Raw genomic sequence first — 71,490 nt, 5'->3', positions numbered from 1 at the left:
CAATTAGACGGTCCCTCCTTTAAGAACTTCCGGTAATCTGAGGGGGCAGAGGAAGGCCACTGCGACTGGAGAATGGACAGGAAGAGTAGAGGCCCTGGCAGTCCCTGGGGAGTGCCACCTTGGACGGCCAGCAGGAGGCAGCTGGGCCTGAGCCAGGAGGACCAGAGCTGTTGGCTGCGGGTCCCCAGCAGCTGGGGGCAGGAAGGGTGTGTACTGTGCACTGCACAGCCCATAGATCCCATCAGCTCTAATTTTGCTCTTCTCTTTTTTCTTTTTCTTTTTCATTTTTTTTTTTTTTTTTTTTTTGAGACGGAGTCTTGCTCTGTTGCTCAGGCTGGAGGGTAGTGGTGCAATCTCAGCACACTGCAACCTCCACCTCCCAGGTTCAAGCAATTCTCCTGCCTCAGCCTCCGGAGTAGCTGAGATTTACAGGTCCACCACCACACCTGGCTAATTTTTTTTTTTTTTTTTTTTTTTTTTTTTGCATTTTTAGTAGAGACAAGGTTTCACCATGTTGGTCAGGCTGGTCTCAAACTCCTGACCTCAAATGATCTTCCCGCCTCAGCCTCCCAAAGTTCGGGAATTACAGGTGTGAGCCACTACACCCGGCCACTTTTCTCTTTTTAAAAGAAAAGAAATGAGAGTGAATGGCAGAGCTGTACCTGAGCAGAGCCCCGCACTGTCTGTCCAGGGGCAGATGTTGGTTTGGATGTCGGGGTGGCTGTGGGTGCAGCACCCACACTGGGCCTGTTCCTGGTCGAGTGCAGGAGGGTGAGAGCTGGGCCACACGCGCTGGAGAAGCTGGGAGGCAGCTCGGGTTCCAGGGAAGGGGCACCAGCTCTCACAGCACCTCCAGGCCTCCACAGTGACCTCTGGCCGCTGAGCACAGGGAGGTGCCAGCCAAGGGTCTGATCCTGTACTTGGGGGTCCTGCAGGAGGGAGAATTAGATAAGACCCACTTAGAGAGGAACAGTCACTGATCCTAATATTGATAATAACAACAGCACCTATGTAGCATTTACTATATATCAGGCACTGCTCTAAGGACCTTACATATATTAACTCATTTAATCCTCACACTCTCCGTGAGGTGGACACTATTATATCCTCATCGTACAGAGGAGGAAACTGAGGCCTCCATTTGCACTATTTATTCATAGTGTATCCTGGGGTCACATGGCTGGAATGAAAACCAGGTGAATTTTTTGCCCAAGATCACACATCTAATAAATGTCACAGCTCGGATTCAAACTCACATCTGGCCTATAAAGCCCCCACACCCCGTTGGCCCAGGCAGCAGACTACAAGGGAAAGACGACTGTAGCCTGAAATTGAGCATTTGCTGGGCCCGGGGCAAGAGTGAATGCAGGCCCAGGTCCCGGCCACCTTCGTAAAAGTTACGCCCAACAGTCACCCACCAAGCTCGCAACCTGGGGAGTAAAATGCGCTCCGTCTCCTTCCCTGACAGACAGCTTCATGGCAGCCTGGACCGCCAGGTTCACATTTGGAATTCTGAGACTCCTCAGAGGCCCACCAGGACACAATGCGGGGAGAGCGGCCGTCCCGGGCTCCACCCTTTCTCCTCCCTCAGCCGCGGCTCCACCCAGCACCTCAAGGCTGCGCTGGTTTTGCTGTTGTTGCTGTTTTTGTTGTTGTTTTAGTCTCTGCCTTCATTGATTCTTTTTTTTTCTCTTTCAAATATTTTTTATTGAAATAACAATAAAATAAAAAAAAAACAGTGATCACTTTAACCAAACTTTTACTTTACAAATATAAAAAATAACCAAAACTTGTTTCTTTTATACATTTTCCATAAACGTAATACCAGAAAAGTTCTCAAAGCCAAACTATAAATGATGCTTGTATACTATGATGTGAACACAATAACCAAAAGTTTAAATTTCTAAATACATGACCTTTCTTTCCCTCAACAGAACAGCATAATCGATATATCTTCCCAACTTATCTCTATTTTTACGATATGATCTTTTTCATTCTTTCATTTGGACAACAAACACTTATTAAGGATCTATAGGCATCAGGCTCTGTGGTAAATCCCAGAGAATCAAAGATACACCAGATAGAGTCCTTGCCCTCCACAGGACCAACTCTAAGACGAGAGAAGATACCAGAGAAAAAAAAAAAGAAAAAGAAAACAGAAAAAAACTATAGTAGAGTAGAAAGTCATGAGAATTTTAGGGGAGGGTTGGATAAAGGGACAAGAGAGCAGAGAAGAAAGAGAAATTGCTTCTCCCTTCCTTCCTTCTGTCATTCCTTCCTTTCCTTGCCCTCCCTCCCTCCCTCTTTCTTTCTTTTCTTTCTTCTGTTTTCTTGTTTCCTTCCTTCCTTCCCCCACTCTCTCTCTCTCTGTGGCTTTCTTTTCTTTTCTTTCTTTCTTCCTTCCTTCCTTTCTTTCTTTCTTCTTTCTCCTTCCTTCATTCCTTCCTCTCTTTCTCTTTCTCTCTCTCTCTTTTCTTTCTCCTTCCTTTCTTCCTTCCTTCCCTCCTTCCCTCCCTTCCTTCCTCCCTTCCTCCCTTCCGTCCTTTCTTCCTTTCTTTCTCTTTCTTTCTTTCTTCCTTTCTTTTTCTTTCTTTCTTTCTTCTTTCTCCTTCCTTCCTTTCTTCCCTCCTTCCCTCCTTCCCTCCCTTCCTTCCGTCCTCCCTTCCTCCCTTCCCTCCTTTCTTCTTTTCTTTCTTTCTTTTTTTTTTTCTCACTCTGTTGTGCAGGCTGGAGTGCAGTGGTGTGATCACACCTCATGGAAGCCTCCAGTTCCTGGCCTCAAGCGATCCTTCCGCTTTGGCCTTCCAAAGCACTAGGATTACAGACACGAGCCATTGCACCCAGCCCAATCTGGTCCTTAAATGTCAAGCTCTAAACCTACAGGACCTGAACAAATGCAGGTAAGAAGCCCTTTTAGAAGGGAAAAATGGGCCATTGGGGTGGCTCACACCTGCAATCCCAGCACTTTGGGAGGCCGAAGTGGGTGGATCACCTGAGGTTAGGAGTTCAAGACCAGCCTGGCCAACATGGTGAAACCTCATCTTTACAAAAAATACAAAAATCAGCCAGCCTTGGTGGCAGGCACCTGTAATCCCAGCTACTCGGGAGGCTGAGGCAGGAGAATCGCTTGAACCTGGGAGGCGGAGGTTACAATGAACCGAAATCGTGCCACTGCATTCCAGTCTGGGCCACAAGAGCAAGAATCTGTCTCAAAAAAAAAAAAAAAAAAAAAGGAAGAAGGGAAAAGCGCTAATCTGCTTCAGCCTCCCTAGCCTAGAGGAACACTGTGTGTTTTCAGGGTGGTGTTGCTTTTTCACAATCTCTCAAACAGCATTATAAATATAAATGGCAGAATTGCACGGTGAATCAGAAATAACAATGATTATAGTAACAAGCGTGTGGACAACCCAGCCTGCAGTCCAAATTCCCCTGCACCCCACTGGCTGCCCCTGGCCCTCCTCAGGCCCAGAGGCATGAACACGTGCAGGGCTAGCCACTGGAGAGGATGGACCCAGGGCAAAGGCCAAGCCTCAGGAGTCTCGGGGCTGACTGAGTAGGAAATGACAGGCCCTGGCCTTGTGGATAATTCACCTCAGGGTGAGGCAGCTGTAGGGGTAGGCACTCTGCAGCGAGGGCTGGGCTGGGCCCCTTGCCTGGGGCCTGGCGCGGTGGGTGTCCCATTCCAAAGCCTAGGCTTGCCACACGCAGGAGGGCTGGACCCTCTCCATCACCTGACTCAAAGGCCCTTATAGGGGTCACCCAATGAACACAGTACTGGAGACCCGCTGATACCCCTTGGAGACTAATACACGGGTTATGATTTTCTTTTCTTTATTCAGATACTGAAGTGCCTGCCAGCCTCCACATTTCCGTCTTTGCTTTGGCCATCAGAAAGCTTGGAACTAAATTTAATCTCGCGTCATAATAATCTTACCACCTTTTTGACTCCCTCCTTCTTCGGCATGAGTTTTCAATTTTCTGTTCCCATTTTAGCAATCTTATTGTGCGTGTATCTTTTATTGGAAGCTGCCTCCAATCCTTTTTAGAAGCTGACAGGGTATAAATTGTAAATAAAAATAAATACTGCTGAAATCTTCCCATGGTAGCTTTCTTATTTCTGGAGGTATCTGAAATCCTGACTTGGCTTTTGTGAAAAATTCAACACAAAACATCCCGCGCACCAACTCAGTTTTAAGTTTCTGCTTCTGTAAAAGATCCTGGGTTGCTATAACCCTGAGCTCTGAAATGAAAACTTTTCAATGGCAAATGGTAAATGTTTCGTTTCTAAAGTGTAGTTTGTAAAATGTTTACCTCAAGTGACACCCCACTTTCATCTTAAGCATTGTTTAAAATTTGGGCATTATGCTTAGCTAGCTGGGACTAGCTTGACTGGGAGGCTGGGAAATGTGGAGTCACTTCTGGCTGGAGGAAAACAGTTGGAGTATTTATGCGCTCGAATGGAGATTCCATGTCATTCCTTATTGTCTGCCATGAGTGGGACCAGAGGAGAGAAGGGCTTCCCTGCTGGTTGAAGTGCAGGAGAGGGAAATGGAGGCTCTTCTGTTGTGGGTTTAACTCTAAAGAGAGTTCCGGTTCCGGCTGAACGGAGATCCCTGAGCTTCCCAGGTTAGAACAAAGGAAGTTTCTTATCTCAGGAGGGGGAAAAGACACCATGAGAGAGAGCCCAGTGCATGCCTTTATTTCAGTCCTTTATTTTTTGAGATCTTACTCTGTGAGATTAGTTTGTCATTTAAGGCTATTGGTATGTAGCAATTGTAATAGAGAACTCTACATTGTTCAAAAGAAGCAGTACACACACACACACACACACACACACACACTCCCCTCTCCGTGCAGCCCCTGCACCCCCTCTTTCTCAACTCTCCCACAGCCAGCCTGGCCCTGCTCCTGGCCTGCGAGACCCCTGGGTCTCTTCCCCAACCCCATCCTTTCTGGACACTTTCGGCCTTATTCTTCCGGCAGCGATCTTGCTTATTTACCAGGGTCGTGTCTCCTTAGAAGGTCACATCCCCTGGTCCTGCCAGAGCGTGGCGCCTGTGGCCAAGGGGCACCCTCCCCAAGCTCACCTCCTCAAGACAGGCCCAGACTCTCCATATCTTCTGAGCCACATGAGCAAAGCACCTGCCACTTATAGAGGCACCGAGTCCTAACTGCAGGTCATATTTTCAGAGAACAGCCCTATTGATGAATCTAGGAAACTAAACTTAAAAAGTGACGGCAAAAGTCATAGTTCCAGAAAGGTTGGCATGTGGCATTATTCCACTGCAGACAGTGACATCCAACCCACTTAGGTAGACAGATGCACCTTTTCGTGTGCAGCCATCATGGGGCACTGGGATTTTAAACCTTTATAATCTACTTTCCCCATTTTCCCTCAGTGAACATGGCTCGCTCTTCTAACTAAAGAAAGTGAAGGAGGGATATTTGTGGCATGGTTGTTTTTTGAGAATAAAATAATCGTTGCCTACAATACATGGGTTGATCTAAAACCCCAAGCAGTCCCCAGTCCCCCCCCCCCGCCCCTCCCTGGGGAGTGTAAGTGCTTGGAATCCTCCTTGCTGGGACTCCGGGCTGGGCTTTTGCCTTCTAGGGCCACTCGGGTGAGGTGAGATCATGACAACTTTCAAGGTTCTCTCTGCCTTGGGAGTGAAGCCCTGTGGACTTTGCACGCCCACCTGGAACAGGCCTGCTGTATGTGGAACTGTGTCCCCACAAAAGGTATGTTAAAGTCCAAACCCCTGGTGTTGAAGATTTCAGTGTTGAAGCCTTCTTTGAAAATCAGGCCTTTCCATTTTCATCAAGTTAAAATGAAGCTATGTATATATACACACACACTTTATTTATTTTATTTTTATTTATTTTGAGAGGGGGACGCCGTCTCACTCTATCACCCAGGCTGGAGTACAGTGGCGCAATCTCAGCTCACTGCAATCTCCGCCTCCTAGGTTCAAGCAATTCTCCTGTCTCAGCCTCCTGAGTAGCTGGGATTACAGGCACCCGCCACCAGCCTAATTTTTCGTATTTTTAGTAGAGACGGGGTTTCATCATGTTGGCCAGGCTAGTCACAAACCCCTGACCTCAGGTGATCCGCCTGCCTTGGACTCCCAAAGTGCCGGGATTACAGGAGTTTTTTTTTTTTTTTTTTTTAAACGGAGTCTCACTTGGTCGCTCAGGCCGGAGTGCAGTGGCGCCATCTCGGCTCACTGCAACCTCCGCCTCCCAGGTTCAAGCGATTCTCCTGTCTCAGCCTCCTGAGTAGCTGGGATTACAAGCGCCCGCCACCACTCCTGGCTAATTTTTGCATTTTGGGTAGAGATGGGGTTTCACCATGTTGGCCAGGCTGGTCTCGAACTCCTGACCTCAGGTGATTCGCCCTCCTTGGCCTCCCAAAGCGTTGGGATTGCAGGCGTGAGCCACAGCGCCCGTCCAAAATGAAGCTATGTTTGATGAGAGTGGGCTCTACTCCAAGACCACTGTTGTCCTTGTAAAAGGAGAAAAGACAGACACAGGGACACAGGGCCATGTGGCCACAGAGGCAGAGACTGGAGTGACGGGAGACAAGCCCCGAACACTGAGGACCCTGCAGCCCCAGAGGCCAAGAGAAAGGCATGGAACAGATTCTCTCCCCCAGCCTTCGGGGACCTTGACTCTGGACTTCCCGCCTCCAGAACCGCGTCTGTTGCTTGAAGCTTCCGGGTCTTCGCGGTGCAGAGAAGCGCCAGGCCTCCAGAGCCTCGCCTCCCGCCGCCCGCGCCCGGCCCCGGGTCCTCCCTCGGAAGCCGCCTGTCTGTCTGCCGCCGAGTCCCACCGGGCTTCGGCCGGCACTGCCCGTTTACCCTCTGTCCCTCCCATCCCTCCCGGCTCCTGGAGGAGCTGGGTCCGCGTCTAGCTCCTCGGCCCTCCCCGCGCGCTCGGCACCGCGCACGGCCCACGCTGGACAGATGTCCCCCGCCCTCTCCCCGGACGCCCCCAAGGCCCCTGCCTTCCAGGCCGAGCCTCCGCTGCCGCCGCTTCCCCGCGCTCTGCAGTCCCCGCGGCGCTCCCGGGGCCGCCGCTCGGCCGTGGTGCTCGCTTCGTCCAGCAGAGGGCGGCCGAGGCGCGGGCCTAGGCGGGGCTGTCGCCGCCTGTGCGGGGCGGGCGGAGCGGGGCGCGGGCGACCTGACAGCGAGGCCCGGCGGCGCGTCCCCACAGCGGCCTTCCGCCCCGTCCGGGACCAGGGCTGCGGGGATGACCCCTAGCTGGAGGCCTTGGCTGCCTTTTGCTCTTTTGTTTTCTGTCTGGTCCCCTGGAACCGGGGCCACTGGAGGCTCCCGGAAACGCGCAGGCGACATCTCCCCGACCGTCCTCATCAGAAGCCCACGGAGCCCGTCCCGCCCACGCGTCCTGAAGGCGTGGCTGCGGATCCCGTGGTCCCCAGGTCCCGCGTCTGGCCGCGCCCACCTGGCATCTCCCTGGACGCCCCCAGGCGCAGAGACTGAGCCTCCTCCTGGCTGCAGCGTCGGTCCCTGGGCGTGGCCGCCGTTCCCCTCCTGGGGTCGCCCCTGTCCCCCGCGCGTGCTCCCAGGAGAGTTCAGTCCTCAGCGCCCGCAGCTGCACCCTCTCGGAGCCCCTCATTTACCCACCTGTATCCCGCTCCCGACCCCGGAACTCTCAGCACCCAGGGGCCGCCCTCTGCATGGTGGGTGCCAAAACCCAAAAACCAGAAGTCGGCTTTTCCTAGTGCCTTTTTGAGATCTAAGTGGTGTTTCCGGCGGTTTGGGTTTTAAGGTGCCATTTTCTGTCTACTTTCTTTACTTTCTCGAATGACTTTTTCTTGTTATAAGTAACTACATGTTCAAGGTCAAAAAATGAGAAAACATAAGATAAGCAAAAAAGGCACCTGAAATCCCAGCTTCCATCAATAACTATAGGAATATTTTGGTGTCTGCTGCCACATTTTCCCCTCTGCGTGTGGGTGTGTGTACGGTGATATGTTATTTTTCCAAAATAGGGATCCCTCCCATCCACCTCTGCAATCTGCTTTTCCACAGAGCAAGGCAGTGAGAATGTCTCTCTGTGAACCACAGTGAAGACGCACCCAGCAGGGTATAGGAGCTGGGCCCGCTGGGAGGGCGAGTGTGGGCGGGGCATAGCCGGCAAACCCAGCCCACCCGAGGCCTGGCCAGGGGAGGGCCCTCCCTGTGAGCCTCCTGGGGGCCCATGGGCCCTGTTACCTACGTCGCCTTGGTTGGTGAGGTCTCATCCCTGGCTGCAGCTACCGGGCTTTAGGGTGTCCTTTTAAAGAGCACCTCGAAGAAGAAAATCCCATCCTTTCCTCTAGTCCCCGCAGAGTCCATCTGCAGTGGAAACAACTCTGCCCTTTGTAGAGTGGCTCTTTCTTGTGCGGATTTAAATACAAGGAATACAAAACAAATTAATATTGACCCCAAGGAGCCCCATTCCTCCCTCCGCCTCCGGACAACTAGGGTGCCTCCAGATCAGCAGTTCTCAACAAGAGGCTGGGGGCAGGGGGTTGGTGGGTGGAGTTTTGCCTCTCTTCCCCCAGGGGACGTCTCTGGTATTGCCTAGAGACGTTTCCCCACTAAGAGGGTGCTACTGGCACCTCGTGGGTAGAGGCCAGGATGCTGCTAAGCATTCTGCAATGCACAACACAGGTCCCCACGAAAAAAGAATTCACTGCTAAAAATGTCGGTAGTGCCCCGATTGAGAAATCCTGTCCAGATGTTTCTCGACACTCTTCCAGGGCTCCAGGAGCCCAGGAGCCCCGAAGCCTAGGTCTGACTACAGCACCGTCCAAGGGGTAATGGCCCTGGCTGATCACTCCCAGGCCACGTCCATTAGCCCAGGACCTGAAACGACTGGCGACCAAGAAGGGCAAGAGGTTGCAACTGCAGTCTGTGGAAATGAGAGGCCCTGGGCAACGGGGCGTCAGGGGAGGAGATGAATTCAGTAGCTGAGGCTCTGTTTCATTTTGTTTCACTGTGCATGGATTCAGGCTGTTTCCTAAGGCTCTGGGGGAGAGATGTGCCTCGTTTATGAGTCTTTTCTTTCAAAACAATTCAAGATGTCCCAGCATTTCAACCCTCTGACTGCAGAACTCCACGTTGCTAGAGCTCAAAGGAACCTTTGACATTTTCCACTCCAACTGTCTCGTTTTCCAGATGGGAGCCAGACCAAGGTTTATGCACAGCTTCAGTGCCTCAGTTTCTTCCTCAGTAAAATCACAAATAATGACATCTCTCTTTGGCCAGCGGCCCCCCCCCCCCATGCCTCGGGCACTCTCACACACATTATCTCTGATACATCTACCCTGGGAAGGAAGTTGCCCCTCCCATTTCCCAGATGACAGCGCTGGGCACTCAGACTACAGGGAACTGACCTATGACCACACAGCGAGCAGGTGGAGGAGGGGAATGCTAGCCCTGGGTTTCTCTCGCCCTAACAGCGGACCAGGCCACGGGTTCTCAAGCTTGGCTGCCCGTCGGAGTCATCTGGGGAGTTTTAAAAATCCTGATGCCCGTCACACCCCCTATCACTGTCATGGATATGTGATGGAGGCCAGGGAAGACTCAGCTTCAAGAAATGGTGAGATCTTTGAATATCTTCTTGGTACCAGCCCATATTTTTTGAATTGAGAACCATTAGGATTAGCTCCAAATGAATTTTCTTTCCATCTGAATATTGAGACCTGTGTTTTCTGGCTGCTCTTTCCTCCCCAGATGTTTGCAAAGTTGAAAAATCAGCTAAAAATATACGCAGGGGCCACACAAGGCAGGAAGAGTGAGCCCAAACATCCCGGCTCTGTGCGGGTGGCCAGGGCCAGCTGCTTCCCCAGGCTAGAGGGCGTAAGGCACCACATCTCCCAGGGATATTTGCATTTTCAGCAGAAACTCTGGAACATGGAAAGGTCTTCAGATGAACAGCATATCAGAAGGCAGCATTTCAGGCACCAAGAGGCCAAGGGAGGTGACTGAGTCTGCGGGGGGCTGCTACCTCACCTGCCTACCCTTGTGCAGTCTCTCCACAGCCTCTCTGCAAGTCTATCTGCTCATCTGTCTCTAAACTGCCTCAAACCTGAGACAAAGCATACAGAACCCTCTAAGCAGGGTAGCTTCTCTTGAGTTGGATGTACCGTCTGCATTTTAGTCTCACTTTTGGTAATAAGAGCGCTTTGAGCCTTGCAGAGCAATTGGGCAGCTGGCAAGCTCTGACTGTTGTTGGCATTTTGTGTCATCGTGGAGAGGCTAAGTGAGTGCTAGTGGGTGACAAGGGCTAGGCTTCTGACTCAGGGTCCCCACTTCCCACCGCTCCGCTGACCCCCTTAGCTGCTGGCCTCTTTCTTGGGGCCTTGGTCATGTCTGAAAACAGGTGCCGGCTGCACCAACATTTTGCAATGCTGCTGACCGGGTCACCAGGGACACTGTGTTCACGCCCCTCATGGCACCTCCTGCCTTCAGCAGGGATCCTCCCCACCCACCGCTGGGCCTTGACATCACTGCTTGCTGCTTCTCAGCTCATCCATGGCTCCACCTCCACATTACAGCTGCTTCTGAATGGTTCCATCTCTGTCCTAGCATCGGGAAGGTTTCTTTGACCTTAAAACTTCTATTTTCTATATGTCTCCAAAATTTACATCTCCGGGCCAATCATATTATAACATTACTTTTCTCAGCTGGTTAAATGGTTTTAACATGTCTTTAGCTCTCATTTTATTTAATTTTTATTTCTCCACATTCTCCAAGCTCTACTCTGACAGAAACTTTTACATAAAAAAGGTTTGATCCATTCTACAAGTGTTTCTGTGTGGGTGTGCGAATGTGAGTATGTGCCTCACCTACTGTAATGATTCTCAAGTGTGGCCCCAGAGCCATCACCTGGAAACCTATTAGAAACACAAATGAGTAAGCCCAAAGCCAGACCTGCTGAATCAGAAACTCTAGGTGGAGTCCTGGGATCTGTGTTTTAACAAGCCCTCTGCGTGGTTCTCTTGCATGATGAAGTTTGAGACCCACTTATCTACTGTTGTTTTATAGGATCTACTCCTCACCAAGGATAGACGGAAGTTGTGCCTCTGTTAAGATAGAAACATGTAAATAATAGCATTCTCGACACCACTGCAGGAGGTCAGCAAACTTTTTTTCCTGCAAATTTCTTCATTCACTATTTAACTTACAAAATGTGTATGTGTGTGTGTGTGTGTGTGTGTGTACACATGATGATGGCTAGCGATGGAGGTGGAAGTGGTGGTGTTAGTGTTGTTGGTAGTAGGAGTAATAATATTATTGGTGATGGCGGTGGTAGTAATGGTGTTGTTGATGGTGATGATGGTAGTGGTGGTGATGGTGTTTGTGGTGGTAATAGTGTTGGTGTTGTGGTGATGGTGGTAGTGATAGTGGTGATGGTGGTGGTGACAGTGATAGTACTAGTGTTGGTGGTAGTGGTGGTGGTTGTGCTGGCAATGGTGGTGGTAGCAATGGTGCTGGTGCTGGTGGTGGTGGTGATGATGTTGCTGGTGATGGCGATTATGGTAGTGATGGCTTGGGCAGTGATGGTGATCGTGGTCATGATGGTGGTGGTGATGGTGGTAGTAGGAATGGTGGTGGTGGTAATGGTGTTGGTGATGGTATTGCGGTGGTGGTGTTGGTATTGGTGGTGATGGTTTAGCATTGGTGTTGGTGAGGGTGGTGGTGGTGGTAATGGTGTTGGTGTCATTGGTGGTGGTAATGGTGTTGGTGTTGTTGGTGGTGGTGATGCTGTTGGTGGTATTGGTGGTGTTGGTGTTGGTAGTATTGATATTGATGGTGTTGGTGGTGGTGATGCTGTTGGTGATATTGGTGGTGTTGGTGTTGGTAGTATTGATATTGATGGTGTTGGTGGTGGTGATGCTGGTGGTATTGGTGGTGTTGCTGTTGGTAGTATTGATATTGATGGTGTTGGTGGTGGTGATGCTGTTGGTGATATTGGTGGTGTTGCTGTTGGTAGTATTGATATTGATGGTGGTGGTGGTGGTGATGCTGGTGGTATTGGTGGTGTTGGTGTTGGTAGTATTGATATTGATGGTGTTGGTGGTGGTGATGCTGGTGGTATTGGTGGTGTTGCTGTTGGTAGTATTGATATTGATGGTGTTGGTGGTGGTGATGCTGTTGGTGGTATTGGTGGTGTTGCTGTTGGTAGTATTGATATTGATGGTGGTGGTGGTGGTGATGCTGTTGGTATTGGTGGTGTTGGTGTTGGTAGTATTGATATTGATGGTGTTGGTGGTGGTGATGCTGGTGGTATTGGTGGTGTTGGTGTTGGTAGTATTGATATTGATGGTGTTGGTGGTGGTGATGCTGGTGGTATTGGTGGTGTTGGTGTTGGTAGTATTGATATTGATGGTGTTGGTGGTGGTGATGCTGTTGGTGATATTGGTGGTGTTGGTGTTGGTAGTATTGATATTGATGGTGGTGGTGGTGGTGATGCTGGTGGTATTGGTGGTGTTGGTGTTGGTAGTATTGATATTGATGGTGTTGGTGGTGGTGATGCTGGTGGTATTGGTGGTGTTGGTGTTGGTAGTATTGATATTGATGGTGTTGGTGGTGGTGATGCTGGTGGTATTGGTGGTGTTGGTGTTGGTAGTATTGATATTGATGGTGTTGGTGGTGGTGATGCTGTTGGTGATATTGGTGGTGTTGGTGTTGGTAGTATTGATATTGATGGTGGTGGTGGTGGTGATGCTGGTGGTATTGGTGGTGTTGGTGTTGGTAGTATTGATATTGATGGTGTTGGTGGTGGTGATGCTGGTGGTATTGGTGGTGTTGGTGTTGGTAGTATTGATATTGATGGTGTTGGTGGTGGTGATGCTGGTGGTATTGGTGGTGTTGGTGTTGGTAGTATTGATATTGATGGTGTTGGTGGTGGTGATGCTGTTGGTGATATTGGTGGTGTTGGTGTTGGTAGTATTGATATTGATGGTGGTGGTGGTGGTGATGCTGGTGGTATTGGTGGTGTTGGTGTTGGTAGTATTGATATTGATGGTGTTGGTGGTGGTGATGCTGGTGGTATTGGTGGTGTTGGTGTTGGTAGTATTGATATTGATGGTGTTGGTGGTGGTGATGCTGGTGGTATTGGTGGTGTTGCTGTTGGTAGTATTGATATTGATGGTGTTGGTGGTGGTGATGCTGTTGGTGGTATTGGTGGTGTTGGTGTTGGTAGTATTGATATTGATGGTGTTGGTGGTGGTGATGCTGGTGGTATTGGTGGTGTTGGTGTTGGTAGTATTGATATTGATGGTGTTGGTGGTGGTGATGCTGGTGGTATTGGTGGTGTTGGTGTTGGTAGTATTGATATTGATGGTGTTGGTGGTGGTGATGCTGGTGGTATTGGTGGTGTTGCTGTTGGTAGTATTGATATTGATGGTGTTGGTGGTGGTGATGCTGTTGGTGGTATTGGTGGTGTTGCTGTTGGTAGTATTGATATTGATGGTGTTGGTGGTGGTGATGCTGGTGGTATTGGTGGTGTTGCTGTTGGTAGTATTGATATTGATGGTGTTGGTGGTGGTGATGCTGGTGGTATTGGTGGTGTTGCTGTTGGTAGTATTGATATTGATGGTGTTGGTGGTGGTGATGCTGTTGGTGGTATTGGTGGTGTTGCTGTTGGTAGTATTGATATTGATGGTGGTGGTGGTGGTGATGCTGTTGGTATTGGTGGTGTTGGTGTTGGTAGTATTGATATTGATGGTGTTGGTGGTGGTGATGCTGGTGGTATTGGTGGTGTTGGTGTTGGTAGTATTGATATTGATGGTGTTGGTGGTGGTGATGCTGGTGGTATTGGTGGTGTTGGTGTTGGTAGTATTGATATTGATGGTGTTGGTGGTGGTGATGCTGTTGGTGATATTGGTGGTGTTGGTGTTGGTAGTATTGATATTGATGGTGGTGGTGGTGGTGATGCTGGTGGTATTGGTGGTGTTGGTGTTGGTAGTATTGATATTGATGGTGTTGGTGGTGGTGATGCTGGTGGTATTGGTGGTGTTGGTGTTGGTAGTATTGATATTGATGGTGTTGGTGGTGGTGATGCTGGTGGTATTGGTGGTGTTGGTGTTGGTAGTATTGATATTGATGGTGTTGGTGGTGGTGATGCTGTTGGTGATATTGGTGGTGTTGGTGTTGGTAGTATTGATATTGATGGTGGTGGTGGTGGTGATGCTGGTGGTATTGGTGGTGTTGGTGTTGGTAGTATTGATATTGATGGTGTTGGTGGTGGTGATGCTGGTGGTATTGGTGGTGTTGGTGTTGGTAGTATTGATATTGATGGTGTTGGTGGTGGTGATGCTGGTGGTATTGGTGGTGTTGCTGTTGGTAGTATTGATATTGATGGTGTTGGTGGTGGTGATGCTGTTGGTGGTATTGGTGGTGTTGGTGTTGGTAGTATTGATATTGATGGTGTTGGTGGTGGTGATGCTGGTGGTATTGGTGGTGTTGGTGTTGGTAGTATTGATATTGATGGTGTTGGTGGTGGTGATGCTGGTGGTATTGGTGGTGTTGGTGTTGGTAGTATTGATATTGATGGTGTTGGTGGTGGTGATGCTGGTGGTATTGGTGGTGTTGCTGTTGGTAGTATTGATATTGATGGTGTTGGTGGTGGTGATGCTGTTGGTGGTATTGGTGGTGTTGCTGTTGGTAGTATTGATATTGATGGTGTTGGTGGTGGTGATGCTGGTGGTATTGGTGGTGTTGCTGTTGGTAGTATTGATATTGATGGTGTTGGTGGTGGTGATGCTGGTGGTATTGGTGGTGTTGCTGTTGGTAGTATTGATATTGATGGTGTTGGTGGTGGTGATGCTGGTGGTATTGGTGGTGTTGCTGTTGGTAGTATTGATATTGATGGTGTTGGTGGTGGTGATGCTGTTGGTGGTATTGGTGGTGTTGCTGTTGGTAGTATTGATATTGATGGTGGTGGTGGTGGTGATGCTGTTGGTGGTATTGGTGGTGTTGGTGTTGGTAGTATTGATATTGATGGTGTTGGTGGTGGTGATGCTGGTGGTATTGGTGGTGTTGGTAGTATTGATATTGATGGTGTTGGTGGTAGTGGTAGTGATGCTGTTGGTGGTATTGATGGTGTTGGTGTTGGTAGTATTGATATTGATGGTGTTGGTGGGAGTATAGGTGGTGATGCTGTTGGTGATATTGGTGGTGTTGGTAGTATTGATATTGATGGTGGTGGTGGTGGTGATGCTGTTGGTATTGGTGGTGTTGGTGTTGGTAGTATTGATATTGATGGTGTTGGTGGGAGTATAGGTGGTGATGGTGTTGGTGGTAGTGATGGTGTTGGTATTGATGGTAGTAGTTATGGGTGTTGGTGGTGGTGGTGGTGGTAATGGTGCAGAGATGGTGTTGGTGGTAGTAATGGTGTTAGTGTTGGTAGTAGTGTTGGTTGTGGTGGTGATGGTGTTTTAGTGCTAGTGTTGATAGCAGTGATAGCAGTGGTGGGGATGGTGGTGAGGGATGGTGTTGGTGTTATTGGTGGTGATGGTGATTATGATGGCAATGGTGGGGATAGTGGTGATAGTGTTGTTGTTGTTGGTGGTGGTGATGGTGTTGGTATTGGTGGTGGTGGTGAGAATGGTGTGGTGATGGTTTTGGTTGGTGGTAGTGGTAGTGTTGGTATTGATGTTGGTAGAGATGGTGGTGGTAGTGGTGATGGTGGTGATGGTGATAGTGTTGGCAGTTTTGGTGTTAGTGATGATGGTGATGGTGGGGATGGTGGTGGTGGGGATGGTGGTGATAGTGGTGATGTTGGTGTTGGTGATGGTGTTGGTATTGGTGGTGGTGGTCATGGTGTTGTGATGGTTTGGTGGTGGTGACAGTGATGGTGATGGCGGCAGTGGTGGTGGTGGTGGTAGTGTCGGTATTGATGTTGGCAGTGATGGCATTGTTGGTGATGGTGATGATAGTGATGGTGGGGATGGTTGTAGTGGGGATGGTGGTGATAGTGGTGGTGTTGGTGTTGGTGATGATGTTGGTATTGATGGTGGTGGTGGCCATGGTGTTGTGGTGGTTTGGTGATGGTGGTGGTGGTGGTGGTAGTGTTGGTATTGATGTTGACAATAGTGGTATTGTTGCTGATGATGGTGAGGATGGTGATGGTGGTGGTGGTGGTGGGGACGGTGGCGATAGTGGCGGTGTTGGTGTTGGTATTGGTGGTGCTGGTGGCTATGGTGTTGTGGTGGTTTGGGTGGGGGTGGAAGTGTTGGTGCTGATGTTGGCAGTGGTGGTGTTGTTGGTGATGGTGGGAGTGCTGGTTACATATCAGCCACTCAGATCATATTGCCTGACTCCCCCGTGTCTCACCCAAAAGGCCTGCCTGGCTTGTGCCATGGTGCGTGTGATAGTGTGTGTGCACATGGATGTGTGTGAGTCTGTGTCTGGCCACTTCAGCCTTAGTGCCTCTGAAGTTTACAAACCCCCAAAGTTTTAAAATAAAATTGGGGTTAAACCATTTGGATCCCATAAATTAGAAAAAATAAATGAACCACCCAGCTGCAGTTACAGGCAATTAATGTGATTCTGGGAGGGCTTCACTGCAAGATAATGGGAAAGCTGATTATAAATGAGCCAAGAGTAATGAGGGAGGTCATGAATCCCTTAACTCTGAAGGAGAAGCCAGGGCTCCACTCCGGCTGATGCTGGCTGCTTCGAGGTGCACACAGATCTCTTTCCACATGGGCTTCCCATCCTGGCCGCTGGTCCACACCCAGCCGGGAAGGCAGGCCAGGCCAGTGGGGAAGGGCCGAGCTCAGCCTGGTTTACCACGGCAGGGAGGGGCCTGGGAACGCTGGAACCTGGACTCTTCTGCGCTGTCCCTGCAGCTTCAGAAGAAAAGGCTTCTGAAAATAAACCCAGAGAAGGGCCAGAAAAATGAGGACAGGAAGGGAGTGCGTGGGAGGGGAGGTTCCTGTGAGAACAGACGGAAAGCAGGACTTCTGACCTGGAAAGGCCCTTGCAGAGACAGACTCGGGAGCCAGGAACCAGGCAGACTGGAAAGCACAGGCGTCTGGATCCTGACCGGATTTCTCTTTTCACTCCTGCAATGAGGAATCTCAAAACCAAACGTGCGGGCTGGCCAGGGACCTCAGGCGGCTTCCTACAGCTTGCCTATTTGCATTCTCGTTTTATCCTTCTCTTGATTTTGTTTCTAACCACTCTCCTGGGTCTTGTAAATGTATTTCACATCTTTTGTGTTTTGCTTGCACATATCCTATTGCAAATTCTTTTCTAATAACAATAGCCTGTGAGTGAATAGATGGCCGTGCAAGCCACGGCCCCTCACACTCTGAGTGTCTGCTGCCAGCTGACCAAGTCCACTAGGCAAGTCGGGGTTCGGGTTGAGCGAGAGCAATCTTCAAGCACAGCCTCATTTTCTTCAGGACCTGCAGGGTTGGCTGTGTTCTCTCTGGAGACCTGGCCCGTGGTCAAGGGGTCTTGGCCCTGACTCGTCATGACCTTGGCCCAGGCCTTCTTTTGTGGAGTAGATGGAAAGTCCCTCTTTCTCGTCCTATTCTGGTCTCAGAGGAGTTCTCTGTCCTCAACTCTCTGTAGTTTTGAGACAGGAGGAGCTTCATCCTCTTCCTCACACACTTGGGATGCAAGGGGCATCCCCACTCTGCACCTCACCCCTCAGGGCACAGAAATGGCTCCTTGGGGGAGGAACTCAGGTGGGATTCTTATGGGATGTCATTGTCCTCTGGAGAATGAATCCATCACTCCCAACCTAGGCTTGTCATGCTGCAACTTGTGAGTGATGTGTGGGGCCCACGGGGCCCATTGGTTTGTAGTGTGCATGGGAGTGAAGTGGCAGTTCATGTCCACACCTCGCGAAGCAACAGCCTGACCGAGTGGCTCAGAGCACAGTCCCAGGCCAGGCTGCCACTGCCTCCTCGTGCCAGCCTCTCTGTGCACCACTGTCCTCCCTGTCAAGTAGGGATACACCTACCTCACTGGGCTACTTGGAGTATTTACAGATAAGAGACTTAACATGCAGTTCAGGCTGGGCACGGTGGCTCACACCTGTAATCCCAGCACTTTGGGAGGCCAAGGCGGGCAGATCACCTGAGGTCAGGAGTTTGAGACCAGCCTGGCCAACATGGTAAAACCCCATCTCTACTAAAAATGCAAAAATTAGATGGGCTAGGTGGTTCACGCCTACAATCCCAGCTACTTGGGAGGCTGAGGCAGGAGAATCGCTCGAACCCAGGAGGTGGAGGTTGCAGTGAGCTGAGATTGTGCCACTGCACTCCAGCCTGGGCAACAGAGCAAGGCTCCGTCTCAAAAAAAAAAAAAAAATGCTCGGTTCAGCACCGGGCGGATGCAAATTATGACAATGATCATGTTTATGGTGATGATTTCCCCTGGGCAACAGTCAGACACCAGCCTAATGGCCTGTTGGAGAAATTGCACCATTAGTAGCTCTGTCGGGTTCAAAGCAGGAGCCGTCAGGAGCCACAGGGCCTGGTACCAGTACCCGCACCCAGAACTCCCCAGCCGGCAGAGGCTGCCCAGCTCCACGGTGCTGGCTTTGAACATCCAGGGCTCTGTTGCCCAGGCCTGCTGCCCCCTTCCCCACAGGTACCAGGCGAGGCACCCACAGAAACCTATGCCCAGGGGGCCTCGGATGCAGAAGCCAAGCCCTCGGCCTGGGTGAAGGACACTTTCTGAAGCTTCATGTTATTTGTTGCTCGTGCTCCCTGCAGCTCACAGCACTGGGGCTGCTCCTGAAGGTGCAGAGCTCCCCATTGACCACAACTTAGGAGAGGCCAGCTCATCCTGGGTGTCACGCCCCTCTTCTTCCAAGTAACCTTCCTCTGTTGGAGGAAATCCCCTGTTACGAGCCTTGACTTCTCGACATGGAAGCCAGGATTCAAAGCTCAGCTCCCCCTGCAGTGAGGACGCAGGCTCTACCGCCAGATGCGGCCCAAGGAGGTGTCAGCTGCCAGGGAGTGATGTGCGGGAACAGGTTCTGTGGGTTCCTTTTCACCGGCGCAGGTGGAAGCAAGTGCCCCTAGTTCTCAGTTGGGGCTGCAGTGGCCCAAGCTGCCGCTCCCAGCTCCATGCAGAAGCCGCATGGGTGTGGGTGGCAGTGCAGTGGCTGGGGAGCTGATTTTCAGCACTGATCCTGGAAGCTCGGCCTTGACCTGTCTCTGCAGCCCTCACAGTGGTCCCACGGACCGTTGCATACACTGTAATAACTCCCCTTCTACACAAACTGGTCAGGGTGTGTTCTGTTGTTCAGAACCGAGACAGCTGGCAGAGAAGCCACGGCTGCGTGCAGAGCCTCCCACGTGCTCACCAGCCTTTTCCTACCTCATCCCGTGCAGTGCTCACGGCAGCTTAGTGCAAATGGCCAGCTTGAGAGATTGAAGCCGCCTCGGGGCACTTACTGGGGCCCAGTGTTAGGCCTCTTGGAGGGAGACTAATTTTTTGTCCTCAAACCTAAAATCAACTCCTGGCCTTCTCTAGAGGAGACCAGAGCACAGGCATGGGCGATGGGGATCACCCCGGATCTCAAAGGTGCTGCACGGAGCTGGGTCTGAGGGCAGAGGCGGCAGGACCTCAGCATCCTGGAATTGGGGAGTGCGAACCTCACTCAGGCCGACCCATCTATGCCCTTGGATCCCCTGCCAGACACAGGTCAGGGCTGTGTGCGGTCTCTCTGCAAAGCACCTGCGGCCACTCAGAAGGGATACTGCTGCCCTAAACTCGTGTGTGCGCATGTATATGTGTATGTGTATGTGTGTATGTGTACGTGTGTATGTGTGCGTATGTGTGTGTGCGTGCATGTGCATGTGTGTATGTGTGTGTGCATGTGTGTATGAATGTGTGTATGTGTAACATTGTGTGTATGTGTTTTTGTGTGTGCATGTATGTGTGTGCATGTGTGTGTGTGTTTGTGTATGTGTGAGTATGTGTGCATGGGTGTGTGCATTTGTGCGTGCATGTGTATGTGCATGTGTGTGCGTGTGTGTATGTGCATGTGTGCATGTGTACGTTTGTGTATGTGTGTGTTTGTGTGTATGTGTATGTGTGTGCATGTGTGTATGCATGTATGTGTATGTGTGTGTTTGTGTATGTGTTTGTATGTGTGTGTGTGTGTGTGTGTGTGGTGGCAGCTCTTCTGGGCATTGTCCTTTACCTCAGTCCTAATTTTATTAAAGCATTAGAGCCTCTCACTGAATATTCCGAATACCCAATTAACCACATCTTTTGAGAGGCCAGCGCCAGTACAGCAAAGGGATGGCCGTACTCATTTTCCTTTCCTTCAGTGACCCCTGTCCCAAATCAAAACCACGGAATATTAACTCTTCCTTTGAACAACACTTTTTGTGCCTTTAAATTACTTCCTCTAAGCCTAAAACAGAATCTAAATTCTGGAATCAGATGGTTGCTTTATGCTCTTCATTCATTCATTCATTCAACAGTTCTCCTGAGTGCATGCTCTGTTTGTGTGTGCCAGGTACTGTCTTAAGCACAGGGATTCTGGTGTACACACACAGGTGGCACGGCTCACTTGGAGCTTGGCGTGTAGGGGAAACCAGACACCACAAATACAGAAGATAGCTTACAGGGAGGGCAAGGGCTGTGAGGAGCTGGGCCATGCAGCGTGATGGCAGAGCCTGCTGGGTTTCGGGGCAGTGCCAGGCAGGGGAGTCCTCGCTGGGAAGGCAGGTCCACTTCAAGGGCTGGGGAACAGTCCTGAGCCCCAAGAAGAAAGGGGGAGCTTTGGGTGTTCAGAGACTGACAGAAAGAGTGTGGGGACAGGACAGAGTCTGTGGGATCAACTGCAGAAGGAAATGCGGCCTCCTGTTCAACAGCGGGTCAGAATTTCAAAAGGGAAGCAGAGCGATGCCCTGGTCGGGGTCCCCAGGTCACAGCCCCTGCAGATGCCGAGTGCCCCTGAGGCTGGCCCTGTGTGAGAAGAGGGACCTGAGGGGTAGCTGGGACCAGATCACAAGGCCTGGGGCCCAGGGAAAGATCTGGACTGGGTTCCTCTCGCAGTGGAAAGCCTCAGAAGGGTCTAAGCAGCAGCGAGCTCTGGCACGGCCTCTCTCTCTGCGCAGTCACCGGGAGGCCATTCTGGGCTGGGGAACAGACAGGGCCTATTGCAGGAGAGTGAGCGGGATAAAGAAGAGGAGAAGAGAACAAGGTCGGGTTGGGCTCTGTTTAGAGAGGGGGCGGGCAGATTGGCTGTGAGGGGAGAGAACAGGAAACCCCCAAGTTCAACTTGAGCTTGCAAGTTTAAGATGCCCATTAGATCCCAATAGGGCATGAAATGGGCCACCTTGTCCTACGGAATCAGCGCCTTGTCTAAGCAATGCTTTTTTCCTCTCCTCACAGAAGGCCGATTCCAGGACACGGCCGACCACAGTGCTTGTTAGGAGACTCCTCGCAGTTGGGGGCCGTGTTGCCAGATGCTAAATCTCCCCCATAAGAAATCTGAAGACAAAATCGCCGCAGCCACTGTCCAAAACCAATATGTACAGAACAGCCCAGAGCCCCGTTAGAGCAGCAGGTGCCGCAGCCGTAAACACGCGAGCCGAGCATGTTGACTTTGGCAACACTCATGCGTGTCTTGCTGTGGAAATGGAGTTTATTGAAACTGAAACCTGGGAATAGACAGCTCGGCACAGCCCATGCCCCCCTACCGTCATCCATAGTAACATCAGGAAGAACAAGGGGACATGTGTGGTCTGGTCAAATCTCCTGGACACTGTCCACATATTCTCTGACTTAGTCCTCCCAACGGCACTGTGAAGTGAGAATGATTATCCTATTTTTCAGATGCTGGAAATTTTTCAGATGCTGGAAATGGGGCTCATGAATGCTGAGTGATTTGTGCAGACAATTAAATGGAGCCCAAATTAAAAACCAGTGTGGCAGATCCTGTTAGCTGCCTACTAACTTGCAGCTCCGCCCCCCCTTTTTTGAGACAGTGTCTCACTCTGTCACCCAGGGTGGAGGGCAGTGCAACAATCACGGCTTACTGCAGCCTCACACTTCCAGACTCAAGCAATCCTCCCACCTCAACCTCCCGAGTAGCTGGGACTACTGGTGCATGCCACCACATCCAGCTAATTCTTTTAATTTTTTTGTACAGACAGGGTCTCACTATGTAGCCCAAGCTGGTCTTGAACTCCTGGACTCAAGTGATCCTCCTGCCTCAGCCTCCGGAAGTGCTGAGATTACAGGCATGAATCACAGCACTGGCTGCACCTCGTTTTTTATGGCAATCTGGCTGGCCCCAGGAGATAAATTGTGATTGGTCTTAGCTGGTCACAAGAATCCTGTTCCCCTTTGGCAGGGGCTGGTATGGGATGAGCATGTAACCCATTCTGGCCAATGGGATAGAAGAGAAAGCTTTGGGAGGAGGGGCTTCTTGAAAGATTTTCTCCCTGGTAAAAAGTGGGGAACAGTTCAAGGACCAATGCCTCTTGATCCATGTCTCCTTCCTGTCTGTGGACATGTTATGGAAGTCAGGTGTGTGGCCTGTGGCAGCCTTCCGAGACCCATGAGGTGACATGGAGAAAGCCAACAAGCTGAAGATGCAAAATGGAAGCTTGGACTATGCCCAGGTCCAGAATGGCATCATGGAGTTGTCAAACCAATCTGAGGGTCACCTGCCTCCAGACTTCTTGGTGAGAAAGTGACAAATGTCCTTATGGTTGAAGCCACTGTTAGGTATTTGTAAGTTATTTTCAGCTGAACACCTCCTAACGTAAAGCCTGGGTTGGTCTCACTTCAAAGCCCATGATCTTTGTCCTGTTTCACTCTGATGTTTGCATGGGGGTCCAGCTGTCATCCCACGTCCATTGTCAATGCCCAACAATTATAGCAACGATCAGATTTAGAAACTGAAAGGAAAACTGTCAGTTGAAAGAAGGAGAGGTGGTCAATTCAGCAAGATCAGAAATCTGGCTCTGGCCTTAATTGTTCTTGGCATGAATCCTGGGTCACAGAACTTCAAAGCTGGAATGGACCAAAAATATCTTCTGATCCAACCCCCTGTTTTGTAGAGGAGGAAATTGAGGCTTTAAGAGGCTAAGTGATTTGCCCAGCGGCCCACCGATGGCATCAGCCTTGACAGTGGAACGCAGCTCTCCCGGACAGCTCTCTGCCAAGCCTGCGCTTTCTTGCTCAGCACTCAAACTCACTCAACTTTGTTCCACACTCTGACTGGCCAATTGCCTCAAATCAAAAGGAGGTTCTCAATTTAATCATACTCTTGTGATAGGATAAACTTTGGGGGCATTAACTGAGGTTTCTTTCACATATATTTTCTTATTGTATCAAGTTACCACCCTCTTCCAATTATTTTTTATTTTTTAAGATAGGGTCTTGGCCGGGCACGGTGGCTCACGCCTGTAATCCCAGCACTTTGGGATGCTGAGATGGGTGGATCACTTGAGGTCAGGAGTTCAAGACCAGCCTGACCAACATGGTGAAACCCTGTCTCTACTAAAAATGCAAAAATTAGCTGGGCGTGGTGACCGGTGCCTGTAATCCCAGCTACTCGGGAGGCTGAGGCAGGAGAATCACTTGAACCCAGGAGGTGGAGGTTGCAGTGAGCCAAAATCATGCCATTGCACTCCAGCCTGGGACACAAGAGCAAGACTGTCTTAAAAAAAAAAAAGACAAGGTCTTGCTGTGTCACCCGGACTGGAGTGCAGTGACACGATCATGGCTCACTGCAGCCTTGACGTCCTAGGCTGAAGCAATCCTCCCACCTCAGCCTCGCTGGGACCACAGGTGTGCACCACCACACCCGGCTAATTTTTAAAAAATAATTTTTGTAGAGATGGGGTCTCCCTATGTTGCCCAGGCTGGTCGTGAACTCCTGGGCTCAAGCCATCTTCCCACCTCAGCCTCCCATAGCGCTGGGATTATGGCATGAGGCACTGCGCCAGGACTCCAGTGTTAATCTGGAAATACAACCAGAAAATATAAAGAACCCAGACGTATAGGGGAGTGGGGGTCAAGTTCTTGGCTTTTCAGATTAAAATCAATTCTTGAATCTCATCACAGAGAACGGTCTTGAAAGCAAGCGCTGGGCGTTTAGAAGTTGAGTGGCTAAGCCCTGAAGGGACCCAGTCGGAAATGTGTGCCAGCAACTTGCATACATGAAGTGGGAAGAGAAGAGATGAAAAGTCAGATGACCCCACTTAAAGGCTTCATGAAGACTATCAGACTGGAGGGAGAGGAAGCTTCACTGCTGGAGAATCCTGTAGAAGGGGATTGATGTCCAGGGAGGAGGGGAGGCAGGACAATAAGGATAGCAGACAGGCATGAGGGGGTTCCCGACTATTCCTGGGGGCAGCCAGGAACAGTTCGGAACTGCTAGGGGAGTTGGGGGAGGTGGGGGCGGGCAACGACAGATCGGTAAGACAGGTTTTGGATGTGAGCACAGAGGGCTTGGCTTAGCTCCTGTCTGGAGGTCTGGGAGGCTGTGCAGACAAATCCATTCCATGGGGACTAGGGGATGGAGTCAAGATGTTTTCCTGGGGACCAGGGTAATGATGAGATGTTATCAAGGGAACCGAACATTCTCCAGTGTCTCGCAGTCAGAGGGCAGCCAGCACTCCTGGTGCCCTGCGAAGGCATGGCCATCCACTGAGGATGAAGCGAGCGGCGCAGAGGATACCACAATGCAGGCAGAGCCACGGGCATCACAGTGACTGTGCAGGCCTGAGGCCCATGGAGCCCTGGCCACCCCGGACAACGTCAGTGAGGGGCAGTTCCTTTTCTTTTTCTTTCTTTCTTTTCTTTTTTCTTTCTTTCTTTTTTCTTTCTTTCTTTTTTTTTTTTTTTTTTTTTTTGGAGACACAGTCTCATTCTATCCCCCAGGCTGGAGTGCAGTGGTACAATCTTGGCTCACTGCAACATCTGCCTGCAGGGCTCAAGTGATTCTCCTGCCTCAGCCTCTCAAGTAGCTGGGATTACAGGCGCCCGCCAACATGCCCAGCTAATTTTTGTATTTTTGGTAGAGATGGGTTTTCACCATGTTGGCCAGGCTGGTCTCGAACTCCTGACCTCAGGGGATCCGCCCGCCTCGGCCTCCCAAAGTGCTAGGATTTCAGGCGTGAGCCACCGTGCCCAGTCTGTGAGGGGCAGTTCTGACCAGTGGATCTCACAGGGAATAGATATCAGTAATGAACTATAAAAGGAAGACCTCCTATCTCTGCAAATGCAAGTGCAAGAAGGGCAGATACTTCCCCTAGATAGCACAACCTCGTGTGCATGGTCTCTTCACTGTGATGCTGCCTAACCACAGGGAACACGTATTCAGCTCCGAGCCTGCCGGGCTCAGTGCCCCTAATGCAGGGTTCGCCATGAGCCTGCAGTAGCTGTGAGCTGCTTTCTCATACGCTGGCTACAGTGGCCTCCAACCCATCCAGGTGAGCCAGCTGTGCTCACCTGCCTCTCGTTCTTCTCCTGGGATCCAAAGGCTGGCATGGGCATGTCCTTCTCCTGGCAAGGGCAGAGGGGAAGATCAAGCAAGTCTAATCATGCAAGTGCTTTGCAAGCCTCTAATTGCTTTACATTTGCTGGTATCCCATTGGCCAAAACAGGTCCCGCGACGGAGGCTGGCATCACCGTAGGTGGACACACGAGAATTATGTGGCAAACGGCAGAATGGAGGGAGAGGTGAAGTCAGGCCATGCTTGCAACCTACCACACCAGGTAAGCTACCACCCATCCAACCTCCCCATGATGAGAAGCTAGCAAAAAACCTGGCAGAAAATCCTGATCTTAACTGATCTTAAGCACGAAAGGGCTGCTGGATCATAAAATTGAGTTTACCTGCAATTGACTAGTTTAGGTTTCCTAACCGTTAGACAGAAAAGAAGTTCAGGATAAAAATGTAGCTTAATTGTAGAAAAAAAATTACAATTTTTGCTTATGTGATTTTGTGACTGCAATTTGTATGCACTACATTCTTGAAGCCAAAGGTTCAAAATCACCAGATAGATCAATAAGTCAGCTTGAAATACTCTAGAAGCCAGCCTTCAGAAGACCTCCAGCCAAACCAGGAAGTGGCATCCAAAGCTGACACGGGCTGACTTCCAAAGAGCAGACAGAGAGGCGAAGAAACGGATTAAAAATTCTGAGTTTGCCTACAAGGGTGGATTCTGGAACAAAGTGGCCTGGAGCCTCTGACACTTTTCCTAGAATATCACCTTTCTGATGACAGCCATCTCTGTAATTACAATGATAATTGCTTCCAATGTAAAATGCCACTTATCTGGCTAGAAAAGCTGTCTGGGTCAAGGCAAAAAACAGAAAATAAAACAAACAAACAAAAAAACAATGTTCAATTTCTTGTCGTCAAATGAATAATGTTATCATCATTAAACCAATTCTAGAGGATAATCTGGTGGAGGAAGGTGGCTTAATTTAGGACTGGCGGGGACATCAAACTAAATATAAGTGTTGTGTGTTGTTCCACGCACCGGAAGTCCTTCCTCAATGTTTACAGTGAGACACCAAAAGTAAAAGACAGGACCCAAGCCCAGGGCATTGGGAGGGAAGCAAGAAGGGACTCAAATGCCACAGAATGGAAGGCAGGATTCCACAGATGTGAGCAATTTATCTCAAAACAAGCGTTTCAAAAGGCTGAGAAAAGAGAGACAGAGAGTGAGACCCCGCCCCCCATTTTCACCGTGTTATAAGTGGGCTGCCTTTCCCAAGGTCTCTGCCATGTCAGGGTCTTTGTGTGTGTGTGTGCATGTGTGTCCGTGTGTGTGTGCATGTGTTTGTGTGCGCACACGAGTGTGTGTGCGCATGTGTGTGTGTGCCCACACGAGTGTGTGTGCATGTGTGTCCGTGTGTGTGCACACGCCAGTGTGTGCACGCGCGAGTATGTGTATGCAAGCATGTGTGCGTGTGTGTGTGTGTGTGTGTCTGTGTGGTGTTCTGTTCCAATGTTTCAAAAAAGTTTTCAAAGAATAAAATGCTTGTGTCCTAGTTATAAGCCAGAGTTTCATGGCTGAGGGGAGAGGAGTTGACCAGATTGGTTCTTTTGGTCCTATTTCCCTGTGACTTAAAATCCCAGGGCTCCTGTGGGCCTCTTGATCAGGGGCTCTGCACAAAGAGGGATCTCTTGAAGGGCAAGGACTCCTTCCACCATCTCAACAGAATAAATGAAGTCCAAAAGGGCCTGCGATGAGCTTCCACTCCCCACAGGTGACTCGTGTGGCTCGTGAATTATATCTCAACAAAGCTGCTAAACGGAAGTGGTTGTGGAGCATCCGGCTCTGCCATATCTAGGGGCCTTGGAGGCTGTCTCACAGCACCCCAAAAAACCACACTCCCACACTGGGCCAGCTCTTCCTGTTTTCACACCTCCGAGGCCACCCTGAGCAAGGGTTCCTGGCAAGTGGTGTGCACATGGCCGTCCATGGCAGAGTGCCGGCAGTGGCTCCAGGGTGATGGTGTGGTCACACATGGGGCTGTCCTCAGCCATGTCAACCAGGACGCTGCAGCCGCCGGCCTCAGGTTTCCACCAACTTCTCGGGTCTGATCTGCGATGCCAAATCTCCCTATCCCCAAACTCTGCTCTCCTACCTGCGATGAGCGCTCACAGGGGCCGGGTCCATCCAGCCAGAGGGTCCCCAGCCTGGAGATCAGGGCATTCAGCCTTCCCAAGAAGGGGACTCTTCCCTCAACCCCCTGGAAACTCTCCACCAGGAAGCTGGGAAAACCCAGCCACACCCACAGCAGCCAGTCCAGGAATCACTTCCAGCTCTCTTCAGACCCCAGGATGGTGTCAAGCAAGAGCCAAGGTGAGCCCAGGGCTCCTAGTGGGTTTGCCTTGGAGAGAAGTGCACAATGATCACATGACTCCTGAAATCAGCTGTGGCTTCCCAGTGCAAAATGCTGGAAGCCCCCCAGGATAATCCGTGGTGTGGAAACTGAGGATCAACCCTGCACCTCTCTCTCTGGCATTAAGCTTCTCCTTAGCTATTGTGATGCCCCAAGCCCTCTGGCTGAGCCTGATCATTGCACAGCCCCTGACACTCCCAGGCTGTGACAAGAAAGGCACCTGGGTCCTGGAGCCACCTGCATACTGGGCTGGGTTGGGGTGACCCAGAGTCAGTCCCTGCAGATGCTGTTTTGATCCGTGTCAGATGCTGGGCTCTGTTAAAATTCCATGTGAGGAATGCATGTGGTGTGTTCTAGATCCTTCTTGCACCACTTTGTATTGCAGCCTGTAGTCCCTGTGCGGGGAGTCCCCAGCTGACCCCTAATGGTGGACAGCAGCACAGCTTTCTGCCCAAGACGACCTTTTCCAGGCTGCAGGTGCTGCCTGGACGCCATGCCTCAACCCTGCTGGGAAGTCCTTTCTCTACACCACACCCCCTTCAGGATTTAGAGGGTGCTGTGAGTTGCGCAGACAATACCCCCGACAACATTTTCTTCTTCATAGACCCCAGTTTTGTTTGACTCAGGGCCAAGCAACCCTGCCTGCTGCTCCAGGGCTACACTCTGATTGGCCCGAGCCCAGGATCATGCACTCCCTGCAGTGAGTGGGTGGTGCAGATGGGCACAGGACGAGTGTGGGAAGGAGTCCTGGCTTTTAAGAAAGAGATCAGGAGAGACCATCCCTCCTCCGAAGACTGTGTCTGGATGCCACAGCTTAAGGGGGACCCAGAGCCCAAGAACCAAATCTGGTGCCACCTTCCCTTCCAGTGCTGGATTTGAAAGAATCCGTTTTCCTATCAAATAAGCCAGCTTCAGCTGGGTTTTTTAGTTCCCTTGGCTGAAAGTGCCCTTATGGCCACCCGATCCCATAAATGCTGGCCACACCCCCTGGCTTTCTGGAGTCCAGTCCTGTTTAGTCTTGCCTCTTCCCACACTGGCATTTCCTTCTAGTCCTCACCTGCTTGCTCTGTGCTTTACCTTCTCCAGTCATCCAGATCTTCAGTAAGAAACAGCCCCATTGACTCTTCCACCGGAGTGCTGACACATCCTGCTGGGATGGAGCAGCAGCAGTGGAAGAAGCTGTTGTTTGCCAAGACCCTGCCCTGGGTCATACTAGTATTTTGGCCAGGGGCTTATACCTTTTAATTATTTTCTTTTAAATTTTGAGTCAGGGTTTCACTCTGTCACCCAGGCTGGAGTGCAGTGGTGTGATCACGGCTCACTGCAACCTCTGCCTCCCAGGCTCAAGGGATCCTCCGCCTCAAGAGCAGCTGGGACCACAGGCATGCGAGATCAAGCCTGGCTTTTTTTTTTTTTTTTTTTTTTTTTTGTGGAGATGGGATTTCACTGTGTTTTCCAGGCTGTTCTCAAACTCCTGAGCTCAAGGGATCCACCCACCTTGGCCTCCCAAAGTGCTGGGATTATAGGCATGAGCCACTACACCCAGCCTACACATTTTAATTTTTACCATCACCTCAGGGACCATTATTATCCTGATTTTTCATGCATGGGCACTAAGGCTCAGAAAGGTTAAGTGACTTTTCCAATGTCACAAAGCGGGCAGTTGGCAGAAACAGAATCCAATTCCGGAGACCAAGTCCTGTTCCACATGGGACACGCCATATGGCTGCCTTGGCCCCTGCATCCCACCACTCCACTCCTCTTCTTCGGTGTCCCCTACTCTTCACCACACTCTGCATCCTGTTGTGGCTTCATGGTGATGATGGTGATGATGATGGTGATGATGGTAATGATGCTGGTGACGGATGATGGTGATGATGATGGTGTTGGTGATAGTGTTGATGGTGATGCTGGTGATAATGCTGGTGATGATGGTCATGGTGATGGTGGTGATGTGTTTGTGTTGGTGATGGTGACGGATAGTGGTGATGATGGTGGTGGTTATGATGGTCAATGGGGTTGATGATGATAGTGATGGTGGTGGCGATGGTGATGGTAGTGATGATGGTGTTGATGATGATGCTGGTGATGATGTTGGTGATGGATGATGGTCATGGTGATGATGGTGGTGGTAATGGTGATGATGATGGTGATGGTGGTGGTGGTAATGGTGATGATGATGGTGATGGTGGTGATGGTGTTGATGATGGTGATGATGGGGGTGGTTATGGTGGTAGTGTTGATGGTGATAGTGATGGTGGTGGTGATGGTGATGGTGGTGATGATGGTGGTGATAGTGGTGATGGTGATGATGGTGATGGTGTTGATGGTGATGATGGTGATGGTGGTGTTGATGGTGATGATAGTGGTGATGGCGATGGTTTTCTGCATCATTCATTCTTTGGAGGAATAATGGAATGCAACCAGAGTAAGGCCTGTAAACCAGATGGCCCAGGAGGGGAACCAGAGGCTTTCATATGGGGGTAACTATGGAGATGATTGTCATGGTGGCAGAGGAGGCTATGATCAAGGTGGCTACTGGGGCTGTGGTGGGGACTGTAAGGACTTCCAAGGGGGTTGGGGTGGTGAGGACAGAGGCAGCTTTGGCCTTGGCAAGATGGGCTCCAGGAGTGAGCACAGACAGGATTGCAGGAGAGGTTGTATTAGCCTGACTCCCGAGATTCTGGAACAGTTTTTCTTCTTATATCCAGTGTTACCTTCATTACTTTGTAACCTTCCAACTCCTGATCACCCGCAGGTTTTTTGTGCTGGACTATGTAATTGTCTAACCTCTGGTTCCCATTAAAAACCACCATTTTAGTTTTAAAAATAAAACCTCTGTGTGCATGTGTGTGTGTGTGTGTGTGTGTGTGTGTGTATAATTCAGGATGGAAAAATGTAGAAAAGACTCTGTGGGTCTCTTCTCTTTCATCTTCATATTCATTTTATTATAAATTTAATGTTTTGTGATTGTTGAAGAAATACATGCTTATGGAAAACATTTCTAAAATACATAAAAGTCTATTTTAAAATGATGGAAAACATGTGGCTGCGGTCATATATCATATGTAGGGTTAGAGTCGTCTCAAGGTTAGAGTTTCAGAATCTTTTTCTCTCCTATTTGGATATACATGATTAAAAATCTGTCTCTCTTATACCTTATCAGGGGGCTGGAAGCAGAAGGGCTTCTCTATCTCTGGAAGTTTTCTATATTCTCCGTTGCTGGATGACCCGCACAGCATGTTTAGAGAAATCCTGTAGGTTAGAAACACATAAAATCTTAATCTCTTTTTCTGTCTCTCTCTCTCTCCCCTCCCAACCCCCCCCTCCGTGTGTGTGTGTGTGTGTGTGTGTGTGTGTGTGTGTACTCATATAATTCAGGATGGAATATGCAAAGTGAAGTTGATTCAACTTCCAGTGCTGTTTAGCAGGACTTGTTGTTATTTGCAGCCTGTTCGCTATTGAAACCCACCCCTGGCCTGTTAGAAACTCAGGTGTTCCTTGTCTATCTTCAGAGTAGGTGCCTTGTCCCTGCCAGGCTCTGATCCTATGTCTGCCTCCTGGTTGTCTGGATGGGGGGGACAAGGGACAGGAAGTTCGAGGAAGATTTTTAACAAAGGGATGGACATTCTAGATCTTGGACCACTTTCAAGCCAGCCTTAGCTTGCTGAAAGCAGTTCTTCCCTTGATAGGAATGAGCATGAGCTGTGTGTGGCCGAGGGCTTGGGACACACCAGGGTAACCTGCCCACCATCCAGCTGCCCCCACTGGAGGGGAGAGGCATCCTTCTCTGGCTCTCAACTTTCTATTTCATCTCTCCCAACACTCAGGCTGGACAGTGAAAAGAAAATAATTTCATCAAGTGTTAAACCAGTGGATTAATTATCTTTCTTTTGTACAATGCTTGGCCAGTTACTTTGCATAAAGCAGGAAAATGGTCAATATAGAGAGGCTGGGTGGGCAGCCCCTCCACAGAGCACACCCTCAGCAAGCGACTCGGGCCGAATCGATGCTTCCAGGGGGCGCGTCCTGAGTCCACACCACAGACAGTGATGAGCACACACTCCCCTTACTTCTCAGCATGACACGCTTGGAATAACAGCCAGGCTGCAGCTGCTCCCATTTCATCTCTGGAGTTCTGGGCCCGGCCTCTTTCAACTCCCCTTGCCCAAGAAGGCAAGTTCTTGTTTTCTTTTCTTGTGTTTTCAAGGTTGTACCTGTGAGTTTTGGTAGAAAGTCCTTGAGGCTTCTGGGCTACTCTGCCTCTGGGCCCTTGAACTTGCGAACTTGCAGAACGCTCTCTGATTCCAGTCTTCTTTTCTTTCTGGGCACTCGGCTCCTGGTTTCCTTTGAAATCCTCACAGATAAAATGATGAAACAGCTTGGAGGCTGTTGAGGCTGAGTGACCAGTTGAACAAGTAAGCCTGAAACATGCTCTATAAGCAGAGGGGTGTTAACTGCAGGCGTCTCCAGCAGAGGGCCCAGCTGCCTGGAGCACGTCTGTGTTCTCTATTTGTGTCTGCAACAACTGAATTCAGACATGATCCAGGTGTAGACAAAATATTAGCCTGATAGTTAAGAGTATGACTGACATCAAATTGCTGGGTTTAAGTCCAGCTCTGTCACTTACTAGCTAATTGTCCTGGAGCAAGTTATTGACTGTGCCTCAGTTTACTCCTCTATACAGTGGGAATCATAATAGTTTCTACTTGAGAACTGTTGAGAAGATGAAGAGTTGAGACTCGGGAAGCACTTAGAGTTTATTGTGGAGTGCTGGCTGTTGTTACCATAGCGATCATGCTTGTGAGTAAGGCAGTGGAGAGTGGAGACACCAGTGAATGGCCGAAGACTCAAGGCACAGTGGACAGAATCAGGATCCAGAGGACCTCAGTAAGCTACGGTGATGGGTGATTTTCACAATAAAGCTAATTATTGTGTTCCCAAGCCCCCAGCTGCAGAGGATGGGGAAAACGTGACTTTGCAGTGGTATGGGTGAAAACGGCTTGGGAGGGCTGTTTAACAGTGTTTCATGTGGGGCAGCCACGGGGTGGGGCTCCCCCAGTTAATGCGATCTTACCCAACACCCCTAGAGATAGGTGTGGGAAGAGGGAGAGCATTGGCCTCAGCCTTGGACACACGGACCACACCTGGACTCCAAAAAAGGAGTCTAGACAGGCAGGAATGTGTGCAGAGGACTGAGCTGGTCACAAAAGAGCTTTGCATCATGTGAGCCAGTCAAAGTGATTGGAGCTGCTGTGACAGGTAAGCCTCTAACCACAGAGACCCAGCACAACCGCTTATGGCTTGCTCACCTAGGAGGGGCTCCTGAGTGGAGGTCAGCCCTCCCCTAGCAGTGACCCAGGGCAGCTTCCCTCTTGTGCAAGAGCATGGAGGACTGTGAGTGGAAGGTGTGTATAGGCAGGGCCTGGAAGTGGCCACATGCCTTCTGCTCACATTCTAGAACTCCTGTGGCCACTCCTACCTGCGAGAGAGGCTGGAAAGTGCAGAAGAAGAGGAGAGGAGCCTGGTGATCAGCAAGCAGCCTCTGCCACCTCACACAATATGAAGGAGGTCCAAGAAATTGAGGATGTTGAGCCTGAGAAGTGGACCCAGGATGTGTCTTCACTCAGAGTCTGCCTGGGGAAAGAGGGGATCATCTTTGTTTTGTGCTACTCCAAAGGGTGGATGCAGAACCCCTGGATGGATGTAGGGAGGCAGGTAGGGTGAACAGCCGTCCCTGTCTGGCTTTAGCACTGAAGGTTCCCTCTCCTGGGAAAGCCCTCAGCCCAGGGCAGACCGGGATGGGCTGGCCCTCCTAGCTTGGGTGATTTTAGGTCCACGCAAGTGTATCTATGTTGAGAGCTCTCCAGGAAAACACTCCTCCCCACAAACCTCCACCCTCTGAAATATGAGTTGAAATGCTGTTGGCCATAACTTCAATGTTAATGAACCAACTATATATATATGCACATATTGTACATATATACATATGCACATACGTATATAAATATATAGACACATTATATATATATATATATATCAAATTAGTTGTCTTTAAACAGAAATACACATAAAACAAGATTACATATCGATCAGTAGGCAAAAATGTGACCAGAGGCTTGCAGGAACCTAACTCTGTATTTCCTCTAGGGGTAGTGGTTCAATGTTTGCTAATTCAATGTTTGCGGTGACCTTATAGAACAGAACTACCAAAAATAAGGAGAAACAATTGTATATCAATACAATGGAATACAATTTGGTCATAAAAAACAATGAAGTGCTGATGTGTGCTACAACATAGATGAACCTTGGAAACATGACGCTAAGTGAGAAGCCAGACACCAAGACCACATATATTGCATGGTTCCATTCATGGGAAATGTCTGGAACAGGCCAATCTAGAGTGACAGAAAGATTAGTGGTTGCCTAGGACTGAGGGAGTGGGGAGCTGGAGACTTGGAGGAATATGACGGCTAAAGGGAAAAGGTTTGTTTTGTTTTGCTTTAGGTGACGAAATGTTCTAACATTGTGGTGATGGTGGCACCTGTCTGTGACAGTACTAGAAACCACTGAATTGCACACTTTAAATGGGTGAATTGTGTGCTGTGGGAATTATATTTCAGTAAAGCTATTTTTAGAAAGAATAAAACTCCTCCCTCCTGGGGAACTCGCAGGAGGAAGCAGAACAGGGCATACCTGGCCAGCGCGGCTCTCACCTTCGTGCCTCCCACACTGGGGCTTTGACAAGCCCTGCCCTTTCCAGGCAGGCTCCGGGAGGGACTCAGCCCCCACGCCTCCCAGGGAATGCTGTCCAGCTGAATTCCCTCATCACAGAACAAAGACTTGGCAGAAGGGCCCAGAGGTGGCATGGGTGGCCTGGGAGAGAGAGTGAGCTCCTCCCTCTATTTTTTTTTTTTTTTTTTGGAGACAGAGTCTCTCTCTGTTGCCCAGGCTGGAGTGCAGTGGAGCGATCTCGGCTCACCGCAAGCTCTGCCCCCTGGTTCAGGCCATTCTCCTGCCTCCCAAGTAGCTGGGACTCCAGGCACCCGCCACCACGCCTGGCTAATTTTTTTGTATTTTTGTAGAGATGGGGTTTCACCGTGTTAGCCAGGATGGTCTCGATCTCCTGACCTCTTGATCTGCCCGCCTCGGCCTCCCAAAGTGTTGGGATTACAGGCGTGAGCCACCGTGCCTGGCCTGAGCTCCTCCTTCTCTAATTGCCTAAGCACAGGTTGGTGGAAATGCTGGGAGGGGATTCAAGCAGCTGACAGCAGAGATTCCAGGTGACACAGCTCCAGTTTCTTCAAAGAGTCTTGAATCCATCAGGAATGCTTTTGATCACAAGTAACAAAACAGCTGACCAACAGGCACCGGGCAGTGAAGAGAGGCCGTCAGCTCACGCGGTCAGAAGTCCGGAGGTGGGCGGTCCCAGCTGGCATAGGTGCAGGAGGATGGGTGTCAGCACCAGGCTTCCTGGTTACCTGCTCTGCCACCCACAGCACACGGCTGTCCATGCCAAGCCTGTCACCTCATGGTCACAAGATGCCACCATGTTCCAAGTATCACATCATCACACAGAAGCGTTGGAGGCAGGAAGTTGGGGAAGGTGCAGAAAGGTCTTTTCCTTACATGCCTTTGTCTTGTATCTGAAGAAAAATAAAGTATTTCCTAGAAGCCCCATCAGCAGGCTTGCTCTGTGTCTCGCTGGCCACAGTTGGGTTGTATGCCGACTCCTGGGCCACACATGGGATTACAGTGATTGGTTTGGACCAGGCACAGTGTACCTTGGGGGGCTGAAATTATGGGATTGCTATCCCTCTACCTAAACCCAATCCAGCTTCTACTACAAGGGAAGAACGGAAAGGGGGAATGGCTGTTGGGTGAGCTGTGAACAGTATGGTTGAATGTCATAGAAAGTAGAAAAAAGACTGATGGTGTTCTCTTGTAGGAATACTATTTCGACATTTTGCAGAACCGCCAGAAAAATAAAGACTTTGATGTTTGCAATTATGAGCTCTAAATCTAACCAAGTTTACGTAGCTGTAACCCCAAAGCCCCTAGGGCTTAAGATACCAGAGCCGGCCTGAAGAATGCCAGTGCCGGCACCTCTGCCTCTCCACCGAGCATTTCCTTGGTACAAAAAGGTGAAACTTTTCATTGTGTTACTGGAAATGTATCACGAGGCCACCGTCTTGCCTCGGCATGGCCCCTTCATTAGCAGGTTCTTCAGAAGTGGAATGCAATTTGGAAGCAATCTGTTTGCTCGGACACGGCTGAACGATGGCTCCTATCTGGAGATAACTGGTGCTTCTGCAACAAGAAGTCGATGCCTTCTGCATGCATGTGGCTCAGAGACACATACCCTAATGTGCCCACCATGTCTTGTGAATACAGCAAAGCAGCTGCAACCTTCTAAAAATTAATTGGTTTCTGGATCATTTGCATTTTTTATAGTTTGCCAACAACAGATAGGGAGAGGGGAGGGAATTTATTAATGTTTGAAGAAATTTTCCAAAAGGGGAAGAAGTGAGCATTTTTAGCGGGACCCAGAGATGCTTATCTAAATATGACATGGCATTGCCTTTTGAGCTGCCTCTCCCGGCAAGCCCCTCTGAAGGGAGAATTGATATGCAGCTCTAAATGTAGACAGCTGCTGCAGACCTCCAGAAACTGCCTGGGGCTTACATTATTTTATTTGGGGTCTGCATTATGGTTCAGTAACAGCCATTTTCAGAAAACAACCAAGGCAATTTCAGGATTCACTGTCACAATAGGCCCACTAAAAATAAAGTCAGCATAAATAGATTAAGAAATTGACAGAATAACAAGGCATAAAGAATGAGAATGAATGTGCCCGCTGCAGATGACAGCCCAGCACACTGTGTGGGGAGCTGGGGAGCGACAAGAGGGAAGGTTGGAGCTTTATCTGCTGACTCCGTGGTTTCCAGATGTTTTCTGACTGTGGGGAGAGTTTATTTCACAGGGATAGTCAGCCCCTAATCTAATTCTGCATTAGTGGCAGTGGAGGCTCTATACGAAGCGGGGAGAATGGCTTTCATTGTGGCATTCTGTTTTTTCATGGCTGATACCTCTTAAAAGACAGGGTGGGCCTAGGCGCGGTGGTTCACACCTGTAATCCCAGCACTTTGGGAAGCTGAGGCGGGTGGATTACCTGAGGTCAGGAGTTCAAGGTCAGCCTGCCAACATGGTGAAACCCCCATCTCTACTAAAAATACAAAAATTAGCTGGGCGCGGTGGTGGGTGCCTGTAATCCCAGCTACTCAGGAGGTTGAGGCAGGAGAATCTCTCGAACCCAGGAGGCGGAGGTTGCAGTGAGCTGAGATCATGCCACTGCCTTCCAGCCTGGGCAACAGAGCAAGACTCTGTGTCAAAAAAAAAAAAAAAAATCAGAAGTCTTCCATAGCAGATCCCTAGTCCCAAACATGAGTTTGGAGAAGGAAGAGATGCAGTGCAGAAGGAAGTAAGTTGGAAAAAAAAAAAAACTGTTTTTAATTCAGTCATGACATTTGGAGAAAACGAATCTCTTCAGAAAACTGGCAGGAGAGAAAAAGATAAAAACTATCTGCTATACACTTACTGTGCCATCATAGGTAAGTGCATACTGTGGTAAGCTCAGGGAGATGGACTCTTTCTGATCTGGGGGTCCAAGCAGCCTTACTCAGCTGGTTAATCACAGAGCTCTGGTTGGGGCATCCGGCCCCCCCACTCATCAGTATCTCTGGAAAACATCATGATTTCTTTTCATGTCTGGTCAGGCTGGGAATGCCAGAGAGAAGCAGCTAGGGCGCCTGGGGTGGCCCCCAGTTCCTCACTGTCTCACCCTTCACTGATTCTACGGCTTTTGTTGAATAGAACAGAGCAACAGATACTGCTTTTATGTGAACATTTCATGGAATTTTCTGGAAAGGCATTTCCCAACCAAGTTCCCTGGTGTTAATAGGTGTTAGGTGAAAAAAAAAAAAAAAAAAAAAAGAGTTCTTAGCTTAAGTAATGTTGCAAAAGCAGCTGAATTTAGCTAAGCAGGTGAATCTCCTTCACGACTTCTCAGCATCTTTGCTAAGGTGAAGTGCACTGTGAATCTTACAGAAGGGATAAAGTGGACAGCATTTCTCCAGTGAATCTTAACATTAAAATTGTCCCTTTGAAAAATATTTTCCATGGAACACCTTGGTAGGACTCTCTGGAAATATGTTTTGTCCTAGATACAAACCATATGATTTTCAGTTGATTGAATATAGGAATGTTAGGGAACATAGCCCTCTACGTTTCTGCCTGGCCAGGACCAATTTTCTTTGAAAAAGGAAACATTTTATTATTATTTTTCCAGTTCAGTACTCATTCAATTATCTCCAGGGGATGTGACTTAAAGAGCAGAAATGATGGCACTGAGTTCTCCAGGTTGGGAAAAAAGAGGGGACAAGTTCAGCCCAAATCGTGCCTGGTGGCAGATGCCTGCCCAGGCCCCTCCATGCTGTGCTAGTGTTTTGGCAGACATTCATCAGAGGTCAATAAAAGTTAAATCAATGAAATGAAGCTCCGCTGTGGAGACATTTAATCATTTCATTAAGCATACTATTGTGTCCAGGTGCTTTGCCAAGTATAGCGCTGGTTATGGCTTCATCTAATTCCTAACTGCTGGGAAATGCAGCCAGCAGCCCTCAGACGCTCGTGCTCTGCCTCCCCAGGCAGCTGCTGGAGAGGCGGCCAAGATGGGCTGCTGGAGGAGTTCACCTTCCGTGTATTCCAAAGGGAGACAGGGTCTTCTCCTCAAGTTTCTTTTGAAGGTTCTCCAGCCTGATTGGAGTTAAGGGAAGGTAAGGATGGGGCAGGAGTGGGAGGATGTGGAGGGGCTCTGAGGGCTCCAACTTGGCCAGGGTTTCAGAGCACCTTGGGCATGCAGAGCTGTGGTCCACAGTGGGGAGTGCTCTTCACATGACAGGCTTTCTGGAAGACATGGTGTGGGGGACTCCCCCAACCTCTCAGAGGCCTGTGCACCCATCTGCAGCCAACCTCCACTGGAACAAGGCTCATGGAGCTTCAGGGTATAGAAGATCAGTCAGTGCCTTTTGTGGTGGGGACCCAATACAGTGAGCAGTTCCCATGGATGAGAGTGGGGGACCCTGTCTGGGTATAATGGGGAGAAGTTTCAGGGGATGAAGGCCAGGAGCAGGGAATTTTAATACAAGATTATAAAATGAATTGAGATGCTCCCTCGAATAGAGCCCCTCCTCACATAGGTGGTCCACTGATTTTCAACAAAGGTGCAAAGGCAATTCAATGGGGAAAGGATCATCTTTTCAATAAATGATGCTGGAATAACTGGACACCCATATGCAAAAAATGGGACCTCTATGTGAACTTCGAACCATATACCAAACTTAGCTTTGAAATGATCTTGGACCTCAATGTAAAAACTAAACTATAAAACTCCTAGAAGAAAACATAGGAGAAAATTTTGTGACCTTGGTTTGGCAAAGGTTTCTTAGCTACCACACCCAAACGCATGATCCATAGGAGAAAAAAAAAGTGATAAATTAGACTTGTTCAAGATTAAAAACTTCTGCTCTTCAAAAGACAATGTGGCTCACACCTGTAATCCCAACACTTTGAGAGGCCAAGCTGGGCTAATTGCTTGAGCCCAGGAGTTTGAGATCAGCCTGGGCAACATGGTGAAACCCCTTCTCTAGAGAAAATACAAGAAAATTGGCTGGGTGTGGTGGTGCGCACCTGTAGTCCCAGCTACTCATGAGGCTAAGGTAGGAGGATCACCTGAGCCCAGGAAAGTTGAGGTTCCAGTGAGCTGTGATGATGCCACTGTACTCCAGCCTAGGTGACAGAGTGAGACCTTATATCAAAGAAAAAAAAAAGACAGTGTTAAGAGAACAAAAACACATGCTATAGATTGGAAGAAAATATTGGCAAAATACTTATAAAGGACTTGTACCTAGTATATAGTTGTTAAACTCTCAAAATAATTAAAAAAATGCAAAAACAGCAGAAGATTTGAACAATTTGCCAAATTGTCAGATAATGCCAAAAAATATATAGATGCGAAATAACCACATGAAAAGATGCTCAAAATCATTGGTCTGTAGGACAATGCAAATTAAAACCATTTCCCACCTGCTAAAATGGCTAAATTAAAAAGAACAACCCTACTAAGTTCTGGTGAATACACTGAGCAGGGAGATCTCAACTCTGAGTCACAAATCATTTGGTTACTTTCTAGAAAAAGGTATTTTGGAAGAGTGCAATATTACAAAATAATAGTCCATTTGATGTCAGGAACCTAAAACTCAGTGTCTGGGGTCAACAATCCCAGGAACAGGGTATTATCCTTATCATCCCTGTTTAACAGACAAACTGAGACCTGGAGAACTTGGATGACAAAATGAGTTCGTGGTAGGGATTAAAAGCAGATGGATGAATTCCCAAGCCCACTGCCTAAGCACTGTACCACATGGCCTCAGCTAGCTACACACCTAAAGACCTCATGAAAGGAAACACCACACCAGCAAGGACAATGAGAACCACCCCACCCCCAGACACACTGCTAACACCCAGACATTCTGCATCCGTATTCGCCAGAACGTGGTGTGATTGGGCCAGGCACGTTGGCTCACGCCTGTAATCCCAGCACTTTGGGAGGCTGAGGCAGGTGGATCATTTGAAGTCAGGAGTTCAAGACCAGCCTGGGCAACACGGTGAAACCCCATCTCTGCTAAAAATACAAAAAATTAGCCTGGCATGGTGATACATGCCTGTAATCCCAGCTACTCTGAGGCAGAACTGCTTGAGTCGGGAGGCAGGAGAATCGCTTGAACCCAGGAGGCAGAGGTTGCAGTGAGTGGAGATCGCACCACAGCACTCCAGCCTTGGCAACAGAGCCAGACTCTATTAAAAAAATTAAAATTAAAATTAAAAAAACTTGATATGGTTGCTCTACTAAACAGAAATCTGGGCTAAAAAGGAAACCTTGAAAAGTTTGGAAAGAAAGAATATCTCTAGAAAAAAAAAAAGTAGGGATTGTCAAGGAATCTTTTTCTGTATATAGTTTCTCATTCCTTGCTACCCTCAACCAGAAGGGGGGAAAAAAAGTTAAATATAGACTCTTGGGATACTTCCAGACTTGAGCAAATAGACATTCGGAAGATTGCTGAGAGTTACAGAAAACTGAGAAACTAATCAAAATTGTGTTCTTTGATGACTTAGTATTCACCAGGTACTATTCTAAAGGCTTTATAAGTGATAACGCCATTCAATCCCTGCGGGAAGGTATTATTAGCCAGATTTTAGAGATGACTAAACCAGTCATCAGAGAGGGTAAGTGACTTGCCTAAGGTCACACAGCTAGTTGGCGGTAGAGCTGGGATTCAAATCCAGGTTTGTCTGATATCAGTGGCTGACTTTTCCATCCCATCATTGCCATTACCAGTAAGCAAATAAACAGTCCTACCTGGGCAGGTTTGTGTCCTGTCTCTATCCTATGTGTCCTTTATGTTTACATAGTGGTACCAGATGTGCATCCACGGCTCTGTAATTTCCAAGGACCTGCCTGTCCTCCCCCTCCCAACCTGCTGGCAGTTTACAAATGCTTCCCAGGCACCACACAGGGGCGTTATCTCTCCTCTCTCTCTGCGACTGCACCTTGGCCTGTGCCCTGACTCTAGATAGAAGCCTAATAAATGTTTAGTAATGACTCCAGCCCCAGACAAGGAAAGCTGCCCTGGCCCAAGCCCCCTAAAGACCTAAGCGGATTAATACCACCTCGGAAAACCTGCAGGCTGCCCAGGATTGGGGGCACGGGTGTGCTTCAAAATTTCTTCTCGATCGGCTGTGAAAATGAGTCCATGTCCAACAAACAGCATTGTTCCATGTGAGCAGCCATCAATGCACTTGGCAAGAATAAGGACTTGGAACACGCTGGTGATTAATTTTAATTGGATGGGCCTCGTGGCTGTAACAAAAATCAATGTATTTCTGACGCGGCTGCGGATACACTGATCCATCTTGGCCCTGCGGCGCTCCGGCGGCCAAAGGAGGCCAGCACTCCAGAGAGCAGCTCCCTTTTGGCTTTGGGGCCCTGAGGACCAGAGGCTCAGGGCTTCCCCACAACAAGGCCACAGGACCCCGCTGGTGGGAGGGCCGGGGCCCCGCGCTGACCAGACCCAATAGAGGCCCCCATTGGGGGATAGGCCCCGCGGTGCGGGAGAAAGCGGGTCTGGGGAAGGAGGGGGCTGTGCAGAGGGCCGCCTGCACCCTCCGCTCCGGCTGTGGGCTTGGAGGGTTTGCGTTTCATGGAAAGTGGAGGCCTGCTAAGCATTTGCCACTTGCATCAGGAGTGACGACCTGCCCACGCAGGACAGGGCCAGGCAGGGGGCTTATGAGCCAGAGAGCCTTTTAATGCTTTCATTTCTGGCTGGAATCACCATTGTGAAATATTAAAACCAAACAACAGAACACGGCCTCCCTGGTGTGATGAAAAGCACGTGGCTCTTATCCCTGCTGGCGGCTGCCCAAGGTCTTTGAGGAGATGGGGTTGCTGTCTGGGGGAGACTGCGGTTTGTCTTTCTTGCGGGGAGAGTGGGGGTTGTCTGTGAGCAAAACAGATGAGACAAGTGTTCTATGGAGCCAATTTTTTTAATGACGCATTGGGGGAAAAGAAAAGTAATCGGATACCCATCCAAGGCTTAAGGAACCCTTGAACCTGGTTTAAAGGTTTTTCTCAAGAAAGACAATAGCATGGCCACTCTTGTCTCCAGCAGTTCATGGACAGGGTGAGGCCTCCATGCCGCTCACATGGAACAATGCTGTTTGTTTAACACGGACTCATTTTCACAGCTGATCAGAGAGGACATTGTGAAGCACCTCCCCCCCCCCACCCCGTCCCCAATCAGGAGAGGACCCCGAGTCTAGAAAGCATTCCTCTCAGGAGTGGCCTGGGAGCAGGTAAGTGCCGCAGGCAGATCCCGGGGTGCAGACAGCAGACCGCAGCACCGTTGCTTCCACAGCTGCAGCAGGGAAATGTTTTTATGCACGCAGGAGCTCAGAGAGTGAGCAGCCACCATCTCAGTGACGTGTCTTTTGAAGATTTTTGGAAGCTGCTTCTAGACCACAGTGCAGCCTCACTAGCAATAAAAGGAGAAATTCCCTGGAGCACCAGGAATGCTACTGCCATTCCCGTGAACTGTGCCACCTGCCACCCCCGTGCCCTAACTGAAAAGCTCCCCATTCACACTCAACAGAATCAATAACAATTTAAACTACTTTATAGTGAGCATGATTTCTGTTTCTAATCCTTTTTTTTTTTTTCTTGAGACAGAGTCTTGCTCTGTCTCCCAGGAGTGCAGTGGCACAATCTCAGCTCACTGCAACCTCCATCTCCTGGGTTCAAGCGATTCTCCTGCCTCAGCCTCTGGAGTAGCTGGGGTTACAGGCATGTGCAACCATGCCCAGCTAATTTTTGTATTTTTTTAGTAGAGAACGGGTTTTGTCATGTTGGTCAGGCTGGTCTTGAACTCCTGGCCTCAAGTGATCTGCCCTCCCTGGCCTCCCAAAGTGCTGGGATTACAGGCATGAGCCACCTTGCCCGACCTCTAATCCTTATCTCTGGGGTTTAGCATAAACACGCACTGGAAGAAGAGATCTCGGCCTTCAGACACCCCCTAAACCCACCTGAGCCTGCTTCTCTGCAAACACCCTTGACATCTGCATTAAGAGCCCAGGGGACCTCTGCTTGTAGGCTGGGCTGCATTTTCTACAAAGCCCCTGATTTTCACAGCCACATAAGTGATTTCTCTCTCAGGGCATTGCTTTTGTGCAGAAATTTATCATATTTTTTCCTCAGTCTAGAAGTAAATCTTTTTTTTTTCTGAAAACTTGAAGAAAATCCTTTAAGCTGTTTGGACTTATTCAAGCATGTAAAAAGGGTATTTCAACACATAGTTCAGCTGCTTAGAATGTTCTCAAATAGCCCAAATAATCTGAATTTAAAACTTTGAATTGGGCCTCTTTATATAGCATCTTAAAAAGGTGCCATTTACAAAGAAAAATATGGCCATGAAATAAAGGATATGGGGAGAAAGTGATCCTGCTGGTTACAGTAATAGATTGAGACTCATAAATCTTGGTTTCTATTCTTGGCTTTGGAAAGAATTTGTGTGCTCACTGCATTTGGCACATGGTGGCAACAGGGAGATAGACTGGAGGACTTGGCATGAAGGAAACAACATCATCCTGCACACGTTCAATTGTGAAATCCACACACAGGGCACTGGAGACAATGCGTGCAAAGCCACCTTAAAGAAACACAACAATCTGCAAGTCAGATGGGACCAGCCAGGACTGCCCTGGAGGGTCTCAGAGGCAACTGCGGGGAGCTCATATCTGAGCAGGGGGAAGGAGAGGAGGGAAGGGTGTGGGAACGGGGGAGAAGTGGGGTGGGTTGGGGTGGGTGTGGGGTGGCCCGAAGCCGCCTTCTGCTTCAGGGGAAGCAGTAGAGTGTCGGTGGCTGACTGGGGATCCAAAGCCCTGCTCTGCCAGTTCTGAGCTGTGCGATCTTGAGCCGGTTACCTAACCTGGTGTCTCAGTCCGTTAAAGCCCCTGTAACAAAGGGTGCAGCTTGGCTGAGTTCTGGTGATGGCCCTCCAAGTTGCAGGTGACGGTCCTCTCCTTGTGTCCTTTGTAAAGGCACTAATCCCATTCATGAAGGCCCCACCCTCATGACCTAATCTCCCCCAAAGCTCTCACCTCCTAACGCCATGACACTGGGGAAGAGGATCTCAACACGAATGTGGAGGAGGACACAAACATTTAGTCTAACACCTCACTGAGCCATAAGAGCTTCATTTGGGAAAGTGGAGACGACAGTTCTTAACTCATGGAATTAAAGGAGGATAAAATGTGTATACCTCACTTGGCAGTTAGGGAGGGGTGGCAGTAACACTGGTGAGGGGATTGCCATTGTGGTACTGGTGGAAGTGATTATGGCGGTGGTGGTGGGCCTATCGTCAATGCAGAGATGGCCAGGTCCAGGCTGCCAGAGCCTGTTGCCGTTATCAATGCCCATGAGCCAAAGAAACCAGGAACACATAGTTGAATAAAGTTAGTTTTCTGGGTACTTGTTGCCACAGGGGAGACTGCACACCACAGGGAAACTTGGGGTGTCTCAGTAAGAGGGTGGTAGGTGACCTTGTTATAGGAGTTGAGCTCGCGTTAGGTGACTTGGGGAGCAGTTGCTCTGGATTGGGTATGATTGGGTATCACTAGTTTTTATCCAAGACGAGAAAGGATAGAGTGAGCTAAGGCTGTCATTGGTAAGGAAGTAGCCATCATTGACATTGGGTGAGAGGGAGGCACATGTGGTTGTTTTTGTGGTTTGAATAGTGTGCTGTGTGTGTGTCTGTGTTCAAACGTGATTACCTTGTTTGAACAAGTGGCCTTGTTTTTGTCTCCCCCTATCCGGTCACAGAGTTGCCTTGTTCGATGTTGGTGTCCAGGAAAATTGTGTTTGTTCAACAAAAGACCATCATGGTGGAGTGGTGGGCGCCAGGCTGGCTCCCAGCTGACAGCTGGCGGGGTCTGCCTGTTTGTTCCTCACCCTCTCGCCCCGGAATCCCTGCTGCAGTTCATTGCTCACCAAGAACCTCTTGGATTAGAATTGGGCTTCCCACGTGTGGGACCTGCAGGGGACAATTGTGGTCAAAGGGATCTGAGTATCCCAGACCCCTGTGGCGATAGCAGTGTTGAGCCATATGAAATTGCCACTTTTATAGGGCAGAAGCATTCAAATATTGGCAATTTCCCACAGTACAGCCGAAATATTTCTCACCATTAGTTAATAATTTGTTATCCTGCAGCCCTTAACAGTTTCCCCTGGGCCCCCTGCGGGAGGAAGCCCTCTGTCTCTGGGTGAGAACGATTTGGGGTTTCTCATCCTATAAGGCAGAGAGTTGAACCTTAAACCACACTCAAAATTATCAAGGTAACGTGAGACCCTCCAGAAAATACCAGGCTTTTCCCCCATGGCACCCTCTTCCATTTATCAGAGGGAACTTGGCTCCGAATCCACTTCTGCCTGTCGGTAAGTCAGTTAACTCATCGTCTTGTGAAATGACTTATGAACCTCTTTGCCCGGGCTCAGGTGCTGCCCATCTCTACCCCAGGTGGAAGGGATGGGCACATGAAGGGAAACAAATGAGACAACTTGAGACACAAGGACCTGGGGCTGGGGTTGAGAATAAATGTTTAACTGGAAAGCGGCTGGGGTGTGGACAAGGAAGCCGCCCTGGGGCAGCATGGGTGAGCTGGGTGCAAGGCCCACACCTGGCATCACAGCTTCCTGTCGCTCGTCCCAAGGTCCATTAAACACACACACACACACACACACACACACACACACACACACACACACACACACACACACACACACACACACACACACACCCGGAGGGCAGTGACGCGATCTCGGCTCACTGCAACCTCTGCCTCCCGGGATCAAGCGATTCTCCTGCCGCAGCCTCCCAAGTAGCTGGGATTACAGGCGTGTGCCACAATGCCCAGCTAATCTTTGTATTTTTAGTAGAGACGGGGTTTCACCATGTTGCCCAGGCCCAATTTTGATCTCAGTAAAATTCTGGGGGCACCTGCTGCTTTAAGTGACACTTTGCTTGGCATGAGTTGCCGAGTGCCTGAGTAGGTGAACAAATTCAGGCGAACAAAACCACCTGCGCTTTGAATGGTGCTATTATTATATAGGAGTGATTGCTGAGGCCAAGAGAAGGAAACTCGGAGTTTTTCCAAGGCTCTGCCAGGCTGGGCTGCCCCCACCGGTTTGGGCACTTCTGGCCAGAACCAGTCATCCCCAGAAATGTAGGGCGCAGCTGCTGGACTGTAGGGGAGCCCGGGTTTGGGGAAGAGAAGTGTATTAGTTTCTGTGGCTGCTGTTACCAGTGACCACAGCCTTGGTGGCTTAAAACCACAGATGTTCATTCTCTCGTGGCTTGGAGGCCAGAAGCCCTAAACCGAGTGGCCACTGGCAGTGCCTGGCATTCCTTGGCATGCAGCCACCTCACTCCAGGCTCTGCCTCAGACTCCACATGGCTTCCTCCTCTCCTCTGTTCTTCCCTTCTACCTGTCTCAAATCTCCCTTAGCCTCTCTATTAAAGGACGCTTGTCACTGGATTTAGGTCCCACGCAGGTAACCCAGGATGATCTCCTCATGTCAAGATCCTTAATTATATCTGCAAAGACCCTTTTTTCAAATAAGGTCATATTCACAGGTTCTAGGGATTAGGATGCAGACATACTTTGGGGGCCACCATTCAATACCCCACAGGAAGCACAGGGCAGCAGCCGGCTTGGCCCGCAGTGCTCCTCCCGAGCCCGCTTCATTAATGGGCTGGTGCTTGGTCAACACGACAGCATTTTCCAAGGGCAGGTGTCTTTTTCTCCATCCCACCTTGGAAGCCTCCCAGAAGCGGCCAGGCCCCTGTGGGACTGCCCCCACTGCAGCGTCTACCTCCATAAACACTTCCCGGGATCCCCCTTGGAAACCTGGCTGCCTGGCTCCCCTCCCTCCACCCTCTTCCTCAGCAATTACCCCAAGCTGGACGGCTGCAAGGTGCTGGGGATCCCCGGGAGTAGGGGGCTGGAGCCTGGTTCAGCCAGGCCCTCCCCTCCTCCCTCCCCAGGGCTGGGTCATCGGCCCCTGCACCCTGAGTGCAGCTCCCATGTAGGGACACCCTCACAGCCCATCAGCCCTCCCCCAAAACACACGCTCACTCACGGTGGCTGCTCGTCCCCTGGAATGGCTCCTAATCCCCTCGGCGGTGACTAAGCACCTTCCAGTCACTGCTCCAGCCATTAATTTCAGCACAGGCGCGGCCTGGCCATGCTGTTCTCCTGGAGTGCCAAGGCTGTCCGCGCAGCCATTGATTTAGGAGACAATATCACTTGCTTCCAAGTTTATGAGGCAGTAAACAGCCCCCGCATATTGATGAATGCCGAGGTGTTTGCTCAGCACATTTGCTGTGAGCATTTATTACGAGGGCTGTGCTTTAAAGCAAATGAAACTGCAACTATTTTCATTTCCTCCGGTGGGGCCGGCCCCTCCCCCAGCGGTTGTCCTATCCATTTGATCCTGGATCCCTCTTCCCTGGGTACTGGGCTGCAACCCTGTGACCAGCCAAGATGCACACCTGGTCACTGCAAACACCCCTGTTTGCTTAGGCCTTGGGGAACCTAAAAGGACCCCAGACACAGGGCTGGGAGGGTCTGGAATAAGAGGGGCAATGAAGAGGCTGCATCTCCAGGACCCCGCCCTCGAGGCCTCTCTCCAGCCTTGCCTCCTCCTCCTCTCTGGAGAGGAGCACGCGTAATAAAAATAGAACCCGCCAGCCGCCAGCATCTCCTCCCCTTGCAGCATCACACACCAAATAAAACTCCTTTTAATCTTAAGAAGCTGGGACGCCTACAAGGCTGGGCTGCCAGTCCATAAAGATGAATCTTAGAGCATTTACTGGTTGGAATGCCCTGTGAATCGAAACTGGTTTATGTATAAAATATTAGGACGGCTCGGAGGAGGTGGCAAGCCGGTGGGAGCGACCAGAGGAGATTGATTGCGAACTTTGTGCCAACCGAGCAGTTCCCTGAAAGCTGAACAGAGAACAACACTTGAAAAATGTATCAGATTAGCCCCAACACAAAGCTGATTTATAGCCGCAGTAATCCGCATCTTGCTGTCCATTTCGGTAATAGAGAGAGATTAGGATGGTGGTGGCGCTTTGTTGGGTTTCTCCAGCTCATTCCTCCCCCAGCCCCCAACCCCACAATGAACCTTGCAGTAAAATCAGGAGTTAGCAGTTTCACCAGACATTGTGATGTGGAGGGTGTTGAGTTTTGAAGCATTTTTGAGTTTGGCATGAAAACTGACTGGATGAGGAATTCGTTTTTAAAAATCTAATAATATTGATTGCTTAAAATCACAAAGACTTTCCTGGGGAGATGGAGGAGGCAAGTTCCCCAGTAGCCCCCAGGCTGTGTTTAAAAGGAGAGGTGTCGGAGCTGAGTGGCTCCCCTCCAGAGGCACCCACGTTGCAGCCCACCTTGAGCATAACCCCAGCCCATGCACACAGCATTTGGGGCCCCCTGAGTTGGGAAGGACAAGGATAGAGCCTGCTTTGAGACAATGACATTCACCCCCACCTGTCACTGGCTACTTATCTATTCAGTAGACATTTGCCAGTATGTACAAAGCACCATTCTAGGTCCGTGGGAGATGCAGAATGTGGGGGTGCCCTCCTACTGTTGCTAAATGCCATGTGGGACATTTGAGAAAGATCAGGGTCACTGCCCTCCAGAGCCTTACAATCCCCACTGGAACTGGGGCACAGGAGCCAGATAGATCAATAAATATGGAACATGCACCAAACCAGAGAAATGATAACTGGCATCATGTCAATCAAGGGCAAGGGAGAGAGACCGAGAACTCCTGGGGATGGGATGAGATGTGATTGAGGAAACTTCTCTTTCTGTGCAAAGGGCTCCTGGGAAGAGTGGGAAACAGGAAGATGCGTGACTGGACCTGGCCCCTCCACAGGGCCTGCCTATATGTCCTGCTTCTATGGAAGAACCAACCCCTAAAAGCTGTCTTTGAAACCCTTTCTTCTAGGCAAATCTCATTCCCAAGCTTATTGTTCTAAGAAATACTTTAGAGGGTCCTCTTTTCTCCCATTGCTCATACATGTACAAGACTGTTCAGGACTCCCTGGCAAAGTCTGATTTGCCTGAGCACAGCAGGAGGTCTTCCCTCTGCCCATCCGCCTCATCAACAGATGAATCTCTCAGGCCTGGGAGGAGGGGCTGCTCACCACTAACAGGATGGGGTGATGAGACATGCTGTGCACAAAGACACCTGGTGCAGACAGGAGGTATAGACACCAGGAGAGTCTAGCGATAACACTGGGACCCAGTTGCTGAGCGCTTGTGGGGTGACCACCATCACCACCACAACGTCACCCTGATCCTCACCATCACCACCTCATCACCATCCTGATCATCATCACTACCACCACCACCATCCTCATCACCATCACCCTCATCCTCACCACCACCATCACTGCCACCCTCGTCATCACCATCACCATAACCACTACCACCACTATCACCCTCATCCTTACCATCATCACCACCATCATCACCATCACCCTCATCCTCACCACAACCATCACCACCACCTTCATCACCACCATCACCATAACCACTATCACCCTCATCCTTACCACCATCACCACCATCACCATCATCACCATCGCCCTCATCCTCACCATCCCCATCACTGCCACCCTCATCATCACCATCACCATAACCACTATCACCCTCATCCTTACCATCATCACCACCATCATCACCATCACACTCATCCTCACAACCATCACCGCCACCCTCATCACCACCATCACCATAACCACTATCACCCTCATCCTTACCACCATCACCACCATCACCACCATTGTCATTACCAGCATCACCCTCATCTTCACCACCACCATCACCACCATCATCATTATCACCATCGCCCTCATCCTCACCATCCCCATCACTGCCACCCTCATCATCACCATCACCATAACCGCTACCACCACTATCACCCTCATCCTTACCATCATCACCACCATCACCCTCATCCTCACCACAACCATCACTGCCACCCTCATCACCACCATCACCATAACCACTATCACCCTCATCCTTACCATCATCACCACCATCATCACCATCACACTCATCCTCACCACAACCATCACTGCCACCCTCATCACCACCATCACCATAACCACTATCACCTTCATCCTTACCATCATCACCACCATCACCCTCATCCTCACCACAACCATCACTGCCACCCTCATCACCACCATCACCATAACCACTATCACCCTCATCCTTACCACCATCACCACCATCATCACCATCACCATCACCCTCATCCTCACCACAACCATCACGGCCACCCTCACTCATCACCACCATCACCATAACCACTATCGCCCTCATCACCACCATCACCACCATCATCACCATCACCCTCATCCTCACCACCATCACTACCATCATCATTATCACCATCACTCTCATCTTCACCATCACCATCACCATCATCATTATCGCCATCACCCTCATCCTTACTACCACCGTCACCACCATCATCATGATCACCATCACCCTCATCCTCACCACCACCATCACCACTCTCATCATTATCACCATCACCCTCATCCTCACCACCACTGCTGCCACTCTCATCATCACCATCACCATAACCACTATCACCTTTATCCTTACCACATCACCCCCATCACCCCCATCACCATCACCCCCATCATTCCCACCATCCTCACCACCACCATTGCCATTACAATCACCATCACCACCAACCACCATCCTCACCATCACCACTATTATACTCTCTATCACCACCATCTCAAACGTGCCTGTGGGGTGGGCTGTTTGCTAAGAGCTTCATATATATCTAGAACAATCCTCATAATAATCCAGTGCCATAGGGGCCACTATGATACCATTTTATAGGTGAGGGTACTGAGGATTAGAGAGGTCACCCTGATAATAAGCAGCAGAGTAGGAATTCAAGCCCATGCGGCCTGACCCTGCGTGAGCATTCACAATATAGTAAGTTCCCCTTATTGGTGGGGGATATTTTCCAAGACCCCCAGGGGATGCCTGAAGCCTTGGATAGTACCAAACTCTATATATGCTATGTTTTTTCCTATACATACATACATACCTATGATTAAGTTTAATTTATAAATTAGGCACAGGAAGAGATGACCAACAATAATAAAATAGAACATTTACAACAATATATTGTAATAAAAGTGATGTGAATGTGGTCTCCCTCTTTCTCAAAATATGTTACACTGTGCTCACCAATTTTCAGACCACGGTTGACTACTGGTTACTGAAACTATGGAAAGTGAAACTGTGGATAAACCCGGACTGCTGTACCAAACTGCCCCCTCCTAGGCTCCGAGTCTGTGTTTACTGCTGTTTTCTTGAAGGTTTGACCGGTGAGATTGATATTTAGATCAGTTGCCGCTGGTCACGGGCCAGCTGCAGGCGTTGTGAGCGGAGATGTGATTGTACCTCCATGAGCTGTTTGTATCATTCATTTCCCCATTCACCGCTGATCTGAGCGGGGAGGGTATGAAGAGAGGAGGCACGCCCTCCCTAGAGAAGTTTATCCTTTTGACTTTCAGGGGTCAGATGTGGCCACATGGCTGTCCTCACCTGAGAGGATCACACAGGGCCCAGACCAGCGCGTGCCCCGTGTGCTGTGAGAGAGCAGGGGCCAGGTGGCAGGCAGCCCTGCATCCTCACCAGCTGCCTCCCTTCCCCCACCCAGTATGGAGCTGCATGTTGCGCGGGCGCGCGCGCACACACACACACACACACACACACACACACACACACAAAACCTACCTACACAAGACAAAACCCCAATTCATTTTGCCAAAGACATTTTCCCTTAGATTTAAAACCCTGTGTAATTTAAGAGATATGTAATTCATGTGTCTGCATTTAAACCATCAAAGTGCTTTTAAAAGAGCTATTTGAAATCTTTGGAGCTTTATGAACCTTTAAAGTTCTTTCTTTGAAACATGGGAATCACACACTGCCAAGGATAAAGATAGTCAAATACCAAAGGGCTAGGGGTGGGCTTGAGACTCGAAATCCGTGACATTTCACTGACAAAACTGAATTTCTCCTCTTTAACATCCACTTCCAATTAGGACGGCAGGCTGCCTGGCATTCTCCACCTCTGCGTGCCGGGGATGGCGGCGGGGCAGCACCGGGCACCCGAGCCCGTCCGCAGGGGCACCTTCCCCCTCGCACCAAAGCTCCCAGAAGTGGGCCCGAGTCTGCGACACCGGCGCCGCCACGTGCCGAGGTCGGGACTGGTTAAATGCGGGTGCCTGGGCCCCTCGCCAGGGTGGGCTGACTCCGCGGGCCTGGCGGGCCCCGGGCTGCGGGGACCACGATTCACCGCGCCCCCGACCCTGGGGATGCCCGAGCACGCAGGTGTGGGGACCCGACCAGGGACGGCTCAGGCGCTGCCCGGCTGATGCCCGCCGTCCCCCGCTGCGTCCCTGGCCCCGGGCCCCACGGAAAGAAGGTGAGGGGTGCGGGCGCCCCGGGTCCACCTTGGCGGAGCGGCTCCCACGGTCCCCGAGGGCTCCTAGCTCGGGTCGTCCCCGCCGAACCCGGGAGGCCGTCGGTGTGCGAGCCCACTTCTCCCCCGCTGCTCCCAGTGGCCTGGCGGGCGCTGTTGAAGGCGGCCGAACCGCCGCACTTCCCGGGTCAGGGCCGCTGTGGGCCCGGGAGGCTGCGTCGCGGGGCCGAGCCCCACAGCCCGCCTCGGCCCGCAGGTCACCAGGGCGCGCTGGATGCACGGTCCCCGCCGCGCTCCGCCTGGGTGGGCCGCCAGGGTGGGGGATGTCCCCTGCGGAGTCCGCGGCAGAGCTATCGGGTCCCTGCCCCCAGCTCCGCCGGCGCCTACGGGGTCCGAGGCCGACCGACCCAGGCCTGCTGGAGGGCGCTGGGGTGGGGCCGCCACCTGAGCCGACCGTCTCCGCCCGCCCTGCCCCGCGGATGCCACTTCTCCCGGCCCAGGACCGGTAGCCCCCAGGCGGAGCCGAGCGCGGCCCCCGGGGGCTCCGAGAGCTAGGCGGGTGAAGTCTGGCACCGGTCTCCTCTCCGCGCTCCGCTCCCCTCCGCTCCTGGGCAGCGCCCCCTCCTCCGTGTGCACCCCTGGAAGGCGGCGTTTTACTCCCTGTCCTGCCCTCCCCACTGCTTGGGACCAGCTGCGACTTCCCACACCCCCCAACACCTCCCAAGGCAGCCACCACGGAGGAGTGAAGATTGTCTGAGGAATCTGGCTCTGAGTGTCACTGCGGCCGCAAGGGAGCGGGGCAGCAGCCCGGGGCTTCGGCTCTGGGCAGAGTCCCATCTTCGGCGGGGAATTGAAGGCGGGGGTGCGCTGCTCTCTCTGCAGCTGCCGGCCCCGCACACGTCTGTGCCCCACAGCGCCCCTCCTGGGCTCCACCAAAAGCCATCAGCTCGCAAGTTCCAAGCGCTGAGGAATGCTTTTAGAAATGGTTATATTTGGTCCGGCGTGGTGGCTCATGCCTGTAATCCCAACAACACTTTGGGAGACCGAGGCGGGCGGATCACAAGGTCAGCAGATCGAGACCATCCTGGTCAACATGGTGAAACCCTGTCTCTAGTGAAAATACAAAAATTAGCTGGCCACGGTGGCGCATGCCTGTAATCCCAGCTACGCGGGAGGCTGAAGCAGGAGAATCGCTTGGACCAGGGAGTTGGAGGTTTCAGGGAGCCAAGATGGCGCCACTGCACTCCAAAGAGAGACTCCGTCTCAAAAAAAAAAAAAAAAAAAAAAAAAAAAAAAGAAAGAAAAGAAAGAAATGGTTATATTTGAACATTGGCATAAGATTTAGCGTCCTGGGGCTTGGGTTCCCTTCCAGAGTAGTAAAGCAAGCCCAGGCTGATGCCTCTAAGGAGGGTGCCTGGCCCTGCGCACTCCACCATCAGCCTGGCCTGCTTTGGTCCCCACCTAACCCCTACCTTGCCTGAGTTTGTCCATCAGGCCCAGTTCTGACCACTAACTAGCAACCCAGGGACTCCCAGGTCACCACCCCCAAGCCTGAGTTCTCACTGTGTCTTTTCTTGATGACTTTGGCTGTCCTCAATGACTGTGTCACTGGCCGGAGAAATCCACCCTGCTCAAAGAAGGAGAGCATCTCCTCCCCCACAAACTCCCTCCTTTCCAATTTCCCCACTTCTTGCATCACTACAAGTTGCAATACTCCAGTAAGAACACATTTGACTTATTTTGACGTCTTTCTCTCTCTTGCTCCTTTCAACACCAAATTCAATCTGCTCCAAATCTTGGAATGTCACTCAAATCCACACGGTGTTCAATGAAGGTTAAGCGTTGAAGGCCAAGAGTGAGGTGAAGGGTGTTTCAGGCCAGGAACAGCGCATGCAAAGGCAGAGGCCAGTGAAAGCACCTAATGGTGAGAACCAGCCAGTGGTTTGGGGGTCCCTACTGGAGGGCCCCACCACCTGGCCTTTGTTTCAGCAGCTGGGTCTAGTCTTCTAATCTTCTGCCATTCAAAACCTCCTCTCTCCTTGGTTCTTAAAAATACCCAGTGGCCGGCTGGGCACGTGGCTCACGCCTGTAATCCCAGCACTTTGGGAGGCCGAGATGGGCGAATCACCTGAGGTCAGGAGTTCGAGACTAGCCTGGCCAACATGGTGAAACCCCATCTCCACTAAAAATACAAAAATTAGCCAGGCGTGGTGGTGCTCACCTGTAGTCCCAGCTACTCAGGAAGCTGAGGCAGAAGAATCGCTTGAACCTGGGAGGTGGAGGTTGCAGTGAGCTGAGATCGTGCCACTGCACTCCAGCCTGGGTGACAGACTGAGACTCCATCTCGAAACAAAGATCAGAATGATAATTGGCGTACGTTGTTGCCCATTTAAAGGAGAGTGATTTGTGAATTACAGAGCCCTGTACAAATGTCAGTTATTGTTCTGATCCTTGACTTTCTTGCAGTCCCCAGGGGCTGGAATAGGAGCCAGTAACTTGTGGAGTAACAAGAACAATGACTAACAATTTTGCAGCTCTTACTACTCTGAGGAATGATACTTCACATGAAGTATTTAATTGCATCCTCACATCAATCCAAGAGCATAGATACTATTGGTGTTTCCATTTCCAGGTAAGTACTGAGGTTCCAGGGCTGGCCAGCCAGGAGTTCTAGGTGGACCCACAGTAAACACAAACCTCCCATCCCTGTTTGGAGAGCGTCCTCCATTCCTAGCTGCGTCCTCACACCAGCAGTCCCTGAAGGGCACCTGCCACCCTTGCACGGAGCTCAGCGTGTTCCAGAAATTCTCCAGGCCCTTATTTCACATCTTTGGCTCCTCAGGTCCATTTCCCACCAAGTGTGGAGGCCGATCTGCGTCCCTAAGGGCTAGGTTAAGGAGTTCTGCTCCAGAGCCGAGAAAAAAAGCCCGGTCCCCAGTGGTTGAGGGACCTCTCTGTCAGGTGGCCTGGCCTCTGGGGTGTCTTCTGCCATCAACCAGAATTGTCACTGTGGGGGGGCACCTGCCACCCTTCAGAAGGTGGGCTCCCAGCATCCTGCCTTGGGCTGGGGCCCCTCTCTAAGTTTGTGTGCGCCCCCTCAGTGCCCTGCTTCTGCAGGACTGGGGCTGAGGGGTCATGGCCAACACTGCACCGACTCCCTGCCCTCAACTCAGCGTGGAATCAGACCGTCTTTCCATGCAGGCCACTGTCCTTCACACCTATCCCCTGGTACCCTCCACGTGTCTCCTGGCCACCATCAGAGACGTGTTCCTGGATGCCAGGTTGGGCCTTCCAGGCCCTGACCCCTCAATACACCTCTCCATTTCAACAGAGCCTGCCCCTTCCCCAGCTCTGGCCAGGCCCTCAGAAGCTGGACTGAGGATGAGAGCCCAGCGGTCAGAGAGGACATCCTCACTCTGACTCCTACACTCTGCCTGGGAATCCTCCTCTGGCCAAAAGACAGCGCAGTTAAACCAGCTGCGAGGTCCCCCGGTGGGCCAACTTTGTTGTGTGTGCGGTATTTTTAAAGCTAAGCCTGCCTGTCACATCACACAGGCACTAAATCAGGTGCACATTATTGGAGATATCTCAGAGGAAGCATATTGGCTATGTTAATAACAACAATGCACTCATAATGTACTTTTCAATTTGAATTAATTTTTGTAGCTAATTCTAGCTACTGAATGTCTTCATTTAAAATATACATATACATGTGTTTTGTTCAGTGTTTTAATTAGGCCCAAAGGAATATACTTTCCATTTTTGGTCCACTTCATTTGTTATATTAATGAAAAGGCACTCTAAATCAAGTTTCACGTTGATGTTTCATTACGTATGCTGTTCTCACACATCTCTAAAAGAGATTTACGTTGCAGGGAGTAACCACAAATACTGGCAGTGGACATGCTGTTAATTTAAAGTGTAAAGTTTTCTTTTGAGGTGCAGCAAAAATATAAGGTCACACACTTCCCGAGCACAGCTGACTTCCCTGTAACGTGGCTGCACCTGGAATTCAAAGCAGGGGCCCTGCACTGCCCCCTCCTAAAGCGTGTGCCCACCTAGGCTCCGACAATAGAGATCAGAGCCCGACCTGAAGGACTGAGCCTGACTTCAAGGTATCCATGACTGGGAAGGAGAAGATTCAGGAGCTGGGGGTCTCTGGACTCTGCATCTGCTCTGTGTTGGGGGGCTTCGGTATGGGGACTGGATTGCAGCTCGTGCCGCTGACACACACACATGTGAGCACACACTCACTCTCAGCAATGATGATGGCGTGCCCGGGGCCCTTGCCACATGAAAGGCCTCAAAGTTGGTGTTGGCCTTGTCCTGGGCTGCCATTGAATGTCTCCTGTGGTCCAGGCACGGCGTGGAGCCTGTCAACCCCGTGCCATCTGACTGAATCTGCACCAGTGCCTGTGGGTAGACAGCAGCACCCCATCCTCGTGTGTAGAGGAGGAAGCCGTGCACCTGGCTGATGCGTCACAGAGTGAAGATGTGAAGCCAGGCCCAGTGCCTGCCAGCACAGGCCATGCGAGCAAGTTCCGCTGGGGACAGACCTCCCCATCCCCACTGGTGTTGGGATAGTGTGACACACTTTAGAGGTAAACCTGGGCCTAGTAACTACCTAAGAAGGGCAAAGCGGTTGGGAGGAGGGTGAATTACATCTCCCTTTAACGCTGCCGTTGATATTTAGCCTTCAAACGTTAAGCTCCCTTAGACACATGTCTCGGCAGTAAATTGTACTTTAACGCTTAAGAGCAGTTTGTTAAATCTTCCATCCTCCACTCTGCAGACTGAAAGCAAGCTACTCAGGAAAACGAAGCTGGAAGACAATTTTCTGGAACTGCCTGGAAGCTGTGGGCACTGTAGGTGACACAGACTCTCTTCCTTATCTCTTAGGAGAAAGAGGAGATAATTGGGACAATTCTGAGAGTAACAGAAATCACCCCACCCTTCCTTTCCGTGGCCCTCAGCGGGCCTCCAAACACCCCGACAGACACTGTTTCCCTGCTTCTCCTGATGGCCCTGGAGCCTGAGGTGTCATTATTCCTGCTTTGTAGACCAGCTGGGATTACAGGCTTGCGCCACCATGCCCGGCTAATTTTTTTTTTTTTTTTACATTTAGTAGAGACAGGGTTTCACCATGTTGGCTAGGCTTGTCTCCAACTCCAAACCTCAAGTGATCTACCTGCCTTGGCCTCCCAAAGTGCTGGGATTACAGGCATGAGCCACCGCACCCAGCCCTGCATTTTAATTTTTAAAGAGTACTTTTAAATGTACAGGCAAAATACGTTATGCTTGGCTGGATGATGATATTCAGTATGGTATGCACTGAAATAGCCTCTTTATAGAAAGTTGATAAATATAGCAGTTTAGTGCACCAAAGGATGTGTTTCATGAAATGTTTGGAATTCATATTTGGTGTGACTTTTAAAATTGTAATTATCAATAATCAGACATAAAAGCTATAATTTGTTGAGCACCTACTCCTTGTGGCCGCGTGGATTATGTCATCAATTTAAGTTTACACATTACTTGCCCGCCAGCCACTCCACCCAGCCACACCTGCCTGCTGGGCCTAGGACTGCGTCAAACTCTTCCTCACCGCAGGGCCTCTGCACCTGCTGCCCCAGCTGCCTGGAGTGTCCTCCCCTAGGCTTTGTGTATGTTGGCTCCTCCCATGCTCCAGAATGTCACGAGGCCGTCCCTAACCATCCACTTGTCCCCTTGGGATGCTTTCATAGCACACTGGCCTTTTCTGCCTAGCACACACCAGAATCCTGGAATGATGTTATTTCTGTATTTATTTGTTTTCTTTCTCTCCCACTTAGGGTTGCCAGACAAAATGCAGGATGCCCAGTTAAATTTGAATTTCAGATAAACAATGAATATTGATTCTTATGCTAATTTAACTGGGCATCTTCTGTATTTGTTTGCTAAATGTGATGACCCTGTGCTCACTAGCCTGAAGGCTATGCGAAGGAGACTGCCTGGTCCCCCAGTGTATTCCTGCTTCACAGCAGGTGCTCAGTCATTATTTGCTAAACGCACCTGACAAGCTGTTGTGTGGTGGTTTCAAACCGGCCTTCCCCACACCACAGCCTGTGCCTCTTCCAGATGCTGCTGACAGCAGTACCATCACCGGTCAGACCACTGTGTCCCACATCCCCAAACAGCGTATCAACAACCCTAGCCATCCCCATTCCCCACTGTCCAAAGACTAGAGTCCAAAGCAGGTCAGCAAACCTTCAAGAAAACTATCTTTGAGATGCTTAAAACTGAGCAGAAAACAAGAGAGTTGGTCAGGGAGGAACTCATCTTAGGAGGTGAAGCTAGACCCTCAGCGTGCAGGGTAATCTGGGGAAGAGGAGGCTGTGAGATGGGGGCGTGCACTGGCAGGGAGGTGACAAGTCTCAGCAAAGAAGCAGCGGGTGTGACCTCGGCACATCCATTAGAGGTGCTCGTCGCCATGGAGACCAGACAAGTGGGCGAGCAGCCAGGGAGGCAGGAACAAAGTGGCTGCCGGCACGATGTTCACGGAGAGCCTGGGAGTTAAATGCACCTGATGCGGCTGAGTGGAGACTCGGAGTTGCCCAGATGTCCACCGAGACATGCGTGGAGGAAGGGGAGGCCGCAGCTGTGACTCCACAGGACAGAAGGAGCTCAGAAAAGTTCCAGGAAACGTCTGGTGGCTCTGGGGTAACTCTTCTGGGGGTGGCATCTCTGGGTACAGGGAATGATCCCCCAGGAATGCGCCCTCACCCTCGGTTCTGGGCCCATGCACAGAGCCAGGCAGTTGATGCTGGGCTGGGCACAGCTCTCCCAATCCCACAGCCTGGCGCCACCTCCCGGTTTTGATCCCCACTCAGGGAGCCTGATGACAGAGGCCGGTGTCAGGGCTCATCAAACCCCAGAGCTACCTTTGGTCTTATGTGACACTCCGGCACCCTGCAAGGCAGAGCCCACGGGGACTCAGAGCCACTGTCCCCCTGGGAAGCCCAAGGTGTGGAGTAGAGAGGCCACCACCTACAGCCCCCACACAGGTCTTCCGACACTGTCCTATGCTGCCACACACAGATGCCAGGGGCTGACCTCATGGCCACCTCTTCCTTTTCCAGGCCCAACCATAGAGACTAAAAACTGGGTTTTCTTAAATTTTAACAGTCATGACATAGGAATATCTACAAGACATCATGAGCCCTGTGTTGCCAATTCTGTTTTCCTAATTTTAAAAATTAACTTATAATTTTACCAGCTGAATTCAAGATTTGGCCAGTTCTGGGTCTTGTTAATAATGTGTGTTGATAAACCCACCCATAGCTTGGGAGAATGCCCCCTCCACACTCCCTGGGTCCAGGCCTGCCATGGCCCCTGACTCTCCTTGCACTCTCTGACACCTGGGAACTGGCCCCGGCATCTAGAGGCAAGACCTGGAGGATGTGGTGAGGCGACGCCCAGAAGCGGGAGTGCAACTTCAGAGGCAACGGCCTCACAGCAATTGATTTGGAAGCAACATCTGAAAGGAAGGAGGGGAGGGGTGTTGCTTATTGCAGGATAATTGACATTTGTCGTAGAAAAATACAATTAAAAGAACCAAATAAAAATGGGTAACCCCACCTCCTAGTGGTGGAACTGGTTAATGTTTTGAAGGCTATGCTTACAGACCCCGGTCTCCATGTGTGGGCATGCGTGCCTGTGTGTGCATGACCCCGGTCTCCACGTGTGTGTGTGCATGACCGCAGTCTCCATGTGTGTGTGTGTGCATGATCCGGCTTCCACATGTGTGTGTGCATGACCCCGGTTTCCACGTGTGTATGTGCATGACCCCGGTCTCCATGTATGTGTGTGCATGATCCAGTCTCCATGTGTGGGTGTGCACGACCCCAGTCTCCACGTGTGTGTGCATGATCCGGTTTCCACGTGTGTGTTTATATGACCCTGGTCTCCACGTGTGGGTGTGCAATGTGTGCATGACCCCAGTCTCCACGTGTGGGTGTGCATATGTGTGTGTGTGTGCACATGACCCTGGTCTCCACGTATGTGTGTGCATGATCCGGTTTCCGTGTGTGTGTGCATGACCCTAGTCTCCACGTGTTGGTGTGCATGCACATGTGGGTGTGCATGCATGTGTGTGCATGAATAGCTCACATTGTTCTGAAATCTCCTTTTCATATTTAGAGATAAATTCTTTCATGTCACAGAATTATTTCCTTAACCAATAAATGGGGGTGGTTGGGCCATGCCTTGCATTTCTGCAGCAGTTCGGCCTTGCCCAGCCTTAGAGGTTCCTGGTGTGGACACCCTGACCCTCCCCTGGGAGGGACCAGCTCCCACTCACACCTGCAAGCCTGATTAGCAAACCTGACTTGGTTATTCAAGTGTGAAACTCAAACTCAGGCAGGCATTGAAATTCAAGTTTCCTGGAGCTATGCTAAGGGCCAGGAGACCTGAACCGGCTGCAGATGAGGGAGGATTATACCAGACATATCGGGCAGAACATAGCCGGCTTGAGCTCTTGAAAAGACTTTCGGAGTCAGGAGGTCGTTTGGCCCAGCGATTCATTTTGTAGATAAAGACACTGAGGTCTGAAACACAGAACTGGGGCTGGGGGTGGGGTTGGGGGGGGAGGAAAAAAGTGACAAAGGAGATATTTCTAATGATTATAATTCAAACAATAAACCTTCATAAAAGATTAGTAGTCTGGTAAAAAAAAATATTGACAAAGGATACAAGTAGAAAATTTCCAGAAAACAAAATATAGATGGGTTAGGAACATACAAAAAAAAAATTCAATCTCGCTGACAAGGAAATGAAAACAGGACAAATTTCGCAAAGCGGGAAGATAACCCAGTGCTGGCTGGGTTCAAGGAGCTGGATCTAGATCCTTTCTTAGACTTCTGCTGGGATTTTCCATGACGTTCCCAAGAGTGTAACTTGGCCACATGTCCAGATAGCTTTAAAAATAGTCATACCATTTGAAACACTGTTTTTCACTCCCTGGAATTTATCTTAATGAATTAATTAGAGATTGTGACAAAGATTTATCTTCTGGGATGTTTGTTGCGGCATTTTTTTATGAGGGTGAAAATGTGGAAGAGACGTGAATGTCCAACAACTGGGGATGGGTGAAATAAATGGGGCCCTAGGCAGCCACAAAGGCTCAAACTTTAGAAAAATTAATGACATGAAGAGGCTTAGGATATAATAAAATTTAAAGTTTGCTTATAAAATTGAACACCTTATTAAAGTGGATATTTCTGGATGCCAGAATTACAGGTAACTGATATTTTTAACTTTGTTTCTCTATGCTCTTGTACTGTTCTAAGTTTCTACAATGGACATATTTTTAGCTTCTAATTTTAAGAAAAGGACAAAGAAGGGAGGGTGAATAGGAGGACACAAGGAGTGAGGGAAAGAACTATTTGTGTGACTGTTTGCTACCTACCGTCTCCCTGTTAGCTTGTTAGCTGCAGGCTCTGGGGCTTGGTTGAGGCAGTCTTGGCTCCCTGTGCCCCTCGACGTGTCCAGCACCCACACCCTGGGCCCTGGCCTGGGCTAGCAGGTGGAGGCTGGCTAGCAGGTGGAGGGAGGCCAGCAGCGGATGCGGTAGGTCAGCGGTGGGCAGGTCCTGTGGGAAAACGCAATGGTGTCCCAGGCCAAAGGCAGCCTGCGGGCCCCTAGCTGGGACCTGGTTGCGGCACTCAGTTGACAGACTCAGTGGGTGTGGGGGCACTGGATGGTCTCTGGCACCCACTTCCCCTGGGAAACTCAGGGACGAGGCCAGTGGGCCTGGCTGGCGAGTGTGGCAAGACGGCACTAACGCCCCTTTTCCCTATGCCTAAATCGTGTCCAGCTCAAGCGGGAGTGGACATGGCTGGCCGGTTAAAAGTATGCTCCTCAAAGGAAATCCCACGTGATTCGTTCCGCTGGGACAAAACCCAGACATTTGGCCACACTGAGTGAACACCTGCTCCGTGCCAGGCACCCTTCCAGACTCCGAAGACCCAGCAGCGAGTAAAGCAGACCCAATGCCTGCCCTCGTGGAGCCCTGAAGGTTAATGATCTCAGTGCAAGGATTGGGGATGTGGGGAGGAACGAGGCAGGAGCGTTGTCAGAGAGAGGGAGCACCAAGAGGCTGCTGGAGCCTCCTGGCTCGCTCTGCAGCCTGGCCGGGCCCCGGGAGGGAGCCGCTGCCTAATTGGCTCCTGCCTGTTTCTAGTGGTGTCCATTTGAAGCCATCTAACGGCTCAGTTCCTAAGAAAGTTCCAGCAGAGGCCCTTGATTGCCCTCTGGAAGGCTAATTAGTCCCAGAAACAGAGCGTCTGTGGGGCCTGCGGGACGGGGGAGCCCTCAGCCGGCACAAATGGCGGAGCCGGCATGGGGCTGCCTTCTAATGGCTTTTTGAAGGTTGCTCTGCGTTTGATTGACAAATGCCATATGTCCCTAATGCGCTTCTCTGAGCTCTCTCTTGTTCACCTCTAAAACAGGTTCCTCTTTGCTTTGATTTCATATATGCGATTTTACCAGTCCCTGTTCTTTAAAGGCAGGAAAGTCCTAACAGCTCATCCCCACACAAGGCCCCAACAGTCGCCAACTCCCGGCTCTAATGACTGCAGCCGAGTTCTCCAGCGCCTGCCGCTGCAGGGGACAACGGAGCGGGCCCGCCGGTCCCCCTCAGCCACTCCCCACTCACCCCTCCCCACTCACCCCTCCCCACTCACCCCCTCCAAGGCTGCCGCTCCCCTGAGGGGGATGCTCTGAGCCACGGGGATGAAAGGCCTGGTGATTGCTGTCATGAAGGCCCCAGAAGCCCCAAAGGCGCAGGAGACGCAGGCAGCTAAAAGCACCAGATGGGATGCTGGCCTGGGCCTTAAATAGCCATGCTGTGTCAAGGGAATGTGCTGGGCGCCAAACCCAGGGGCCACCGGAGCCACCTGCACCGGGGTGCTGTCCCCAGGGACTGCAGCTCCCTGGAGGCCTCCCCGAAGCCCATCAGCCGCAGACTTCCTCATGTCCAGCCACCTCCTCGCTGCTGGAGCAGCTGCCCTTTCTTCTTTGCTCTGCTCGAAGCCGAAACAGAGCCCAGCTGTGGCCCTCAGCATCCCCTTGGCAACGTGACAGGTGTTATTAACTTGTGCCCTCTCCTTCCTCATCTTTGCCCCCTCCCCTCCCGCTGGCCTTCTCTTCTCCAGGCAATTCCGGAAATTTCTGATTGCTTTTATCAATCTTCTCTCCCAGAGACACATGGAAGCTGCATAGATCTTATTCCTTGCTTGGATCTGCTGGCTGGAAAGGCTTGACCGTGAGGACGGACTTGCTCCTGAAGGGTAATTGGAGGTGCAGGAGAAATTAGAAGCCACTACAGCTGTCACCAAGCATAAGCGACAAGCCCATTACCATGCTCGCTAATGACCGCCTGAATGTTCCCCTTCATTTTGTCAAAAATAACATCCTCATCCCCACGCAGCACTCCATCCAGCACCTGTCTGTCCCACGCCTCCTTCAGGCTGGTGTCTTCCTTTGCTGCCACCAACACAGCTTCTCTTGTTCCTCAGGGCCCCCCAACTTCTCTGTCATCCATCCGCTCCACCCCGTCCAGGAGCATCCCCGGACCACCATTCGCTGCGCAGGACAGATGCCAGCCACCTTCTCTGTGTTCCCTTGGGAGGTAGCAGCGCTCTTGGGGCCCATAACGGGAGGAGCTGCCTAAAACATGAAGAGATCAAGAAGTCGTTCTGCCCCAGCTCGCTTTTAGTACAAAGTGCTCCCTCAACATCCGCTGAGCAATGGGAGCCTCCTGGACATGAGTGCCAAGAGCTTGCGGGGGACCAGAGGGAGTGACACGGAGGGGCACCAGCAGTCACAGTCCACTGCCACCACGGGGAGGGGGGGCGGTGCCCAGCGCTTTCCTCTGGTACTGGGGGAGACCTCCTTCCAAATCAGCTCTGGGGGTTTGCCTGCCCGCAGGGCATTTGGGCTGTTTCTGGTGCCCATGAGTACTAAAGATCCCCGAACCTGTGACACCAGCGGGATTCTCTGTGTTTTCTGCACAAAGGTTGCAGCTGTCGCTTCACTCCACGGACCAGAGAGCGATGCATAGGGGCCTCCTCGGACCAATCAGGAGCTGCTCGTCACCTGGAGGGCCCCTGGGCCGTCCTCCTGCCTCACCACTGCCCTTCAAGGAGTCCTCCCTGGGGACTCATCTGTGTTCCCCAAGCTGCCTTGCACTGGGGCAGACACAGCCACTCCCTCCCAGGGAAGGGAGGCAGGAAAACCACAGCTCGTAAATGGCAGCCCCACGATGTCACTGAGGAAAGGGGAAACACTGCCTTCTCTCCTTAACAGTAAAATCAATCGATGCCCCCAGTAAGCTAAGGAGAAAACACACCCACAAGTACGGGCAGCTGTTTTCCTGGAGGGTCTTCACCTTCCCACTGCTATGTGCTTTGCCTTCCAGGGGCCCAGCCCCACCCCAGCTCTGAGCTGGGCAAAGGCCCTGCCCTCACAGCTGGGGTCTGGGTGGACAAGGGATGTGACCTATGCCATATACACAGAACACGGCTTCTGACTGTTTTCTCTATTGAGGAAGGAGCAAGAGATCTGGGCCCCACGTGGCAGGAGCCACCTAGGAGGGCTGGGAGGAGGCTCATCTTGAAGAAACGACAAGAGGAACCAGGCCAGGGCCAGGTGGTGGCAACCACCGTGTGAACCACTCTCTAAGGTGGGCAAAGCCATAGAGTCATGTGCGAGCCGCTGGGACAACCCTGCCTGAGATGAGGACAGTGACCCAAGAGGCCAGGTCAGAGTGACTCCAGCCCACTCTCTCCAGCCCTGCCAACCGGCAAAAGAGTGTGCGACTGTGATGAGAACCTGGAAAGGCAGGGAAGAGCACGTTTGGCAGCGGGAGAGGTGGACGGCAGGCAGGAGAGCCTGGGCACCCCAGGTTGGGGCCACAGGGCTGGGAGTGAGGGGACATCACCAATCACCAATGGGACGCCAACAGATTCCTCTAGCCACAGAGGGGGTGGATGCATTGCAGCAGAGCCCTTGGCTGGGGACACCCGCAAGGCGGCCCTTCCTTGACTCAGGAACGAGGCCAGAGGGTCGTAGGAGGGCAAGGGGAGGGTGACCCAGGACTTCCAGGGATGTGGGACTTTCAGGGCCAAAACGAGGGAAGTCCCAGGAAAGCTGGGACCAGTTGGTCCCCCTATCTAGAGGGAAAAGTCTCCGGAACTTTTGCTGCACTTCACTGAGCTTGCAGGGCCCACGCCCTCCAAAACCCCACACACCCACATCCCCACACGATGCAACCATGCAACACGGGGCAGGAGGCCTCCCAGGAAGAGACCCACAGGGCTGCTGGGGCTAAGACCGGCAGAGGACAGAGGCCACCCCTGAGCACAGCCCTGGGGACCTGAGACTGCAGGCAGCAGGGAGGCAGTGAGGATGCCGGGGCTCCCAGGGCTGGGGGGACTGAGGGAGCCTGGCTCCAGGGACAAGCCCTGGCCCAGCGTGTGTGTATGTGTACGTATGTGCACGTGTGTGCACATGAATGCGAGAGTGTGCGTGACTGTGACTGAGCTTAAGTGTATGTGTACGTGTGTGTGCATGACTATGTGTGGAAGTATGTGTGTGACTGAGCGTAAGTGTGAGTGTGTGTACGTGTGTGTGCATGGCTGTAAGTGTATATGTGTGTGCACGCACCTGTGTGTGTGTGTGCGCGCGCGCGTGTACGTGTGAGAGTGTGTGCACGTGTGAGTGTGTGGTGAAGTGAGCAGGGAGAGGCCTGTGAGGACAGAGAACCAGGGGCCCTGGTATAAACTCTCATTGTCTAGTCATGGAGGAGTCATCTTCAGAGTCCCCGTGATGGCAGTAACACGAGGGCAGCACGCCCGCCCAGGCTGAATCGGCCCCTGCCGTCTAGGAAAGGGAGAACGGCTGCCGGCTCCGCGGGGCTGTTTCTGCGCACGCGCACTATGCTGGCCCCGCTTCCTGGTTGCCACACCGCCCTCTGGTTCGCACACAGCACCGGAGAAACCGGAGAAACCGGGAACGGCACATGGGGCACCTCCGTGTTATTTTTGCAACTTACTGTGAGTCTACAATCATTGCAAAATAAAATGTTTTTAAAAAGGTATTAGATATATTTTTTCATAATAAAAACCTGGCCATGTTCTGGGTGACAAAAGCTCCAGCAAATTCCAAAAGAAACAGAAGAGCTGGGACGTCGTGTCCTACCTCAGGCTGTGGAGGTGCAGCCACTTGTGGCCAGGAGCCGGCCAGGGGCGGGAAGGGGGCAAACCGAAGGGACTCTGGAGGTGCGGGGTCGCTTCAGTTTCTCTTTACTCCTTTGTGTGAGACTGAAATATTTCAACACAATTTCCAACAAAATCCATCTCAAATCCAATAGATTATGGAGAAAAATAATTGAACGTATAAAAGATCCAGAAATGTAAAATAAGGGGGCTTATGTGAGGAATTCCAGCAACTATTTTCCTGTGAAATTGATGTTCTCCAAGAAACAGAAGAAAAGTCTGTTCTAAAGGAAACTTGGGAGAAAATTGCCTCTGTGAAAAAGGAACCGGGCCAGGTGCAGTGGCTCAAGCCTGTAATCTCAGCACTTTGGGAGACTGAGGCAGGAGGATGGCTTGAGCCCAGGAAGGAGTTTGAGGCTGCAGTGAGCCATGACTGTGCCCACCCAATACCCACACCCCACTGCACTACAGCCTGAGTGACAGAGAGAGACCCTGTCTCTAAAAGTAGAAGAGAACAATTTGAGACTTTAAAATATTGTTTTATACCAAGATATGCACAAATATATAAATAAAAAATATTGTTTTTAGAAGTAAAACATTAATTACTCATTGGTTTTTCAGCTCAACAGAAGCCATGAACAGCGTATTGGATATAACAGAGAGCTAAACTAATGACTCTAGAAATTCTCTGAGCACCCAGAAGAAAAGATAAAGAGGCGAAAATAATAAATAACAAGATAAGAAAAAGGCAAGAACGCAAAATATCTGTTGGGTATTCCTGGAGATTCCAGAAGGCAAGCGTGAGCAGAGAAGTAATGATGGAAGAAATAAGAGATGAAAAGTGATCAAATATAGAAATTATATAAGCCATGTTGTGATAATAATGCAATAAAACTAAAATTCAATAGTACAAGGAAAAACAGGGGAAAATAAAACCTATTTCAAACTAAAAGAGCCTCCAAAAAAAAATCATGAGTAGGAGAGGAAAAGAACACAGCCATTGTGGGTTTTTATAAAACAACAGTCATGGCATAGGAATGTTCTGAGAAGAAAACTGGTATTTTTTTTGTCTTGTTTTTGAGACAGGGTCTCACTCGGTCGCCCGGGTTGGAGTGCAATGGTGCCATCACTGCTCACTGCAGCCTCCACTGCTTGGGCTCAAGCGATCCTCCCGTCCCATCCTCCTGAGCAGCTGGAACCACAGGCACACGCCGCCATGCTCAGCTAAGTTTTAAATTATTTGTGAAGATGGGGGTCTCACTATATTGCTCAGGCTGGTCTGGAATTCCTGGGCTCAAGTGGTCCTCCTGCCTCAGGCTCCCAAAGAGCTGAGATTACAGACGTGAGCCACTGTTCCCTGGGGAAAATTGATAACTGGAATGTGTTTTACAAAATTCAACAGAAATGAAAATAAATGTTGTAATTAAGAAGCAGGATAGTAAAGAACAAACTAAACTAGAGGGAAGGAGAAGAAAGGGTAAGCTGAGAAATTCATGACTCAGCAGCGAGTGGAATCAATGACACTGACAGCGGGTTCTCTGCAACAGACAAGCCTCTGGCAAGGTTAATCAAGGAAGAGAGAGCGCAAACCCCAACCTCCACACACCTTCATGAGAAGAGGAAGAGCTGCAAGCAGAGGCCAGGCCGGCAGGGAGGGCTGTGGGCAACTCAGCAGGAGGGGCTTCTGGGAGGCTGAGCATGGACCAGGGAGCCCCGGGGAAAGGGCAGGGCAGGCTCTCATTTCCCAGGAACACCCGTCAGCCCCATCTTTGGGGACAGGGAGCAGCCTCATAAAAGGGAAACATGTTGCGTCCCTCTCCACACGAGCTCTTGGTGAGAAAAACCTGGCTACTAGGCCCTGTGGGTGACAGCCATGGTGTTCTTTCTGTGCTGGTGCAGACAGGCTCCCAGGACAGGAGTGGAGGGGACAGCAGGCCAGGGCACCCCCACCTTGGCCTGCTTGTGGCCTGTCCCCAGGCCATTCACCGGCCCCCACTCCCCAGCGTGGCTGTGCTGTGTGTGGAGAGAAGGCCGCCATCAACCTAGGTGCTTACCTCAGAATGTGCCAGGAGCTTGAGAAGTCTTGAGGCTCTGATGGCCGGGATGACACTTCGAGAGAAATACAGGACCGGCGGAAGAGGAGGCCGGGACAGAAGGTGGATGTGCACCGGCCTCCCACTCCTCGCTCACCCAGGGGTTCCCGCCTTAGGAGTCACTAGTCACGCATCCTGGGATCCAATCTGCGCCTCCAGAATCCCGGGGCCCTCAGTCTGGGCAGGCCAGGACACAGCCACCTTAGAGCTGTCCAAAATGCCTCACTTTCTAGGTTTGTCCCACTGACTTAAGACAAAGGTGACAAAGCCTGTGGTTTCCTTCTCCAGGTGTGGACACCCTGTGAGTGGTGGGGGCACGCTCCCATTCTTCGCTCAGCCCAGCCGGGGGCCTTGGGGGGCCTCACCCAGGTCCTCAGCCTCACCTTCAACCTCAGGCCAGCTCCCCATGCCTCAGGATCGAAGGTGCAACCTCCAGAACAAAAACACACCCCAGGAAGCAGCTTCCGCGCCGAGGAGGTGCTCTGAGGAGTGTTGAAGGCCGTTTTCTCCACCCACACTTTGTGAAGAGCAAAGTAGGATGATTTTCATGCGTGAGGAGAGGCAAGGTCGCTGGTGGGGCAGGCTTTCCCGAGCAGGAGTGAGCCGGGCACGGGGGATCCTGAGCCCCTGTCCTGAGAAGCATCTCAAAGGGCGTGTCCATGGAGCAGCCTTTCATAGCAGGCCCTGAAGGTGGGCAAGGGCAGCAATCCCTGACGCTGGCCCTGTCATCTGCACAGCCACCCTCCCACCCAACGCTGGCCCTGTCATCTGCACAGCCACCCCCCCACCCAACGCTGGTCCTGTCATCTGCACGGCCCCTCCCAACGCTGGCCCTGTCATCTGCATGGTCCACGAGCTCCCATTGCAGAATCGAGGGAACCCTGTGCTGCCATCTGGGCCTGTCCTGCAGCCTGGGCCCTGTGGCAGCATCTCCTGGAAGCCTTTAGCTCTTGGCGCCAACATGGGCTCCCTGGCCTCTCCCAGCACCCCACCCGCCCTCTCCGTCCTGTCCTTCTTGCCTCCTCTTTCCAGCCCTCCCCTTCCACGCTCTTGCTGGCAATCTGCTCCCACCCTCAGGTCTCCACTCACCCCGCACTCCCCAGCTCTATGGAGATGACACCAACCCTCTCCACCTGCTGAGCCCAGACCCCTGCAATCAGCCGCCCCCTCACCGGCTCTCCTCGGACATCCTATAAGCACCACAGATTCAAAAAGCCCCTCTATCAGTGTCCTGTTGCTTCTGCAACAAATCATCACAAATTTGGTGACTTAAAACAACACAGGTGGACGAGCTTACAGTTCTGGTGGCTTCGAGTCAGGCACAGGCCTCCCGGGCTAGCATCACGGTGGGGCAGAGCTGCACTCCCCCCAGGGCTCTAGGGGAGAGCCTGTTTCCTTGCCTTTCCCGGTTTCTTGGCCATGAACCTTCCTGTGGCCTCTCTGGCCCTCACTGTGCAGTGTCGTCTCTCTGAGCCGCCTCTTCCGCCTCTCTCTTCCGCTTCCCAAAGACCCTTGGGGTACTTTTTTGCCCACGTGGATAGCAGGGGATCCACTGCTTTCCCAAAGGCCCGCTGGTGAGCAACCTCCGCTTCCCTCTGCCACCAGCTCAACGCCTTCAGAGGTTCTGGATGCCTCCCGGCCCTAATCCTGCCAGACAAACCCCCTCCCCGAGGCTGGCTGCCCAGCCCAGGCCTTCCTCGGATCTGGCCTCTCTGTGACTAGCAGCACCACTCTCAGTGACCAGTGCCAGGACCCCCCGTTCCCTTTTGTCCCTATGTCCACCTGACCTCTACATCCCACCACCCTCACACCCTTGAATCTGTCTGGTCTTTTAAGGGCTTCAGCTGGCGGCCACTGCCCTCCCCAGCCCAGCCCACCCTGCTTGGGTTCTGCAAAACCCCCAGTGGGTTCGGTCTCCAGTTCACTCCTCAGATCCCTGCATCTTTCTGATTGAGGATCCCATTCTGTTGTACCCATATTTAAAATTGCCCAGCATCTCGCCAAGGCCAGCTTCTCAGGAGAGACGCGGGGCACCCGCCCCAACTCCTCCCTCAGAACCT

At 50.9% G+C, this 71,490-nt stretch overlaps 1 long non-coding RNA gene across 2 annotated transcripts; it reads right to left on the bottom strand.

Annotated features, from left to right (window-relative positions):
• Positions 1-30,811: 30,811 nt before the first annotated feature.
• On the bottom strand, positions 30,812-47,973 carry LOC129534345 (uncharacterized). Of its 2 annotated transcripts, none has more exons than XR_008680906.2 (4): positions 47,680-47,973; positions 33,355-33,509; positions 32,090-32,308; positions 30,812-31,127 (listed from the first exon to the last, which is right to left on the bottom strand). It is a non-coding gene; the product is annotated as an uncharacterized lncRNA (long non-coding RNA). The 2 variants fall into 2 exon arrangements; XR_008680907.2 differs by having other exon boundaries at positions 32,090-32,229.
• Between the last annotated feature and the right edge of the window lie 23,517 nt (positions 47,974-71,490).

This window comes from Gorilla gorilla, chromosome 5 (assembly GCF_029281585.2).
Source record: "Gorilla gorilla gorilla isolate KB3781 chromosome 5, NHGRI_mGorGor1-v2.1_pri, whole genome shotgun sequence".
Classification (NCBI taxonomy): domain Eukaryota; kingdom Metazoa; phylum Chordata; class Mammalia; order Primates; family Hominidae; genus Gorilla; species Gorilla gorilla.
This window is presented reverse-complemented; position numbering and strand designations above follow the sequence as displayed.